General features: G+C 42.8%; 1 protein-coding gene, 1 long non-coding RNA gene and 1 other non-coding gene across 3 annotated transcripts; 1 reads left to right on the top strand and 2 right to left on the bottom strand.

Moving 5' to 3' along the window:
- Positions 1 to 21792: 21792 nt before the first annotated feature.
- On the bottom strand, positions 21793 to 21958 carry LOC148400132 (U1 spliceosomal RNA). Its single transcript, XR_015857798.1, has one exon. It is a non-coding gene; the product is annotated as a U1 spliceosomal RNA (small nuclear RNA).
- Positions 21959 to 34526: 12568 nt separating this feature from the next.
- mrpl27 (mitochondrial ribosomal protein L27) lies at positions 34527 to 50254 on the bottom strand. The gene is made up of 4 exons (XM_088370978.1): positions 50121 to 50254; positions 45320 to 45448; positions 37016 to 37083; positions 34527 to 36919 (listed from the first exon to the last, which is right to left on the bottom strand). The coding sequence occupies exons 1-4, from the start codon at positions 50161 to 50163 to the stop codon at positions 36713 to 36715; spliced, it is 447 nt and encodes a 148-aa protein (XP_088227104.1). The 5' UTR covers positions 50164 to 50254; the 3' UTR covers positions 34527 to 36712.
- Positions 50255 to 53225: 2971 nt separating this feature from the next.
- On the top strand, positions 53226 to 57562 carry LOC148400130 (uncharacterized). Its single transcript, XR_015857485.1, has 4 exons — positions 53226 to 53789; positions 53928 to 54050; positions 57260 to 57365; positions 57501 to 57562. It is a non-coding gene; the product is annotated as an uncharacterized LOC148400130 (long non-coding RNA).
- Positions 57563 to 72089: the final 14527 nt, after the last annotated feature.

Raw genomic sequence — 72089 nt, 5'->3', positions numbered from 1 at the left:
TTTTCCGTGAGTCGTCACCTTATCATGGTGGAGGGGTTTGCATGCCCCTATGATCCTAGGAGCCATGTTGTCGGGGGCTTCATGCCCCTGGTAGGGTCACCCATGGCAAACGGGTCCTAGGTGAGGGGCCAGATAAAGCACGGCTCACAGAAGCCCCTTAAAATGAGGAAAATAAATGGACTTCATTTTCCCCCGCCCGGACGCGGGTCACCGGGGCCCCCATCTGGAGCCAGGCCTGGAGGCGGGGTTCGAAGGCGAGCGTCTGGTGGCCGGGCCTTCACCCATGGGGCCCGACCGGGCACAGCCCGAAAAGGAAACTTGGGTCCCCCTTCCCATGGGCTCACCACCTGTGGGAGGGGCCAAAAGGGGTCGGGTGCAGTGTAAGCTGGGCGATGGCCAAAGGCAGGGACCTTGGCGCTCTGATCCCCGGCTGCAGAAGCTGGCTCTTGGGACATGGAATGTCACCTCTCTGGCTGGAAAGGAGCCCGAGCTGGTGTGCGAGGCAGAAAAGTTCTGACTAGACATAGTCGGACTTGCCTCCACGCACAGTTTGGGTTCCGGTACAAGCCCTCTCGAGAGGGGCTGGACTCTCTTCCACTCTGGAGTTTCCCACGGTGAGAGGCGTCGAGCAGGTGTGGGCATACTTATTGCCCCCCGGCCGGGCGCCTGCACATCGGGGTTTACCCCGGTAAACGAGAGGGTAGCCTCCCTCCGCCTTCGAGCGGGGTGACGGGTCCTGACTGTTGTTTGTGTCTATGCACCAAACGGCAGCTCAGAGTACCCACCCTTCTTGGGGTCCCTGGAGGAAGTGCTGGAGTGCACTCCTTCTGGGGACTCCATCGTTCTACTGCGTGACTTCAATGCTCACGTGGGCAATGACAGTGAGACCTGGAAGGGCGTGATTGGGAGGAACGGCCCCCCGATCTGAACCGAGTGGTGTTCTATTATTGGACTTCTGTGCTCGACACGGATTTTCTATAATGAACACCATGTTCAAACAGAAGTGTGTCCATGTGTGCACTTGGCACCAGGACACCCTAGGCCGCAGTTCGATGATCGACTTTATAGTTGTGTCATCGGATTTGCGGCCGCATGTTTAGGGCACTCGGGCGAAGACAGAGGCGGAGCTGTCAACTGATCACCACCTGGTGGTGGGTTGGCTCCGATGGTGGGGGAAGATGCCGGTCCAACCTGGCAGACCCAAACGCTCTGTGAGGGTCTGCTGGGAAAGTCTGACAGAATCCCCTATCAGGAAGAGCTTCAACTCCCACCTCCGGCAGAGCTTTTCCCACGTCCTGGGGGAGGCAGGGGACATTGAGTCCGAGTTGACCATGTTCCGCGCCTCCATTGTTGAGGCGGCCGACCAGAGCTGTGGCCGTAAGGTCGTTGGTGCCTTTCGTGGCGGCAATTCCCGAACCCGCTGGTGGACACCGGCGGTAAGGTATGTCGTCAAGCTGAAGAAGGAGTCCTATCGGGCCGTTTTGGCCTGCGGGACTCCGGAGGCAGCTGACAGGTACCGGATGGCCAAGCGGAACACGGTTTCGGCGGTTGCTGAGGCAGAAACCCGGGTGTGGGAGGAGTTTGGCGAGGCCGTCAACTCTATTTACAGTGGGGATGGCGTGCTGCTGACCTCGACTCGGGACGTCGTGAGTCGGTGGGGAGAATACTTCGAAGACCTCCTCAATTCCACCTACACGCCTTCCATTGTGGAAGCAGGGCCTGGGGACTTTGGGGCGGACTCTCCAATCTCTGGGGTCGAAGTCACTGAGGTAGTTGAAATATTCCTCGATGGCAAGGCCCCGGGGGTGGATGAGATCCTCCCGGAGTTTTTAAGGGCTCTGGATGTTGTGGAGCTGTCATGGCTGACGCCTCTACAACATTGCGTGGACATCGGGGACAGTACCTCTGGATTGGCAGACTGGGGTGGTGGTTCCCCTCTTTAAGAAGGGGGACCGGAGGGTGTGTTCCAATTACAGGGGAATAACACTCCTCAGCCTCCCTGGTAAGGTCTATTCAAGGGTGCTGGAGAGGAGGGTCCGTCGGGAGGTCGAACCTCGGATTCAGGAAGAGCAGTGTGGCTTTCGTCCTCGCCGTGGAACAGTGGACCAGCTCTACACCCTGGGTGCATGGGAGTTCGCCCAACCACTCAACATGTGTTTTGTGGACTTGGAGAAGGCGTTCGACCGTGTCCCTCGGGAGGTTCTGTGGAGGGTGCTTCGGGAGTACGGGGTGCCGAGCCAACTGATAAGGGCGGTTCGATCCCTGTATCACCGATGTCACAGTTTGGTCCGCATTTCCGGCAGTAAGTCGGATTTGTTCCCAGTGAGGGTTGGACTCCGCCAAGGCTGCCCTTTGTTACCAATTCTGTTCATAATTTCTATGGACAGAATTTCTAGGAACAGCCGAGGCGTTGAGGGGGTCCGGTTTGGGGACCTCAGCATTGCGTCTCTGCTTTTTGCAGACGACGTGGTGCTGTTGGCTTCTTCAGGCCGTGATCTCCAGCTCTCACTGGAGCAGTTCGCAGCCGAGTGTGAAGTGGTCGGGATGAGGGTCAGCACCTCCAAATCCGAGTCCATGGTCTTAGATCGGAAAAGGGTGGAATGCCCTCTCCAGATCGGGGATGAGATCCTGCCCCAAGTGGAGGAGTTTAAGTATCTTGGGGTCTTGTTCACGAGTGAGGGGAGGATGGAGCGCGAGATCAACAGGCGGATCGGTGCACCGTCGGCAGTAATGCGGACTCTGTACCAGTCTGTCGTGGTAAAGAGAGAGCTGAGCCAAAAGGCAAAGCTCTCAATTTACCGGTCGATTTACGCTCTTACCCTCACCTATGGTCACGAGCTATGGGTCGTGACCGACAGAACGAGATCCCGGATACAAGCGGCCGAAATGAGTTTTCTCCGCAGGACGTCCGGGCTCTCCCTTAGAGATAGGGTGAGAAGCTCGGTCATCCGGGAGAGATTTGGAGTAGAGTCGCTACTCCTCCACATTGAGAGGAGCCAGATGAGGTGGCTCGGGCATCTCATCAGGATGCCTCCTGGACGCCTCCCTGGGGAGGTGTTTCGGCCATGTCCCACCGGTAGGAGACCCAGGGGACGACCCAGGACGCGCTGGAGAGACTATGTCTCTCAGCTGGCCTGGGAACGCCTTGGGGTCCCCCGGGATGAGCTGGATGAAGTGGCTGGGGAGAGGGAAGTCTGGGAGTCCCTCCTAGAGCTGCTGCCCCCTAGAGCGGAAGAAGATGGATGGATGGATGGATGGATGGATGGATGGATGGATGGATGGATGGATGGATGGATGGATGGATGGATAACACAATTCTACAATGTCACCCCTTGGTTAAGTGAAATTGGTTTAGTCTTCTTTTCACCTCTGAGTGTTGGGGGATGAGAAAACTATCGACTGTTGTTCTTGTCGAGTGCCAAATAAATGAGATGCACACAAAAATGTTAACGCCATCATTCTTAACTTTTCTAAATTACTTCTGTTCCCTGCCAATTTTATGTATGATAACTGTAATGTTCATAATTTTTCACCGTCTGCATGGCTGTCGTCCCAGGAAAAAGCCTCTTCTAAAAAAAGATGCACAAGGAAGCTTGCAAAAGGTTTGCTGAAGACAAGCAAACTAAGGATATGGGTTACTGGAATCATGTCCTGTGGTCTGATGAGACCAAGATAAACTTATTTGGTTCAGACGGTGTCCAGCATGTGTGGCGGCAACCAGGTGAAGAGTACAAAGACAAGTGTGTCTTGCCTACAGTCAAGCATGGTGGGGGGAGCGTCATGGTCTGGGGCTGTATGAGTGCTGCTGGCACTCGGGAGCTACAGTTCATTGAGGGAACAATGAATGCCATCTTGTACTGTGGAATACTGAAGCAGAGCATGATCTCGATCTCAAAGATACAAAGAAACCTCCCCTCATATGATCCCGGTGGCATATCGCGAGTCGCTCCGGCAGACACCAAAGCAGCAATGTTTGGTTGTAACCATGATATAATGTTATTTCTGATTAAAAATAGCGAGTTGGTCGTTTGCGCTCCAGCTGTTCACTACTAGTGCAGCTCTTGTGTTTTTCTGACCATGCTGCAGCCGCGGTGCATGCGCAGTTCGCTGTTCTACAAATAGTAACTTTGGGGTATTTGTGACAAGCCCCAATCAGTGTAGAACCACCACTACTCGCTTTGTCAAGTGCTGTGCGCCCCCTGGTGTCTGCAGGCCTCAGGCGCCGTTTGCAAAACAACTGCAGCATAACACCCCTTTCAATCAGGATGGCATGAGCACAGCCCTCAAGCTCAACACGGGGGAGCTCCCAGACCTCGACTCCCCAAGGGAAGGAAGGTCTTCTTTCCTGCTTTTATTCTCGTTGCAATCTTTTAGTTTGGCTTCTTTTCTCGTTCGCAAAATGCAATTCTCATGGAGCTGGCGCCGTACTAACTTTGTGAACATTACGTCCCACCTGGAACCCCGGATGACAGGGCTTCGATTCCCCGACGGGGAGTTTGTTTCTTTGTGTGAAATAGCAATTAAGTAGGTTTTCAACCCAAGTACGTCAACCTGTGTTTGGAGCAGAATTATTATATAGTAGCTCCATTGCTTGTGCGTGCATCTAAACTTAAGTTAGTGAGCTGTAGGGTGACCAGACGTCCTCTTTTCACTGGACATGTCCTACTTTTGAGCCCTAATAAAACATCTGGGAGGAATTAAAAAAAATCATCCAGGATTTATTGAACTACCTCAAACATAATACATGTACAGTACATTGTCAATGGATTTGCCACTCCGTTCCATTTCACTCAATTTCAGGTTTTTCTGTATCGTTCGCAAATAAGCCATGCCCTTCTCCTCAAATCTAGTCACTTTGCTATGAAATAGGGTGGGCTGGCCAGTCTACACCGAGGGTTTAGTTTTATTGATATACGTGTGAGATATTAACTGATAGTCAATATGGTTTTAGGCCAAAGCGATCTACATCTTTAGCTCTTATTGACCTTGTGGAAGAACTGTCAACAAGCATTGACAACAAGAAGTTTGCCATAGGAGTATTTATTGACCTTAAAAAGGCCTTTGATACAATTAATCATGACATTTTGCTTCAAAAACTGGAAAAGTATGGGATTAGGGGAATAGGGTTCAGTTGGATAAACAGCTACTTAGAACATAGGCAACAGTTTGTGGTGATGGGAGAGAAAAAGTCAACGCTTTTAAATATAACTTTTATATATTTATAATATATATAAGAAATTTGTCATTTTTGCAGATGACACAAATATCTTTTGTGAAGGAGAGAACCTACAACAACTAATAAAGACTGTCTTTGATGAGCTTGCCAAGCTAAAATGGTAGTTTGACTCAAATTATCTTTCAACATAAAGAAAACCAATTTTACGATTTTTGGGAAACAAAAAATCTCAGAAGACATAACTATTGAAGTATTGTGTGATAACACTAGATTAGAAAGAGTTTATGAAAACTCCTTTCTGGGAGTAATAATTGACCACAGTCTCAGCTGGAAACCGCAAGTCAAACGCATCTGTTCAAAATTGGCAAAGACCGTGGGTATACTTTGTAAAGTCAGACGCTTACCGAACCAGAAAACAATGTACACTTTATACCAGGGCTGTGGACTCGGACTTGGGGACTCGGCCTCGGTCATTTTTGCCGGACTTGGTGCTGATTTTGACCGAGTCCACCGAGTCCGACAATAAAAAAAATACGTTCAATTTTATTTTCATCATGCTGCTGAGAATGCGCATAGGTATACTGTCCACAGCCCTGCTTACGATCAATGCGGCCACGTTGAGTTGCACTTAGGCTAATGTTTACATTATGTACCAATGTCAAGGACGATTATGTCACCCAGCTTATATCATTGATGTGTTTCGATAGTTGTGGGGTCGTCACTAATTATTTGTGTTTAGATAAATGTCTGAGCTATAATGGCGTAATTAATGATTAAAAAATATTATCTTACATGTCCTGTGTTTCAGAATGGTTATTTAATTGGGCGAGAGTGTGTGTTTTCAAGTGTTTTGCCTCATGCCAATGGCACTCAGGGCTAAGGGTGGGCTTCAATGACTATTTTTGTAAAGCCACGCATTTAATACCATGTCAAATAATATATTAGAGTGTAGGTTATGTTCTAATGTATCTACTTCTATCGGTTAAATTGTCAACCGTACATTTATGACTACGCCATGAGTGATCTACGTTATGAACTAGCACAACTCCGGTAGGGTAGGGAAAATGTTATCGATCCGACGTCCGATTGGAACGTCGCCTCACTTTTACGTCCGCGCTCTCAGCAAGGGATCCTATATAAGCCGAACCAGCCAGTGTGAAAGCAGTTGCGTTCGTTCTGCATATATAATTAGCTATTTTGTCCCTCGGATAATCATGGCATCCAGAAAGAGTCATGTGTTACCCTTAAATAAAGAATAAGCAGTCACGTGAATTAACAGAAAAAATCCGGACTCGGATTCGGACTCGGAGGTCAAGAGGTCGGACTCGGACTCGGACTTGGACTCGGTGCAAAAATCCGACCGAGTCCACAGCCCTGCTTTATACTGCTCGCTTTTTCTTCCTTACAATCCTATGGTGTTGAGGTGTGGGGTATTACCTACAAAACCATCCTAAAGACGGTATGCACAATGCAGAAAAAGGCAATTAGAATTATTGAATTAATAGGGTCAAAAAAAAACAAAAACTGCCCAGCTACAATAACAGATACGCTCACACCTCTTTGGATAAAGTATATAAGCAGACAAGTATATGCACATATTCAATCAATAAGAAAGACATAACCAGACATTTTTTGATATAAGGTAATAACAAAGGTTGCTACAACTTCATGATTCAATATGTATTTCTGTGCACTGCGAAATAACAAATGTCTTTTGATATATTGCTTGAATAGCTTCATGACCCTTAAGGAACCATGTAATGCATACCTGATGTTTTTTTTCTAAATCATGGACACGGCCAGAGTCGTCTAGAATGTTCAGTACTTGATTATATCTTGTGTTTTGATTAAACGTCATATGTTGTGCTGGATTCTGTCCACAATTTACGGAGCGCGTTATCTGCGCCTCACGGCAAAAGCCTTTGCCAATCACCTGTTATCCAATTTACTCACTGCGTGCTCGTTTGATTTCTTCAGATTTAGGAAAATGCAAAGACACTGAAGCAGAAATTAGACTTACACAGATTGGTTGAGTTCAATCACAATTCTTGTTCAAAAAGCTCTGTTTTCAGGAAAGTACAATACAGCGCTGGGCCCTTCAAGAGCGGAAAGTTTCCATTCAGAAAAGGCAAAGTCCAAGGTTGTTAGATCAGTTTTATATTCAGTAGCACATTGTGGGCCGAGATTGATGGGTGATGAGTCTTCGGGGTGGGGCAAGTTCGAAGGAGAGTCTGCTTGCATGGGAGTGGTGCTGATTATGGGCGATTTGGTGTGGAGGTGGGGTTCTGTTGGTGTGTGTGTGTGTGGAGGTGGGGCTGTTGTCTTCCATCCCGTCTTTCGGCCTTGGCGATCATCTTTGGCCGAGTCTTTGGGTGGCTCCTTCTGGCACCTGCTGGTTTTATCTCCACGTGACCTTCCTGTGAACATTCTTCTCCAATCTTGGACATACATTGTTGTACCTCATTCTTATTCTTTTAATTTTGTCATTTTGTACGAAATTATGTTAGCTTTTGGCTGTGACATCATTAATCTATTGCTGTTCTTTTGATACATCATGTCTTTGCTTATTCTTACTTTAATCATGCTTCCAACCGTATCTTTTCTTTGTTAGGCAAACTATTTCCCTCTGTGCAGAGCGTTCAGTAGTAATCAAAAACTGGCGTCTAGCATTAGTCAAAACATAAGATACAATCAAGTACTGAACGGTCAAGACGACTCTGGTCGTGTCCATGATTCAGAGAAAAAACATCAGGCATGCATTACACAGTTCCTTAAGGGTCATTAAGCTATTTAGGCAATCTATCAAAAGTCATTTGTTATTTCAAAGTGCTCAGAAATATATCAGATCATAAAGTTATAAAAACCTTTCTCATCACCACTTATCAAAAATGTTTAGTTATGTCTTCTTTATTGATTTGGTGTGTAGGTATAATTATATGCTTAAAATGTTTCTTTTATTTATTTAATATGTGAATATACTTGTCTGCTTATGTACTTTATTCAATGAGGTTTGAGCATATCTGTTTTTGTAGCTAGGCAGGACTTTTTGTATTTTGACCCCATTTCCTGCACTCCCTCTGTTGACCTCAGTTTTACTGAGGTCACCAAAATCGTTGATGCCACCAGGGTCCCTTTGTTGGCACACCACGTCCCTCTGTGGAGCCGCTACAAGTCCCTCTGTGGGGCCGCCAATGAGTGAGAAAAATAAATATAGATAAAATTCATACCCAGACATTTGTAAAAGATGGAGAGTGGAAGGCAATTGGCCTAGACGACATTCCAGTGACAGCATGGAACTATCAAGGAGAGATGGCAGGGGAGATTCTTAAAAAGCGAGAAGTTTCCCGGAAAGGCGTTGACTTCTATTTCTTAATTCAGACCACGGCGATGCGCAGAACTGTAGTAGCTACAGAGGTGTTATTATGTTGATTAAGCAAAGCATGAAGTTATCGGAAAGAATGTTAGAAGCGAGGCTTGGAAATCTACTGGCCAAAATAATGGAGAGTATGGCAGAGACAAAGCTAGGACATGCAGATGGTTGGTGGCACAGAAAGATATGGAAACGATCGCTCTGCAGTCGTGGCCCCTAACAGGAGCAGCCGAAAGAAGTGGAAGATGAGAAAGAAAATGTGAAAGAGAAATACATAAACAAATAACGAAATACATACATACATATATAGTACATACTTATAGACGGACAGACATCGAACGATTGCCCATTCGGTCACTCAGCCCTTCAGTCAGTCACTCACTGAATCACTCAATGAATCACTCAATGAATCTTCTCAATGAATCACTCAATGAATCACTCACTCAATCAATCAATCAATCAATCAATCAATCAATCAATCAATCACACAGGTGTTAACTAATTTGTAATTGTATTGCAAGCAATTTAAACTAATGGAATATGTAGATGTCCATATCTGTTTTATCAAATTCTAATCCTACTTTACCTTTGTATAAGGCACAGGTGTCAAACTCAAGGCCTGGGGGCCAGATGCAGCCCGCCACATGATTTTATGCGGCCCCCGAAGACAAATTGTGCTTTTTATTCATGTGTCATTACTCGAATTGCAAATTGTCTTCACTTTTCATAATATTTTATTTTTAAATATTAGACCAGTTTTTATTTGTCTGATTTGAAAGCGAGTTACTTGTCAGTTTGTTTTGTAGCTTTTACTCTATATAATATGAGGTGCTCACACGTTTATTTGGGTATGACAGTCATACCGGTCCTCCGAAAGAAGCTATGACTACACTGCGGCCCGTGAACAAATGAGTTTGACCCCCCTGGTACAAGGGATAGCCTTCTCATTGATCAATCACGTATCTTAAATCATGCTTTTCCTCCTTTGAAGCGACTATGTACTTCAAACCCAAACGGCACCATTTTATAGGGAAAAAACTTGTTGAATCTATTTTTTTTCGACATAATACTACCGCAATCATCTTAAATTTGTTCAGTTTATCAATCCCTTCCATTGTTTATCCTGCAAATGAATCACGTGAATAATGTGTTATTCAAACTTTAACGTTCATAATCCACCTGTTCCCAATTTGTTTGGAGTCTGTATGTTCTCGTTATATTTTTTTTACATTTAATACTCTCCCACCTATTTGATCCTATCTTGTGAAGGTCTACAGTTTATTATAAGCTATTTTGAAACTCTTCACATTTATTACCAGGCTTTGGCTCCATCTCATGATGTTGTCTCCCATTCACTTCATTTCTGCCGAGCTGCTTCTTCTCCTTCGTCCAGCATGTTGAAGACTTAAAAACCATCAAATCTGAAAACACTTAAAATCTCACAATTCCCCCCTTTGTTTTTTTGGTTTTTTTTTTTTTTGCTTGTTTTTTTTCTACCTCCCCCTTTTGACACATTCTAAAAAATGTGTCACAATGGTTAAAAAGTAAAAATAACAATATCCATGGTGACATACCCATCGCCAGCTGGAGTTCGGTGTACCTCCAGATGCCATCCTAGCCTGGAATCACCAATTCTCAGTCCCTGAAACTCGACTGGCAGCATCTCACATGGCTGTATGAACAAAAGCCACCACCCACCTGTAGCTGTGCATGCAGCTCTCCGTACAATAAACATCCATAATACCAAAAAATAAAATTCATAATGATAAAAATAATCCAGACATGTCAAACGCATGAAATAGAAAATTGGAGCCTGCCGAGCCTGTCATGAAACCGATCACATTTACAAACTCATTATGAAAAGTAAGGGGTTAGTTGTTAATGCATGTTCACAGACATGACACAAAATTCTCCAAGACTGCAGTTGACAACCTGCAAAGTAAACGCAAGTTTAACAAATGAAGCACAATCTGCTCCCTGGGTTGCTGTTAGAGGCTGCAATACAATTAGGTAAAACATCAAAACAAAGCAAGTCATCACAAATTCCGTCACATACATTTCGTCACACTGTCAGGTAAGTCCAGAGTTGTTGTCATACACTGTCTTGGCTCAGAGTCTTGATTGTCAATGCTGGTATAGTCACGTCTGGTCATAATCTTGAAATGGGCCTTCTCCATTGAAGTCTTTTGTTGTCAATGGTGCCCCAGAGTAATCCTAAACCCATATTCAGTCCAAAAATGAGCCCTGATCAATCTTGCTTTTTTCAAATCTGTAGTATCTTAACCATTCACAATACACAAACCCCATCCCAAGTACAGACTTGACATTCATACAGCATTACAGACAAACTGTCATCCCACAACACACACATAAAACATACAATATTAAATTGTAAAAAGAACCCTCCCTATGCAAAATTTTCTCCTCAATTAAAATTTCCCTTTTTTATTTTAAATCCAAAATTAATATCTAATTGTCTGGTCTCCTGTCCTCACATCGTTTGCCAATATGCATAATACTGGAGCATGATTTAACTCCCCATTTAGTTTGCTCACATCTCACACTTAGACTATTTGACACTTTGTGTTGAGCTGTAACTTCAATATTTCCACCTTCCCATATTTCTTCCACTAAACAGTTCCATTTTGCTTTCAGTTTAAATTCATCCCTCAAAATAACTACCTCTGGCAAACCCAAAATTTTTAGAGCACTCCCTTTTACTGTTACCTTGTTCCTTCATTCATCTCCTCACAAGCATTACTGACCCTCCTAAGAAATAATGATACTGAAAATAATGTTTAAAAAATATACACAGCTTCCTCCTGCCACTTACACTATAAGCTTGGATTATCGTTCTCATTTTTTGTTGATGCCAATTCTTAGAATTAAAAAGAAATACTTACTCTTGATAATTGAGTGACGCTATATCACAAATTTTGAAAACCTTCTTCCATGTTCCCCCTTTGTACCTATCAAAACCAATTAGAAATATTTTTGCTGTCATGATCATCATTGTGGCCCTCACACTTATTGTTCTTGTGTTTTAAATTGGCAATTTTTGTGCATTTGGAGCCCTTTGAGACTTGCTTGTGGGCTATATAAATAAATTTGAATTGCCTTGACTTTATTATTATTCAACTTCTTCTGCATTTCTCTTCCTTTTATTTTAATCTTAACTACTTCCACATAATTCATCTGATTTACTCCATTACACTTTTAACCTCCTAGATTCAAATTCAAATTTCACATCCTCACTTCCAACATTGTGGTAAAATTTTGCAAAGTTTCATTTTTTCCCTTCTAATTTCTTCTAGTTTTCCTTTTTTCTTCTTTTTTTTTTTTTTCCACTGACTCAACTCATTTCAATTTTTTTTTTAACTGTTCATCTTATGCCTACCTATTCCAAAACTTCTCACTTGTAGAAAATTTCAAATTTTCAACTTTAAAATTCACGCCCAATTTTACAAAATTCTTTCTATATTTTTATCAATTTTCTAGCCAATTCAACACGTTCCAAATTTAAACATAATCTTGTCGCTTTCCATCCATCCATCCATTTTCTGGACCGCTTAGTCCCCTCGGGGGGTCGCGGGCGTGCTGGAGCCTATCCCAGCCGTCATCGGGGAGTAGGCGGGGGACACCCTGAACTGGTTGCCAGCCAATCACAGGGCACACAGAGACAGACAACCAATCGCACTCACGCTCACACCTAGGGACAATTTGGAGTCTTCAATCGGCCTACCAAGCATGTTTTTGGAATGTGGGAGGAAACCGGAGTGCCCGGAGAAAACCCACGCGGGCCCGGGGAGAACATGCAAACTCCACACAGGGAGGGCCGAAGGTGGAATCGAACCCGCACCCTCCTAACTGTGAGGCGGACGTGCTACCCAGTGCGCCACCGAGCCGCCTCTTGTAGCTTTCCCCGAATTTTTATTCAGCCTCTTCGCTTTCACACGCAATTTCTACAGAAATGAATAATTCTAGTTATTATTGTTAATCATCTGTGGCCCTCGTAAGGACAAGCCGCGCCAGTAATGGATGGATGGATGGATTGTTAATCCTAACCCCAAATGCCTATCATAAATTGCCATTTAAATCAATTGCCGCAAGGGTCATGTCAATGTATTTGTTATTTAAAGCCCTACTGTATTACTATTTTGCTGACTATCCAGAATTCCAACTTTCTTATGGCCCCTCACCCCTTCAAGCTGAAATATGCATCCTATAAGTCAGTCGCAGTTGATGTGTAATTAAATTCTGTTGTTTTGATAAAGGTCAATTAAGTTTAGCAATTCAGCCTTCTGTTGCCCGAATCCAAATTTTCACTGGTCCAATTATAAAATTTCATTATTTCAGTTAGATTAATTATGTCTTCGAAATGCTAAGTTACATATAAAAATTTATGATTCAAATGATTTAATTTCTATTGATCAATGTCCACTTTGCAAAGTTTCTGATCACGCTGTCGTGTAATTTGTCAGTGCATCTTCACTGTCCATATCTATGTATTTTGTTTTTTATCCCCGTTTCAGTGTCAATAATCAGCCTTATTATTCCCTCTTTTATCAAAACTCCTCAGTTATGTCTGCCCCAGCACCCAAACACACTTCCATCCCTTTTGTCCCACACTCCACCAACTTTGTAATGCTTCAGCAGTCTTTAGCAATGTGTCCAGTTTGACTTCATGTGACTCGTGCAAGTCTTTAGCAGCCTCTCCTCTTAGATTCTCATGATGATGATTCAGGGCTGGACCGTCCGCCATTCTCAAATGCGTCCATCTTGTCTTTGTTCTTTCAGTCCATTTTCTTTTTGATCTGCCACTGTGTGTATTCCACCAACTGTATGGTTCTTGTCCTGCGAAGAGCCGTGCTTGCCCCCTTCAAGCATGATAATAGTTCCTGTTGTTCTCCCAAAGGTCAAAGGTGTCTCATGACCAGGGACAGTCCTCTGTTGATTTTGAGGCAGCCAGTAGAGTACAAGGACTCAGTTCAGGACTTGTGCCATGCGCTAGGGCAGAACACACTGGGACACAAATTTCACAAAACTATCTTCGTGTTATCAAACTTCCTGTGTAGTATTTGTTCCTTACACCCCAAATCTTCCCATTAACATATTGTATCCTATCAGTTGCGCACACTCATCATCTTACTATCAAGCCGCCCTTATCAAAAGCTTTTTTTTTTTTTCGAGTAATCCATCCACCCTACCAATTAACACGGCTAAAATCCTCGTTCCAGTGTTTATCATCAAATAAAGTTCCGAAATCCTTTGTAATAAACTGTAATGTAATTTAACAATCTACCAACATGGTTGTATATGCGGTGAGTGTTATTGTTCAATCTATAGGTCATACAGCGCCTGTGTTCCAACTATGACACTCCTCCTTGGTTTACCATCTCATAAGTTATTGTTGTCAGCAGCGCTAAATGATAGTGCTTGAAAGTGAATGTCTTATCGCCCAATTTAAAACACATGCCACATTTGAGCTAGTATTTATTCATTTATTTGCCATCCTCATGTTAGCTGGCATGTGTCAGAATTAAAATGTAATTTTGCTTTTAATTTTAAGTCTTTCAAAATTGCTATATCCTTACTGCACCGAGATAAACTGTTAAATATATCTTTAAAAACAAACAAAAACAATCTATGCTCCTGCACAGACTCTTAAAAGTGGCACCCAAATGCCAGATTACAAATCAAACCTCCTCCTTCACTCTCACATTTTTACAAACAGTCTACTTATCTAGACACTGTCATCACATACGAAATAATGGCCTGCAAATTAAATATAATGTCGTTGCTCTGGTCCCTCAAAACATGTAACTAGGATTTGGACAATTATTAACCCCCATCAATTGATCAATCATCTCCTCACTCTATTCCTAGCCTGTTAACCTATCTGCATAAAGAAGACATTTGCAATGCACAGGATAAGAGAATAACAAGGAACACCTTAACAATAAACAAAATAAACCCAACCCACAATCAAAACCAAATAAACTAGGACCATGACATATGTAGACCAACACAGTACTCCAAATATTTCCCCATTAAAATTTAAGCCTTTTTGTGTAGAGCACCATTGATTTCTAATCATTAACCTAATTTTATCCTTAATTTAATCCCAATCACAAATGCCCCCTACTTAATACTTTACTTGGTGTTCTTTTAATAAAAAGTGCCCCCTTGCAATGTTGTTTTTATTTGTTGTTTTTAACTCTAAGTGATTCAAATCTTTGACTTATCCTTACATGTGTCCTTGTATAGTCTTATGTCATAACCAATCAATAATTCCTCCTAAATTTAAAATCTGCAATCATAATTTAATTTTATCCAATTCTACAATGTATGTTTTCTCTTACTCTCACATTTTTATGAGGGCCAGGCACTCTCCTCGTTGGACGAGTTTCTGCCCACAACCCTCAGATTATTCTATCATTTCTAATTTTTACATTTAACAATGCAAATCTGATAAACAATTATCTAGCACACCGTTTCCGTGCACCAATTTAACGCAATTCCATCCTTTATAACGAACTGATACACAAAGACAAACATACACATAAACAAACACACGGGCCCACAACATAGACATGATCTTCCCAGTTGATAACAAGGGTGGGGTGGGCAACTGAAGTGCGGAGAGCCTCGCCACCACCACGTCGCACAATGTAACCCCCCACCTCTGTCCAAAATGTGCATTTGTGCCCACCTGACCGTTTGGCCCAAACTTTAGAGCCGCACCCTTTTGAAAACAAAAATGGTTACAGTTTAACCCCACCACACAATGGGATATAACCTTCATGTTAATTAAATATACATTCTTTATCAAATTCTTGTTAAGCCATTTTTCTGACTCCAACTCTCATGCGAAATCAAAATAAAATCAACAATTTTATACAAATCAACTTATTGTTCTTCATGAACCACAAATCATCACTTCCATCCCATGAACAGCACCACTACTAATCACTCACTTCTTCAGCTGCGCCGCTGTCCCATCTGACAGCCAAGCCTGCTTTCCACACAATATCATCGTAGACAAACTTCAACAATTATGTAGCGACCTGGTTAACCCAGTTACCCTTCGCCCTAGACAACAATATAAGTCTCTAAGGTCGCACTATTGAGGTCGCCAGGCATCCGTCCTGCTATATCAGCGATGCCTTCACCATTTTTTTCTTTTTCTTTTTTTTTTCTTTTCACGAGTCCCCGACTTGTATTGGTGGCCTGGCCGATCCAATCGACCCCGAACTTAGGCAACAGTATAAGTTCCTAAGTGTCTACTATTGAGGCCACTCAGGTGCCCATATGCTTGTCACTGGCATCCCACAAGTTCCAGCGGCGTGAGCGCCCTTTGCTGATCAGACAAAGTCCTCACCACCTTTCTCTTAATTCACCACGACTCGGACATCCCAGATGTCCCTCGCCTTAGACAGCCCTATAATGTTCTAAGGTCACACTATTGGAGTCGCTCGGCATCCGTCCTGCTATATCAGCGATGCCTTCAACTGATTTTGTATTTTTAATTTTTTTTCCACAAATCACTTTTACCAAGTTCCACACAAACACACACTTCTATACAACCACCATTCCTGAACACAGAGCTGAAATTATTAATTTTTGTATTCCGCTTTCACTCCACAACATTGCTGCACTGGGAGAGAGAAAAAAGGTTCCCCCTTACCTTTTGTGCCGATCGGACTGCAATATTGTTGAGCAAGAGCGGAGAAGGAAGAATCCTTTGTGGAGCATGCACTTTCCCTTCTGAAGAAATCACGTCGGATGGTCACCATTTGCTGGATTCTGTCCACAATTTAGGGAGCGCGTTATCTGCGCCTCACGGCAAAAGCCTTTGCCAATCACCTGTTATCCAATTTACTCACTGCGTGCTCGTTTGATTTCTTCAGATTTAGGAAAATGCAAAGACACTGAAGCAGAAATTAGACTTACACAGATTGGTTGAGTTCAATCACAATTCTTGTTCAAAAAGCTCTGTTTTCAGGAAAGTACATTACAGCGCTGGGCCCTTCAAGAGCGGAAAGTTTCCATTCAGAAAAGGCAAAGTCCAAGGTTGTTAGATCAGTTTTATATTCAGTAGCACATTGTGGGCCGAGATTGATGGGTGATGAGTCTTCGGGGTGGCGCAAGTTCGAAGGAGAGTCTGTTTGCATGGGAGTGGTGCTGATTATGGGTGATTCGGTGTGGAGATGGGGTTCTGTTGGTGTGTGTGTGTGGAGGGGGGGGCTGTTGTCTTCCATCCCGTCTTTCGGCCTTGGCGATCATCTTTGGCCGAGTCTTTGGGTGGCTCCTTCTGGCACCTGCTGGTTTTATCTCCACGTGACCTTCCTGTGAACATTCTTCTCCAATCTTGGACATACGCTGTTGTACCTCATTCTTATTCTTTTAATTTTGTCATTTTGTACGAAATTATGTTAGCTTTTGGCTGTGACATCATTAATCTATTGCTGTTCTTTTGATACATCATGTCTTTGCTTATTCTTACTTTAATCATGCTTCCAACCGTATCTTTTCTTTGTTAGGCAAACTATTTCCCTCTGTGCAGAGCGTTCAGTAGTAATCAAAAACTGGCGTCTAGCATTAGTCAAAACATAAGATACAATCAAGTACTGAACGGTCAAGACGACTCTGGTCGTGTCCATGATTCAGAGAAAAAACATCAGGCATGCATTACACAGTTCCTTAAGAGTCATTAAGCTATTTAGGCAATCTATCAAAAGTCGTTTGTTATTTCAAAGTGCTCAGAAATATATCAGATCATAAAGTTATAAAAACCTTTATCATCACCACTTATCAAAAATGTTTAGTTATGTCTTCTTTATTGATTTGGTGTGTAGGTATAATTATATGCTTAAAATGTTTCTTTTATTTATTTAATATGTGAATATACTTGTCTGCTTATGTACTTTATTCAATGAGGTTTGAGCATACATATCTGTTTTTGTAGCTAGGCAGGACTTTTTGTATTTTGACCCCATTTCCTGCAGTTGCCTAATGCTAGACGCCAGCTTTTCGATTACTACTGAACGTTCTGCACAGAGGGACATATTTTGCTTAACAAAGAAAAGATATGGTTGGAAACATGATTAAACTAAGAATATAATGATGTAAGTAAAGACATGGAGTATCAAAAGAACAAACTTTGCATAGTCAGGGAACATTAATAAATTGATGATGCCACAGCCAAAAGCTCACATAATTCCGTAATAATTCCGTACAAAATGACAAAATTGAAAGAATGGATGAGGTGTGACAGTGTATGTACAAGAATGGAGGAGAATGTTTACAGGAAGGTCACTTGGAGACAAAACCAGCCGGTGCCAGAGGGAGACAGACAAGCCAAATATGATCGTCAAGGCTGAAAGACGGAAAGGAAAACAGCAGCCCCTACACATCGAATCGCCCATAATCAGCACCCAACCCCGCGGAACCAGCTCTCACCGAACCAGCACCCACTCCCATGGAATCAAACTCTACTGCGAACTCTCCACACCCCCTGACTCATCACCCATCAAACTCGGCCCACACTGGCATGTGCAACTGATTATAAACTGACCAAAGGACCTTGAACGTGGCCTTTATTTGAACGGAGACTTTCTGCTCTTATGCATTGTCGCCAAAAAGGCCCAGCACTGTATTGTACTTTCCTGAAAACAGAGCTTTCTGAACAAGAATTGTGATTGAACTCAACCAACCTGTGTAAGTCTAATTTCTGCTTCAGTGTCTTAGCATTCTCCTAAATCTGAAGAAATCAAACGAGCACGCAGTGAGTAAATTGGATAACAGGTGATTGGCAATGGCTTTTGCCGCAGATAGCGCACTCCCTAAATTGTGGACAAAATCCAACATTATCAACAATGTTGGCTATTGTGAACACACAAATAATGTATTTATTAATTTACAAATATTAAAATGTATGGATTTGGTAGATTTCAAGCTCACACAAATTATTTATAAAACTAAAAAAAAAGTACTCCCTAATAATATACAGAAATGATTACAATCTAAGAAGGAGAAGGAATCTTTTACAAGCTAAGGTGCGCACCACCCTCAAAAGCATGTGCATATCTGTCAATGGAGTAAAGCTATGGAATAATTTACCTGTAACAATCAAAGAAAGTAAACACATTGCCCAATTAGAAGAACACTTTAAAAATTTTACACTACAAAACTATAGTAATTTAAATCTTTTCTCTTGTCTGTTTTCAGCTATATAATCTATATCTTTATTTATTTTTCTTTCCAGAATATTATTGTATAAACTGTTCTTCATTTCCAAAATTATATTCCTCCGATAAATCAAGAGTTTCTCTACCTCGAAAAAACTAATCAGCAACCATGTTGAGAATTATGATGTATATAATGGGAAGGGAAAAAACAAGCAATAGCTTCTTCCTTCTCCTTTTTTGAACATGTTGATTTATTTGTCTTCTTGGCATAACCTGAAATAATGTGAAAATGTAAAAAATGGATTTTGTGTTTGGTTGATCTCATGTTCAAAAATAAACTTCAACTTCAACAAGCAATGCCGAAACGAAAATGCTTGTTCACAGGGGAGTTAAAGAAGAACAGTGCGATACGCCGTAAAAGAGAGCAAATCGAAAGTATAGCAGTGCGATAGCATGTGACGACATCCGGTTATCAAAATAAAGGCTTTTAATTCCTACTATACCTCACCACGAGCGAAGAAAAAGAAGAGCAGGGCGGTACGCCGTAAAAGAGAGCAAATGGAAGCATATCAGTGCGATAGCATGTAAAGACATCCAATTATCAAAATAAAAGCTTTAAATTCCTAATATACCTCACCATGTTGTAGTTTTGTTATTTTTCAATTAAAAATGTTTTATTGACATGTACATTTAAAATAGCCTCAGCCCAGAGAGGGAAAACATAGCAATGCAAAAGCATGTAAAGACTTTCGGTTTTCAAAATCAAATCAGTCAGTCAGTGAATCAGTCTGGCGTGAACAATTCACTCAGTGAATGTGAACTTTGTAAGCCAGAATGTAGATTTATGATTTGCCAAGGAACGAAAGAACCACTCACTGAAACACCACTTCTTTCGTGCTCGTTTTCTTCGAGCTAACTGCTGATGGGCCGGCAGACCTCCCCTCCTTCAACTTTATTGCATGAAGGGATGTACCTGTTGTACCAAAGTAGGTTCCCCCGTGAAGATTTGTTTCCCCTCCCGCGGGAGCGCACACGCCTTGTTTGGAAAGCGGTGGAAAGCGAAAAACCGATGCCGTAGGACGACGGCACTAGGTTGTTTTCAAAAAAAACATGAAGAACACACGTTTGCGTCAGTCGATTTTAATATATAGAAAGGGTTTATTTTATTTCTTTAAGTCCATTCGCGTTCTGCCGTTGACACGAGATGCGTTCAAAGACCAATCGTACAGACGGAACACTCATGCACTTCACCAAAAAGCAATGATATAATTACGTGAGCTCTTTGCATAAACTTCGATGCAAAGGAGCTCCACTTTTTGGGGAGCATTACATGCTACAAGGAGTATATATTACAAAGAAGGACAACGAAATTATTCATTTGTTTATTTATTTAATTATTAATTTACTATTCAATATTGTAAAGTTATCACTGCACAAATAATTTATTTTTTCTTCTCCGTTATTATAAAGTTAGCACTGTACAATGCATTCAATAATTTCTCCAATATGAGTACTCCATGACCCTGGTCGAAGGCCACAAAGAGGGAACGAAAAGCCATGGTTGTGGAAGAGGTGTCAAGATCAAAGCAGGGGCAGTCCACCATCAAGGCCATGTCACAGGGTTGACAAGGGAGATGGACCACTTGGGAAGGTACCATTAGGAGACCTCTCAGCTGGGAAGATGCCGCAAGCCAGACTCAGCTTTCTACTGAGGGCAACTTAGCCACAAAAACCTCCGCCAGTGATTTGCCAAGGAAGGGAGCTGTCCCCTGTACAGCGCACCTAACGCCAGCCTACAGCACCTGCTGTCAGGCTGCACTGACACAGGCACACTACAGTTGGCGCCACGACCCAGTCCTGACGAAGCTGGCCGAAGTTCTCAAGACCAGCAGAAAAGAGGCCAACAACCAGTCTGCAACCAAACAGCTCCTTGTCAGGTTTGTGAGGGCAGGGGAGAGCAGCGGAGACACAAGCTGACGAGGCTGGTGTCTCGGCTGCTCTGAAGTTCCCCCGTGAAATCACCACCGCTTCATTCCGGCCAGGTGTCGTGCTTTGGTCTGCTGCTACCAAGTCTGCCATACTCATAGAGCACACCATCTCTTGGGAGGAGGGAATCCAAGCTGCCTATGAGCAGAAAGCAGCCAAATACGCAGAAGAGGCAGGTTGGTCCACGACCACCTACCCTGTTGAAGAGGGCTGTCGGGGCTACGTCAGCACATCGACGACAAGGCTCCTCCGTGATGTGTGAAAAACTGGGGCTAAGCTCAGAAGGAAAGGGCTGGGGAAGCAGAGAAGGGAAGCTTCTGGCTGTGGCTGAAGAGGAGAGATAAATATTGGGGGTCAAGGCGGTAAAATAGGCTAGCTGCTGGAGGTGGGGGTGGGGGGGGCAGGGACGTCTCCACCAGGAAGCTTTCCAGGGTTAAAGTGAGCGAAACTCCGATGAGCGGTGGTCTCCGGCTGACGACCCTGCAGCTCACCCAAGGAGGCGTGACAGGCACATGTGCCCTGGAGAAACAACACCATACCTGGACAATCAATCACAACAGGCGAAACGACTTCAAAGACAACCAGAATGCAGTTGCAAGTGTTGGGACCTAATGCTTGTTTGGCGATGAGTGGACAGAATGAGTTTTGAGTGATCGGCTGCAGGGTAGCGCTGATGGAGCGTGCTGAGCCCATGGCCCGGAGCTTGATTGATTGATTGCTATCTGGAGCTCGTTGTTTCCTATTGTTAAACAGTCTCCAAACTTCTCTCAAGTGTTGCTCTTGAATAGAAGTATTGTGAAGTTCAGACTGTCTACACGTTGATTGTTGCACATGGAAGTTGACCCATCGTCAATTACGTTTCACATGGAATATGTGTGCTTTCTTTCACCGGTCTCCTCATGAGAGACCGGAGCCTTAATTCAGTGCTTTAAAGCGCTCTGCCACACTACCTAGAATCCTCAACTTCAATTTAAGAAGTAGGGACCAAGTGCCTGCTGTTGCCCTGAAACAGGATTTGCAAGCGTTTGTGTCTCATTTGGTTCAGGACTCTCAGTATTTAACAATCGAATCAGGGAGAGCACGGACGCACTTCCGTACTCTCACAAATTACGCAGTCGAGATTCCCATATTTGGAGAATTCCCAGGGGTCAATGTGATCGTCAGTGCAATGGGCACACTTCACCCTGGGTGAACCACCTTCGTGATCACGGTGTCACCCCTGCCAGGTATAAGTATGACTTCTTATGCCTGGACACGCGACCACTTATTTTACATCCTCTGTTAGATGACGGTGCCATTTGTGAACTGGTGAATGGCGTGATGGTACTAGTGGGTTAGAATTGACTCACTGACAATGTTCCCTCTAATTTTTCAAGTGTCTGTGCAAACACACAAGCTCCCTGTGCACACTGTGGACCTCTTTGCGTAACACCAGATTGATTGATAAGTAAATAAATAAATAAATGAAATACTGTCAATGAGAACTTTAACTTGCTCGGGGTCAGATTTTGTTTTGTGTAACAGCTCGTTCCTTTTCTGACGGTCTTTTACGCTCTCTCGCAATAATGTACCGATCCTCTGTCCCATCTCTTCCCATCTTTGTACAATTCCAACAGCTTTCAAATGACATTTCTGCTGAATGTGACGCTTGAAGTAGCCAAACTTCCATTCAGTCCATATTCTTCCCTCCGTAATCTCGCCTGCCACTTTGGCTTCACTGCACGTTTTGCATAGTAGACATTTCTCACTCGAAAAAGAGAAAGTCACACCGAGTTCCACCCTTTGTTCTTTTATTTGCACACACTCCGATAGCCATTCCATCTTAAAAGAACCGCCGCACCTCTTATTTACTTTGGCTTGGCGAGTGGACGTGTCGCTGCTCGTTCGTTTCGCCATGATAAGGGGTTAGCTCACTTAGCATTTACATCTCATGACTCCGCCGCACTGTTGTTAGCTAGCTAACCTGCACGGCACGAATTGGAAGGACACATTTTCAGGCACTGTCGATGCTGTGATTGGTTATGTAGCATAAGTGAACCATATGATATCATTGGCGTGACACCTGTCAATCACTGATTTGCACTTCAAAAAGGCAGAGAAAGAAAATCATCCATCCACTTAATTAGATCAGATTACATCTAACATTAGATATTTATCAATCAGTTTATGCGGAATTTTATTTTGTGTGCAGCATAGAGTTTCTTGTGCTCAGAGACTGCACGAGCAGTGCGCAATTTTTTCTTCATGCCTATCCAGGATGGGTGTAAAACCCTCCCAAACAGCTTGGAAAAACGGACAAAAAAGAATCTACGCCCTTCTTTGATTAAGAAAAAAGGAAGCTCTGTATTTCTTAGCACGTTCCTTCCACTGGGACTCTAACCCAAGCCAGATCCCATAGCTTGGAAAAACAGACAAAGAAAAATCCACGCACTTAATCGAAAGAAGCTCTGCTTTTCTTAGCCTGGGACTTGAACCCAAGCTATATCTTGTGCACTTTTCACTTTTACGCGTTTCACATCAACACAATCACACAATCCGCCGCTGTCAGACAAAGGCAGACCTAAGATTCTGGCCCAGCAAAGAATTTTCTTCTCAGGTCTTTCTTTACCAGGTCCTGCTAATGGACGCTGGCCTGTCGACAGTTTGCAGCATGTCGTCCTCCGTCGGTGAGCAGCGGGTATGTTGAGATCCGGGTCACATCACCAAAATGTTGTTTCCCCTAACTTATTTGCAAGAACCACATGTGAGACAGTTTGGCCATTTTACGCCTGCAAGCAGAGAAAGCCATGTTTGGCTACAAACCATCACCGCCACCGTGAGTGAACGATCCGTTCAAAAGAACGACTCTTTTCAGTGAACGAGAATGAACGAGTCACTTCCTAAGGTGATTCGTTCTTTTTTCAGTTCATATGACTTGAACCAACAAGGAATAACGTAATTTATCCCACACAGTAGGTGTTAGGGTTTTCCAGGTTATCTTTATCGTAGGATTATGTTGGAATGTAGACTATAATGATTAACCAATCTTGTCTTGCTCTCACAACGCAGTAAAATAAAGTGGTTGCTTCCTCTGCTTGAGTGACCAGCTGCAGAGGAAGCAATCAAAGTTGTTCTGTTTCCCACAACATCGTAAAACACCCCCTGCTCTGATCTTACCAGAGGCCGGGGGTTCACCAAACCTGTCCACTCTCACCCCCACTCTGTTCCTCCTAATAAATATGTCCTTGCAGGAAGGAGACTTTCAGACTTCATTCCTTGAACGAGTGAACTCTCCACCTGCAGGTGTCTAAAAGGACTTGCTTGTCTCCCGTGTGGTTCTTGCAAAATATTGTTTGAGTGAGCAAATCTCTAACAGTAGGTGTCGATAATGCGCATCGAAGCTGGTGCCACCTCGCCGTAAAACAAAATGAAGAAGATAATGACGTAAATTCCTGTTCACGAACAAGTCAGTAAATTGAATTTCTGTTCAACTGAACAGATCTATGATGAACGAGTCACTTAGTGAGTGATTTGCATTTCCCGTTCATCGCGAGAACGGAACAGTGAGGGAACGAGTCCTGACTTTCCCGTTCCCGAACGAGTCAATGAGTAAACTGCCTTCCCGTGCATCAACGGATCAGTCAGTGAACCTGTTGGGTCTCCTTGTGTGAACAATTCAGTGAATGAATGTGAACTATGTAAGCCAGAATGTACAGGAATGTCTCAGAAAATTTGAATATTGTGATGAAGTTCTTTATTTTCTGTCATGCAATTAAAAAAATAAAAACGTCATACATTCTGGATTCATTACAAATCAACTGAAATATTGCAAGCCTTTTATTAATTTAATATTGCTGATTATGGCTTACAGCTTAAGAAAACTCAAAAATCCTACCTCACAAAATTAGAATATATCCTCAGACCAAGTAAAAAAAAAATTATAACAGCAAAACAAAATCAAACATTTGAAAATGTCCATTAATGGACTCAGTACTTGGTTCGGAATCCTTTTGCACGGATTACTGCATCAATGCGGCGTGGGCATGGAGGCAATCGCCTGTGGCATTGCTAAGGTGTTATGGATGCCCAGGATGCTTCAATAGCGACCTTTAGCTCATTTGCATTGTTGGGTCTGGTGTCTTTCAGCTTCTTCTTCACAATACCCCATACATTCTCTATGGGGTTCAGGTCAGGGGAATTGGCAGGCTAATTGAGGACAGTAATGCCATGGTCAGTACACCATTTACTGGTGGTTTTGGCACTGTGGGCAGGTGCCAGATCATGCTGGAAAATGAAATCATCATCTTCATAGAGCTTTTCAGCAGACGGAAGCATGTAGTGCTCTAAAATCTGCATTTACTCTGGATTTGATGAAACACAGTGAACCAACACCAGCAGCTGACATGTCTCCCCAAACCATCGCTGACTGTGGGAACTTCACACTAGATTTGGATTTTGCTCCTCTCCAGCCTTTCTCCAGACTCTGGCGCCTTGGCTTCCAAATAAAATACAAAAACTTGCTTTCATCTGAAAAGAGGACTTTGGACCACTCTGCAACTGTCTAGTGCAGGGGTGGGCAAATTTTTTGACTGGCGGCCCGAATTTGGTTCTAAATTTTGATCAGGGGGCCGAACCAGGAGCTGATGGATGTAGTGTTTGTGTGAAGTAATAGAAATGACATGTAAAGATCAGTGCATAAAAGGTTTGTACTTTTAGTAGGTAGTAAAGCATGGATATTAAAAAAAAAGCTTTTTGAAAGCAAATGCATTTATTAACAGCATTAAAAAATTATTTCACCAAAAAACTACCATCAGTGATTCTCATTAAATACGACACTGTTATTATGAATAATAGTTTCCATCACTTCAGTGCCTGCAGGTCAGATTTATGAAATATGTTTATCTAATGAGGCGAAATCACATCAAACGGCAAACATTCTGACCAAATACATCATCTTGAAGAATCAGTGAAAGAAAACTTCTAAATAAAGTAATAAAGAAATCAATAGTATTGTTGGTATCCCTTTATTGCTAGCGCATCATGGTCTGGAGTAAAATTTGTTGTGGTAATTCGTAGGATAGAGCCGAGGTGTCGGTCCGTTAACCTAGAGCTGTGACGGGCTTTGTTGACGTTCATGTGGCGGAACGTCTGCTCACACACGTAGGTCGAGCCAAATTGTCCTCTCTTTTTTTTTTAAACACTCGGCACTCAGTGTCCACCTTTCTTTTCCTCAGCCCACTTATTTTAGTGGAAGGATTCCAGGGGAAGGTTTGTGGGTGGCATTAACGTAAAACTGTATCTGAAAGCTCAGCGCGCGAATTACGAGAATGCTGACGTCACAGCCCACAATCGAAAGCACTGATGGAAATAGAGCGCAGAGTGCGCCGGGTCTGCACTACTTAGTACGTACATGCACTTGTGAGTGTGCACCGAGCTTTCTGACACGGCTTCCGGGAGTAAATGCACGGGCGGGCGCTTCCCCATCTAGTGGGGAAACATACCAATTGCAGGGAAAATGACCCCAAAAAAAGTTCAATAATACAATTCATTCAGGTTTGGCGGGCCGGATTAAACGGCCCCGTGGGCCAGATGTGGCCCGCGGGCCGTAGTTTGCCCATATCTGGTCTAGTGCTTCTTTTCCATGGCCTTTCTGCTAGACACTGCTAAAGTGTGCTGGGACAAAAACATTTCTACTGTAGATGCTGACTGGTCATACTTCAAATCGACCTTTGGCGGGATCCTCAATAAACATGCCCCGCTCATTAAAATACGAATCAAAGACCACTGCACTCTTTGGTTTTCCCGAGATGTTAATCCGTCAAAAGAACACCTTGTGGCGGAAAGCCCGCTCCTCCCAGTCTCCAAGTGATTGGCTTGCTTTTTGGCAATGCAGAAATAAATGTACATAGACAATCAGAAAAACCAAAGTCACCCATTTTCTGGATAAATTCACATCTTGTTCTTCTGACGCCCAAAAATTCTGGAAAACTCATATCCATAGAAAATAAATTGACACCTCCCCTTTTCCCCAGTGCTATGACCTTTGGTGACACTGTTGTTACCGATAAGTCTATCATAGCTTCTCTTTTAAATCAACATTTTGTTAATTCAGCGAGTAACCTCCCAGTCATACCTTCCAACGCTGCCCTTTTACATTCTTCTGTTTTCCAGCCCTGTGACTTTCTCCTTTAGATCCATCCTGACCTCAAAAGTTTTAGCGAAACTCTCCAAGTTGGACATTGATAAGTTGGCAGGTTACGACGGGCTGGACCCAAGGTTTTTAAAAATTGCTCCTCCCATTGTTGCTGCCCCCATCTCGCGGCTCTTTAACATGTCCCTGGAGTTGTCTGTCCTCCCTCCAGACTAGAAATCTGCATTGATTTTCCCACTCTTTAAAGGTGGTTCTGGGTCTGACCCCATCTGTTATAGACCTATTTCTATCCTGCCCTGCTTGGCTAAGGTCTTAGATAAACTGGTTCACAACCAGCTGTCTAACCGTGCACTTATCTAATGTAAGTGACCGGCTCTCCATTTAAAGGGTAAAATTCTGTACTTTAGCCCCGCGGCTGTAACGCAGCCTTTAAGGGGAGACGAGAATTTATTTAAGCCGGCACGGAAAGAAGATTCGTTCCAGTCTAACTGCTGTTCAAGTAACCAATCTATTGTTTGATTAATTCCATCATTTCCGGACGCCAGTCCCTTTAAAAGCAAAAAGACCCCGGTGCTGAGTAATTACTTGGTCGAGACCCGGGATCAAATTGATCGTGGCTGTTTCAGCGGCTCTCTTTCCTATAACATTTGGGGCTCTTGTTAACCGCTCGGAATAGATTTAGCTGTCTTTGTTAAGACCGCGGAGACTCGTTTATTTCCACTAGCGATCACCCACGCTAGCTGAGTTTAAGATAACTATTTGGAACCAGATCTGACACTTCCTGGTGTTGAGGATTAAAGCTGTCTTCACTTTAAAAAGAACTGATGGTTTACAGTATGAGTATGACAGAGAAAGAAGAGATTTAAAGCATAAAAGATCAAAATAATCATTAATCGAAATTAAATGATTATAAAGTAGAAATTTAATGAATAAGGAAGAAAAAGAATTACAAGTCTCAATTGTTCGAACAACCAACAATAATTCCAGTCACCAATCTCAATACAGCAAAATTATTCAGTCTCGAAGTTCTCTCGATTGATAACTCAAAAATATAGTAAAAAAGGGTAAGAGGCTAGCTAAAATGCTGTTTGGTGGAAAAGTCGAGTGATTAGTTCTCCATGTTCCAAAAATCAAAATTTTGTATAAAAGAACAGGCTGGCCTAAAGAAGGGAGAGGACGACGCTCTAAAAATGGCTCCTCTCTGCTGCACCGAGGTCCACATCTCCTAGCCTGTCTTTAAGCTTAAAATTTGACTAAGTCCAATTCGCAGACTCTAGGAATTCATCTTAACACACCTTGGGTTAATCTCAAAAAGAATTAAATCTATCTTAGTCTAATCGGCGTCCTCAACCCACGGGCAGTAGCCTGCAGGGGCTAACCCCTGAATGGGAGAGCCCACCGGGCGAGAGAGAGCTCCGGTCTTTGTCAAAACGAATCTTTTATACCAGTTCAGCCCGTGGGTCCTATGCCAGCTTGGTCACGTACCAGTTTTTTTCCATGACGTCATATATTGTCCTCAGATGACCCAAATGCTTCTAGAATAGACTGGACCTGCATCTCGGCCGACCAGATGAGGTGACCATGTTCTCAGGGATGTAACCATTTCCTCAGGGATGCCTCATCCTGTTTCCGACTTCCAAATTTTCCGATGCTCAATTTAGCATGCAATGTCCGTCAACTTGTGTCAACGTGACATTTGCAATCGGTCCTTTCTCTTACTTGTGTTTCATCAAACAGCCTTTTGTTTGGGCCTTTACTCGATGAACGTGACCTCGGGTCATGCTCATGTGTGGGATCTCGGTCTTCCACCACTTAGTATCAACATTAACCCTTGCCGCCTCCTTGTCTTCGCTCACATTTATGCATTCATGTGTAAATGGAACATCAGTATTACATACATGTTGGATATTGATTAAAAATCGTGACAATAACAACACATACTTTCACAATAGTCAACTTAACACATAATCATAACTATGATCGTCTCCTAGTTAGCAGATTACAATACTCAAGCAGTTTCAAAACATATTTTGACAAGCTGGTGACCTCTAGGTCAAGCTCAAGCGTGGGATCGCGGTCTTCCACCAACAGTATCTGTCAAGCCCTTGTCCTTACGCAACTCTTAATACATTCATGTGTAAATGAAACATCAGTGCTAAGATGCTGCTCAAGTTGCTACTAACTATATAATATGGCAAAGCAGAATAAAATAAAGTATATTGCACCTTACTCATTCTCATCACCTAACGATGAGCATGGGCTTCTCTAGTTAGCAAATTAAAATACTCAAACAGTTTCAAAGTATATTATAGGAAAACAAAATAATATCAAATATAATTCAATATTTAATATAATAGTTTATGATATAACATAATCCAAAATTGTGTGTTGCTGTGTTTCAGAACAAGTCTTCATCTAGCCGATGACTTTTTAAACTATTAATTTACTATGTTAGGTCAATCTGACTTTGGCACCATCTTCTGGTGAAATTTGAAACGGGAATGGAGGTTCACTGGTTCAACCAACAAACTCCCCTTTACCAGTTTAACAATACTTAATTTTGAAGAACTAACTTTTAAGTAACCCTTACTCAGGCCCCCTCCTTCAGGTCTTCCATGTCAAGCTTTGTCACCATCAAAAGGAAGAATTCGATGGATTTGTGGACGGGGATTTGTAAATATCCACATTATTGTTTGAACAATGTTATTGTGCATATATATTTTGAATATGTCATATTAGTTGACTGGTTCTTTAATCTTTGTATCTTTTATTTATTGTCTGTGACAAAAGATATAAGTGAAGACAAAATAAACTTACCGTAATTTCCGTACTATAAGCCGCACCGGACTATAAGACGCACCAGCTAAAATTCGGGGATATTTTAGTTTTTTTCTTACATAAGACGCACCGGACTATAAGCCGTACGTGCTGTCATGTAACATGGGGGGAAAAGAAGGTGCAAATGGTAAAAAATGGATTGTTCACAGGAATAAATTGGCAGAGCTGAAATTCCAAATTTGTCCAAAAGATGGCGCCAGGCCGAAACATGAGACCAAAAAAGGGGCCAAAATAAGCTAAGCAAGTTAAAATAGAAATAAAACAGGAACACGGTGTCAGAGTGTGAGTCACGCATGCACGCACAAATGTGATTTTTACTTTTTGATTTCTTTGCTTGGCTAAAAATGTATTCTGTAACCGCTTAAAGCAATATTGTCAGTCAATTCGATCAAGAGACCTGTCACTACGAGAATAGTGGCGTGACATAAATTGTTTGGAGAAGCACAAATGTGATTTTTACTTTTTGATTTCTTTGCTTGGCTAAAAATGTATTCTGTAACCGCTTAAAGCAATATCGTCAGTCAATTCGATCAAGAGACCCGTCACTATGAGAATAGTGGCGTGACATAAATTGTTTGGAGAAGCACAAATGTGATTTTTACTTTTTGATTTATTTGCTTGGCTAAAAATGTATTCTGTAACCGCTTAAAGCAATATTGTTAGTTAATTCGATCAAGAGACCCGTCACTATGAGAATAGTGGCGTGACATAAATTGGTTAAAGAAATAGATCAAAGGTTTGGATTTTTATTTCGGAGTTAATTGAAGCGTAACTTTAAAAAGTTATTTTCATGAAACAGGAAGTGAAGAAAAGGGGAAGTGAAAGGCTTTACCAGGGGCTAGCTGTACATTGGTGGAAAGTAATGCGTGGTCAAAGCGGAAACATCTGCTGAAGGACAGCAGGTGTACGAGCGGGGGGAAATTGTCCAAACCCTCTACAGCGTGGGAAAATTGTCCAAACCCTATACAGCGTGGGAAAACTGACCAGATTCTATAGGGCGTGGGAAACTAGGCGGTCTTATCCTATAGAGAGAATATAGGTACCAGACAAGTCTATAAAAAGTGCTGCAGGGGCAGCTACGGGGCTTTTTTCCCCAAAGAGCGCTCATATGTGAAGAAGCCCGAAGGAGTTTCAAGATTTTTTCCAGAGTCCCGGGATCTTTGTGCGAGACGCAGGATCGCTGGTCTGAAATTAACTTGGATTTACTCCGAAAAATTGGACTGGACAACTTTACAGGAGAAATTAGGTGAAGGAAAACGACTTTTATGTATTTTAGCAAGAGTGGGAAATAGTCATCGGGCCGTCGGCTCCCTCGAGGCCAGCCTGTTTCTCTAATTTGGATTTTAGAAGTAAGATCGAATTGATCACTCGACTTTGCTTCCACCAAAAATAGCACGCAGCTGGTATCTACCTTTTCCCTCTGTCATGAACTGTGTTTTGCAATCGAATGGTTCTGGGATTGAATGATTTTATTAACACGGGTATCAGTGAGTGGAATTGTTCGGTTTCTGGAGTAATTGAGATTTGTAATTCGATTTCATGTTTCTTCAATAAATGTGTTTTGTATATTATCTACTTCGATGTGCGCTGATCTGTACTGAATGTGCAATCGAATGTTTGGGGTTGATTTGACGATTTGATTCAGGTGCAGGGGGTTATTATGGTATAACTTAGGACCGTAATAAATAAGAGTAACCTCAGACAATTTTAGAGAATTAAATAACTTCCGTAGTTATTTAAGACACGGGTTAATTTCAATCCGTTTGGAAGATTGCTTCGTCTGAATAAATTAACGAAAGTGCTTACAACGGATTATCGGTTTAGTGTAGAACTAAAAATAATTTAATTATTTGAAGGGCGCGGGCCTGTTTCCCCTTTTTGACAGGCCGCGTAAAAAGTAACTCCGGACATATTAGAGAATTAAATAACTTTCGTAGATAGTGAAGGGAAGAGTGAATTCGTTAAAAGTGAATTCGTTTGAAAATTTACTTCCTCTAAATAAAATAACGCCGATGGTTAAAATAGATTATCAGAGTTGGTGAAGGAGAAAAGTATTTCGATTGTCCGTCGGGCGCGGCCCAGTTCCTAAAATTGTCGGGCCCCGTCAAAAGTTAAACAGGACACGATCGAAAAATAGACTTGCCTTCCAAATTAATTACGGGGCAAATCGAAATACAGTAAAACATTTTTATTCGTTTTAAGAAAGTTGTTACTCTTTTTAAAGCAATCAAGTGGGGTGAAGCACTCCGACAGTTAAGTGCAAAATCTACATATAAGGAGAATTAATAATATAAAGTGCATTCATTTTCTTCTTAAATGCTATTATTGTCACACTTTTATTAATTCGATTTTCTTTCGAATAAACAAGTTGGTCGGCTTGCTGCATGAGCGACCAAGTGGAATGGACCCATATCAACATTTACTTCGGCAAAACTAGTGCTTGGGTGCGCTATACAAACGAATCCCTGAGGTCTTAACAAAGACATCTAAAAATATCCGTAACATAATAACTTCAAACATTAGCGGGGAGCCATCAATACGATGCGGTCACTTCGAAGTCTTGCCTCGAATTGAGTTACTCGGCTCGAGCTTCGGGTGAATTGAGAGGGATTGGCGTTGTACAGAAATTAGATTGATTCCGGTGGAGTTAATTTAACTCGGGTGGTTAGATTACGGACGAATCTCCGAACCCGGCTAAGACAAACCCGTTACCAGGTAGCCAGGGGCACCTTATTGGAAGAGGTGCGTTTGACAGTGCACACAAGTTTTTTACGAAGAAAGACAGTACACAGAAAGCTTTTTTAAATTTTGAATAACATACTTTAACATGTCTTTCTAAACATTGCCTGTGACGCAGCAGTAGGACCGCAGCAACACAGAAGTGTGCACGCGAGTCATTAACAAAGAAAGACTGGACACAGTTAATAACATAATAACATACTTTATTATGTATGTTTCTTTCCAAACACTGCCTGTGACGCGGCAGTAATATCGCAGCAACATGGAAGTAACACAGCACTAATAGGGTTTGATGAAATAAAACAAACTGGTAAAAGTCACTGAGACGCGGCGGTAACACAGCAGCAACACGGTAGCACAGCACTAACAGGGCTGATTAAAATAACATACTAGTAAAAATAAAATAAAGAGCTTCATCGTCTTCATATTCCTCCTGTGCACTGAAACCATCGAAGTCTTCCTCAGTGTCCGATTGGAATAGCGTTATATATCCTTCGCCTCACACTTTCTCAGTCTCTCTTTCGTCGTTGCTTTCGAGTGTGATGAGGGTGTGTTCATGCTAATCTTATTCATGCACGAAGCGCTAAATTACATTAAACTAGCGAGCGACACGTATAGCCCCAGAGTAGACGGGACCGCGAAATAAAGAAAAGGGTGCCGCAACACAATGTCATCAACATCGACTGACTTTAGCTTAAAAGCGGCATCATATGCATTTCTTTTGTCCCCCATAATGACGGTATGTGTATAAAAGCTTCCTTTCAGTAATGTCCGTCTTGATTACGTTCTGCGTGATGCGCGAAATGTTCAAAACACAAACTAGCACGTCTTCTTCGGCGCATTATCTCTTCTTCGTCTGTCTCGCTCTTGCATCCTGGGAGAGCGCCCCCTAGAGGCCCTAAAAATCCATAAATACACCGCGCCGCCATTTAAGCCTCAGGGTTCAAAGTAACCTTCTGAATAAAATGCATTAAAAGTTCACATTCATTACAACTTGTTTTTGGTGAGGAAAATGTTAGAAGAATTGAATTTAAATGCTGATTGATTGGGTTTTAATACAATGCAGATGGTCCAAACAGCGCCACTGCTTTGTGTAATCTCTGAGTCACATGGCAGACTAAGAGAAAGGGTTTAGAGCGCAGGTGTCAAACTCAAGGCCCGGGGGCCAGATACGGCCCGCCACATCATTCTATGTGGCCCGCGAAGACAAATTGTGCATCAAATTCGTGTGTCATTACTAGAATTGCAAATTGTCTTCACTTTTTATATTTTTTTAAAAATATTTGACCAGTTTTTACTCGTCTGATTTGAAAACGAGTTATTTGTCAGTTTGATTTGTAGCTTTTACTGTATATGAGGTGCTCATACATTTATTTGGGTTGACAGTCATAATGGCCCTCCGAAAGAAGCTATGACTACAATGCGGCCCGCGAAAGAAATTAGACACCCCTGGTTTGAGCCCTTTGACGCAGGTCACCTAGCGTGCATTCCTACTAAAGCTCATAATAGTCACAAGCAAGACAGCCAGAATAAGCAGCAGTCATAGTAGTGTTTCAAAATAGTATTTTTGTTGTTTTTTTCTTCAGGATACCGCACACCAGTGGTCCACAGCCTTTTTACGAGTGTATAAAAGTGATCAAGTCATCACAAAAATCACGATTTTTTTTATTATAAGCCGCACCTGACTATAAGCCGCAGAGTTCAAAATTTTGGAAAAAGTCACGGCTTATAGTCCGAAAATTACGGTACTACAATTATATGTCATATTGTACATCAAGTTTGCTGTATATGAAGTTTGACTGAATACATCATTGACTGGTTTGACATTCCCTTTAGCACAGCTCTATCTAGTGGATGCATAACGCAATCCAAGTCAACCCCAGTTTGATGCAGTAGCTTCTTTTCTATGCGCCTTTTAATCCGATACGCCCTATTTATGAAAATATTTCTAAAATAAGACATTCAATGAAGTTGTGCCATATAATCTAGTGCACCTCATAGGGCAGAAAATACCGTACATGTTTTATGCTGTTACAATTATTTGTGGCTTTGGGTCATCTCTTGAACAGGTGGGTAATTCCATAGAATAGAATAGAATAGAATAGAATAGAATGCTTTTATTTTCATTTTACAACAGCTATACACAAAACTGGGAGAAATCACACAGAAAGCCTTTGTTACTTTAAACTTAGTTGAGGACCATCATTTTTAAACTTGTATTGATAAACGTGAAGAAATTAGAAATTAAATTAGGTTCCTTCTGTCAGAACACATGTTTTCTTTTGGAGTCAAATAGGGCCTAATCACATTTTTATCAGATTTTTTTCATCTTACTTTTTTTAGATAAATGCTACTTCTTCCTGTCTTTAAATATTGGACTCTACCATGCTTTGTTGAGGTTGATTACAAACTGAAGAACCAGGACGCATCATTGCAACTTGGAGTCTTGGGTGGGACGGCCTTCCCTCGAAACGAGGAGGCAGTGTCATTGGTAGATTTTCATTAACAAACCCCTTCTTGGATTACTGCCCTTTTACATTTGTACATTACTTTCACGGAGAAGCATGGCCTTTTACGACCTGAGATACAGTGATGAGCTGTTGATCACTGTTCCTTTTCCATCCATCCATCCATCCATCCATCCATCCATCCATCCATCCATCCATCCATCCATCCATCCATCCATCCATCCATCCATCCATTATTTTTGCATCCATCCATCCATCCATCCCTTTCCCACTGTTCCTTTTTCATCCATCCATCTATATATCCATCCATCCATCCATCTGTTCCTTTTCCAGCCATCCATCCATCTGTTCCTTTTCCATCCATCCATCCATCCATCCATCCATCCCTTTTCCATCCACCCATCCATTCCTTTTCCATCCATCCACCTATCCATTCCTTTTCCATCCATCCATCCACCCATCCATTCCTTTTCCATCCACCCATCCATTCCTTTTCCATCCATCCATCCATCCATCCATTCACCCATCCATTCCTTTTCCATCCATCCATCCATCCATCCATCCATCCATCCATCCATCCATCCATCCATCCATCCATCATTTTTCCATCCATCCATCCATCCATCCATCCATCCATCCATCCATCCATCCATCCATCCATCCATCCATCCATCCATTATTTTTCCATCCATCCCTTTTCCACTGTTCCTTTTCCATCCATCCATCCATCCATCCATCCATCCATCCATCCATCCATCCATCCATCCATCCATCCATCCATCCATCCATCTTCCTTCTCTCCCTCCACCGGAGTCAGGTTGTAGGTACACCAGCTTCAATAAAAAAGCTGAGAATTCCCTCTCCCCAGCTAGTTCGACCAGCTCATCCCAAATAAACCCAAGGCGTTCCCTGGCCAGCTGGGCGATATAGTCTCTCTCCAACGTGTCAGGGTCATCCCCAGAGTCTTCTTCTGGTGGGACACGTCTGGAACACTTAACAAGGGAAGTGTCCAGGAGGAACCATAATAAAATGCCCGAGCCACCTCATGTGGCTCCTCTCTCCCGGACAACTGAGCTTCTCACCCTATCGCTAAGTGAGAGTCCAGACCCTCTGCGAAGATAATTCATTTCAGCCGCTTGTATCTGGGATTGTGTTCTTTTGGTCACGAGCTATGGGTAGAGACCGAAAGAACAAGGTGAGGGTAAGAACATAGAACGACGGGTAAAATCGACTGGTATACCGAGAGCTTCGCCTTTCGGCTCAGCTCTTTCTTCACCATGACTGATAGGTACAGACCAGTCAGTTGTGCAATGTCTGTTGTGATGCGAACTGCAGACCCTGCACCGATCCGCCAATCTCCCACTCCATCCCACCCTCACTCGTGAACAAGATACTTGAAGTCCACTTGGGGCAGGATCTCATTGAAGGCATTCAAATATTTTCGGATGGAGGACCATGGTCTCAGATTTGGAGGTGCTGATTTTCATTCCAGCCGCTTCACACTCGGCTACGAATGACTCAAGTGAGAGATGGAGATCATGGCTTGAAGAAGCCAACAGCACCACATCATTATTATTATTATCAATCATTATTATCATTGCTATTATTACTATTATTATGGATATTATTATTAACTGGATGCAAAACGTCAATCCAAGTTAAATGCTCAGTGAGCTGGAGTGTGACGTCTTTTCTGAAAATTTGGTTCATCTTTAACAGTACATGTTTTCAGAGGCAGTGTAAAATATGTGAATTCAGTGTTGTGGCATTTAATCAGAAGCTATTGTTTTTTGTCCTCACATGAGGGTTTAGAGTTTAGACCATGCTAACCAGTTTGAAGGTGGGTTCTTGCTTGACTGGAATAATGTTGATGAATGTTTTGTAAAGCAAAGATCCATTGGCAAGCTTGGTGATTATCTGGCTCGTCTCCATACTGCGAGGGTGGGGGATGTAGACCTCCTTGGTGAATTTGATGCAACCGTCTTCAAGCGCATATAGAGTGTTATTGGTTCCCATCCCAACCTTCAAATCAGAATGACATATGCAGTGACTGTGTTCGTGTAATTACCAGTTAAACATCAAACTACAATGACAGGAAAACAATAACGGTGCACTTACATGTGCTCCTGGGTGGTACCTCAGCAGCCTTTGTGTTGCCAGGATGTTGCCAGCATGGACAAAGTTTCCTTGCAATAACAAAAAATATAGGATGAAAATTTCATAAAATTACAGTGACACCTGAGAATTTCTTGAAACACTAGATGCAATATCACCATAATCTGAGATCAAAATAGGTTTCATGGATTAAAAGCAGGCGACACGTTTAGGTATTGGTTTGCACGTTCGCCTGATAGTTCAGATGTGCAGGTTGTGATTTTTGCTCCAGCTTTCCTGTGTGGAGTTTGCATGTTCTCGCTGTGCCTGACTGGGTTTTGTAGGGATACACTCGCCTTTGTGCGGGTAGCGTTGGATCGATTTTTGTTTAGTGACGGTGCATGTGGATGGTTGTTTGTTTCTATATGTGCCCCGTGACTGGCTGGCGACCAGTTCAGGGTGTAGTCAGCTGGGATAGGCTCCAGCGCCCCTGAACAGGATAAGCAGTGATGAGAATGGATGGCTAGTTTTAAAGCATTAAGGACTGAAATGACAGCAGTAATTTGTTTGTGACAATTTATTCCACTTACAATCAAAATTTCACGACAGCCGCCCCCAGCTAATTTTGTGCCTCAGCAGCCAGAGCGATTGATATCACGCAATACATCATAAAGCTCCAGCTGAGTTGATAGGACAATGTATCGCTACATCAGCCATGAACGTATTTTGACTGCAGCTGCAGCATTGTGCCACTATGGAGGAGCTACACCAACAGCAGAGCACCGTAAAGATTCCAAATAACCAACAAAGAAGGCACAAATTGAATAACATTTTTTTCTATTATTTTTCCCAGTAAGATGGTGCTATCGGCATGATAGATGATCGCAGATGATGATCGCTCTATGGTGCGTCTAATTTGGAAGTGCAGGTGGTGAGTGAAAAAAAAAAAACTGAATATACACATACAACCAGCCAAAGTCTCTGTCTCTAAAAAAACCCATTTATTACACGTACTTATATTTTTCGGACTATAAGTCCCGTTTTTTTTTTTTTCATAGTTTGGGTGGGGGGGCGACTAATACTCAGGAGCGACTTACATGTGAAATTACTCACAGATTTTTATTTGATCATTAACACATTACTTACTAGTATAGTTGATCACTTCACATGTTATTTTCACTTTAAACCGCATGAGGGCGCACTATAGCTGTGGAATAATTGGAGCCTCACTGACAATGAGTTCCATTCACTGACTTCTAGAGTCAGGAGATTTAATGATTTGAAATGGTATCTGAAAACAGCCTTCAAAATAAAGCAACCTACCTCAAATCAAAGCACGGCTGGATAACAAATAACATGGAGAATTCTTAACACATACTGTAAGTATCTTTTTAGAACAGCTTTTATTATTACAACAATTTTAATAACAAGGTAAAAGTGTACATACTGTAAATATGTTTTTAGAACTGTTTTATTATTATAATGATTTTTCTATAACAAGTTACAACACTTAAATGTGTTGGTTTTTTTTATAAAAAGGTACAAGTGTATAGACTGCAATTGTCTCCCCGCCTTCTGCTGACGAGTGGGCAACATTTGTGCCATAATTCCTCAATTTAAAAGTTTTATTTTGAATCTTATTTATTTTTTAATTTGGAAAAACAAATCCGCGATGTAGAGAAACCGCGATAAACGAACCGCGATGTAGCAAGGGATTATTGTAATTTGAACTGCAACTGACAACTAGTCCAACGTCAGCGGCGCACACGCGACGTTGTTTACTTAAAGGACGAAGGATTCGATCGATGGATTTAATGACGTGGAGTCACAGAGATAGTTTGATAAAATTGTTGTTTATAATTATATGGGCCTGTGGAATAATTTGAACTGCAACTGACGACGAGTCCAACGTCAGCGGCGCGGCGCATACGCGGTGTTGTTTATGTAAAGGACGATGAATTCGATCGATGGATTTAATGATTTCGAGTGACACAGATGGTTTGATAATATTGTTGTTTATATGATAGTTATTTGATATATATAGTTTATATATCGTTATATGGGCCTGTGGAATAATTTGAACTGCAACTGACGAAGAGTCAGACGTCAGCGGCGCGCTGCACACGCGGCGTTGTTTACAGAAAGGAGGACGAATTTGATCAATAGATTTAATGATTTGGAGTGACACAGATGGTTTGATAAACGTTTTATTTATGTTATAGTTATTTGAATAATTGCTAATGTTACATCAGGCCGGTTCTCAGCTCCTCGTTTGTGTTTATGTCACGTTAGCATACCGTATCGTTTAGCCCAGTGGTTCTTAACATGGGTTCGATTGAACCCCAGGGGTTCGGTGAGTCAGCTTCAGGGGTTCGGCAGAGCTGGTATGTCATTGCCCCGCCCCTCGCCACGCCCCCCGACCGCGGATGGCCGAACACACCGGTAGCACCCCCGCCCCCACGGATGGCCGAACACACCAGTAGCACCCCCACTCGTCCGCGGATGGCCGAACACACCGGTAGCACCCCCCCACCCCCGTCTGCGGATTGCCGAACACACCGGTAGCACCCCCCCTTGTCCGCGGATGGCCGAACACACAAACAGGACAAACGAACGGTACCATTTAGGTTCCATTTGGAGGAAAATGGGGGGCTGGGTGACGTCATCGCTAGAAAATAAATGTGTAATATCTACGAAACCGAAGGAGCAAAAACGAAAATTTTTGCTGCACAAACCAGCACAAACGAAGCACAAACAAAACAGACTATTTTTCTTAAATTTTGCGTGGGGTCGGGGGCCAGGTTCACGATGACGTCATCGCTATAAATGAAATGTGTAATCTCTACGAAACAGAAGCAGCACAAACGAAAAATTTTGCTGCACAAACGAAGCACAAACGAACGGTACCATTTAAGGTTCATTGGGGGGGCTGGGTGAACTCTGGATGACCTATAAAATAATCTTTCATAACTACAAAACCATAGCAGCACAAACAAAAATTTTTGCTGCACAAACCAACACAAACGAAGCACAAACGAAACAGACTATTTTCCTTAAATTTTGCGTGGGGTGGGGGGGCAGCTTCACGCAAGTAAGCCATACAGGCAGCAATGCATAAGAATGGAAATACCTTATGTCTGGTACTATCCCGAGGACTGGCAACCTCAAATATAACAGTACTTCAATACACTACTGTTATGACTGATCACTACTTAATAAAATTTGAAATTTTAGTTCTTTGACAAAGACAAGAGCGCAATCAGAATTACAGCAGCTGTAATATGAATTCCGTAACTACGACAACGCTATCCGAGTTACTGCCGCTGGCAACTGCCATATTTCCCACATATATCGGCTCTATTGATAATCTTAGAAATGAATTCAATGTGACATTGTTAAATGCCATCGACTCTGTAGCGCCACTACGTCTGAAAACTCGCCATAGAAAGCCCACTCCAAGGTTCACAGATGAAACACGTGCTCGTAAGCAATTACCGTATTTGCCGGTGTACAGGTCGACTCGGTGTATAAGTCAACCCCCTAAAATTCGACGGAAATTTACGATTTTATGATATATCCTTTGTATAAGTCGAGCTCAATTGTTGCATTATATTAAACTTCAAAATTCAATATGCGAAATTTATTGACGAAATGTGTTCAAATTCCGGGAGGCCGTGCGCATGCGGCTGTTTATAAGCACCGAGGAGGAGATCGCGGCCGGCGAGCTCGCGCACGACGCTCGGCACCAACGGGAGGCCGGAAATAGCTCCAAGCCGAGCGGATCGGCACTTTATAAGCACCGCGGAGGAGATCGCGGCGCCTCATTGGACTTCCAGCGGCCGGCGAGCTCGCGCACCCGCCCGGCACATCCGGGAGGCCGTGCGCACGAGCCAAGTGGCCGAAAATAGCCCCCGCCGAGCAGATCGGCTGTTTATAAGCACCGCGGAGGTGGTCGCGGCGCCTCATTGGACTTCCAGCGGCCGGCGAGCTCGCGCACCCGCCCGGCACATCCGGGAGGCCGTGCGCACGAGCCAAGTGGCCGAAAATAGCCCCCGCCGAGCGGATCGGCTGTTTGTAAGCACCGCGGAGGTGGTCGCGGCGCCTCATTCGACTTCCAGCGGCCGGCGAGCTCGCGCACCCGCCCGGCACATCCGGGAGGCCGTGCGCACGAGCCAAGTGGCCGAAAATAGCCCCCGCCGAGCGGATCGGCTGTTTATAAGCACCGCGGAGGTGGTCGCGGCGCCTCATTCGACTTCCAGCGGGCCGCGCACTCGCGCACGCCGCCCGGTTCAAATTTTCTAAGTGCAACGCACAATGAGATGCATGAGAAACGGCCTTGGTTACCATCACATTTGAAGCGATGAATACGAAGTTAAATTTTATGACTCGGTGTATAAGTCGAGGTCGATTTTTTTCGGTCGATTTTGGATCGAAAAAGGTCGACCAATACACCGGCAAATACGGTATGTAGAAATCATGAGCGCAAATGGCGTTTAACCAAACTTGAGGTTTTCCATCAGGCATGGCGTGACAGCCTCCTGAAATACAAAGATGCGCTTATCTTAGCAAAAACGAATTATTTCTCGCAAATTATTAATCTCAATAAAAACAATCCTAAATACTTATTTGATACAGTGGCAAAGGTAACACTACGACAGCCGACCTCTGATAGCTCCTTCCACTCAGCTGACGAGTTCATGAAATTTTTCACTCAAGATTGAGTCCATTACGGATGAGATCAAGATGACCGTTCCAATCGCTCAGTCGAGACCGTCGATTACCGGCGCTGACAATCATGCCATAAACCTCTCAAATTTTAAAAGCATGTCCCTTGAAAGGCTTACACAATTGGTTAATGCGGCTAAACAAACAACATGTTTACTCGACCCGCTTCCAGCCAAACTATTTAAAAAATTAATTCAAATTTTAGGACCGTCCGTCTTAAATATAATTAACCTCTCTGTCTTCTCTGGTATAGTCCCAACAGCCTTTAAAAACGCTATCGTTACACCGCTATTTAAGCGACCAAATCTCGACCCGGACTGTCTCAGTAATAGGCCAGTTTCAAATCTCCCATTCATAGCAAAACTTCTTGAAAAAGTAGAAGCGCAGCAGCTTATTGATTACATGGTCACCAATAATTGATATGAATCTTTTCAATCTGGCATTAGAGCTAATCATTCCACCGAGACTGCACTTGCTAAAGTGACTAATGATCTCCTCGTCGCTATGGATTCAAACACTTCATCGGTATTGTTAAGACACTGCCAGGACAATCGAGGGCACCTCTTGCAGCTCTTCGCTTTGAATTGGACATCCACTTTTTCTTTTAAATTATGTATTTTATGTGCCCTTTCTGCATCCATTGCAGCCTGGTGATCCTGAAAGGGGGATCCTCCCATCTGTGGTGCCTTCTCAAGGTTTCTCATTTTTCCCCTAGTAGGTTTTTTTTGAGTTTTTCCTTGCCCTCTTGGGAACTTAAGATCAGGGGACGGTTTAAGAATAATTGTCAATTTGTTTTGTATATGTGAAGCCCTTTGAGAATGCTTGTGTTTTAAGTGCTATATAAATAAACTTGACTTGATGAGAAACCCTTTCAATATGAATTGCATCTATTGACAGTTCCCTTCTTTTTTCTCTTACAAAAAATCATAAACTTTGGGTTTTTTTTACATTTAATAATTTATTGACATCAAAACATCTCTTAAATTTAATTATTTCCTGTTGGAATAATTTAAGTGAAGCCTTGGCCTGCCAGACTTGGAAGCCTCGCCTTTACGAGTTTATCTTTCCTTTGATCTAGGTTCTTCCTTTTTAGTGATAGGGATGTCTTTTGATCCCTGTCAGCCATTTGTATCCTTCCTGTCCTTATGTTGTCTGTGTGTTTTTGTTCCCGTAAGAGGCCTTCACTAACAATGAGCAGGGCTTATTTGCATAGGTGAAATGTTCTTTGTTTGATTCACAGGAACTTTATTCCTTTTAGTTAGCTGTAGGTTTGGTTCATAGATTGTAGTTGATCAGAACTGTTTTTCTTTGTTAAGGGTTATATACGGTTAGAAGTAGTTGCATACAAGTTATCCCATATTTATTCAATGTTTAAGGAACTGCATACCAGTTACCTCACGTTTGCTTAATGTGTGTTGAAGTGTTTAGGACAAGTTCCTTATTATTATTGTGTGTTAATTTACCAAGTACATAAAGTTAGCAAAGGTTTAGTTGCATTTGTTCCACAGCAGAGCGGCAATCAACGTGCTTCAAGGTATTTGATCACAGTCGAGGACGAGTCAGCCAACCTTGAGGGAAGACGGCCGGCTGAGGAAAGAGGACAGACTCTGCTAATCAGCATTGCTACAGACACAATCCCCCCTCCCTTTAGTGTAAGCAACGCTTCTGTAACAAGGGCAACCAAAACATTAAAAAGAGGGGCACGTGGAGTAAGGACTCAGAATTGATGGAGATGGTAACTGCGGTTCTTTTCTCTATCGTTCTCCTCGCGAGTAAACCTGTTCTGGTTGTCTTCTCCTCTTCCTTCCAGCGTGTGATTTAATGTCTGATCGTATTTAGACCTGACATTCCTCTTCAATAATGTTTGATAATGCTTTTAAGTCATGTCCTGAACTATAAAAGTTGGTGTCGTTCGCAAATACAAATTTCATTCAAACAATTTTGGTCCCAAAACCGAACCTTGTGGGATTCCACATTCAATCCTCATGTGTTCACAAAATCCACAAACTGTTGTCTATTGTCTAAATAACTTCTTATCCAGTCTAAAACTACTCCTTTCACACCAAATGAATGCAACTTCGACAATAATATAAAACAAGCTATAGTATCAAATGCTTTTTTAAGATCAATAAACACCCCTATAGTGTATTTCTTATTATCAGTAGCTGTTGCTATATCCTCCATTATATTTATTACAGCTGAAGCAGTGGATCTATTGTACCGGAATCCATACTGGCTCTCACTCAACAGTGTGTGTTTTTTTTTTTACTTTGGCACCAGTTCTCTGCAGGTCATTCATTAGGTTCCTCCGTGTGGTTCTGGGTTTTTTGTTCACCATTCTTGTGATTGTTTTGACCCCACGGGGTGAAATGTTGCGTAGAGCCCCAGATCAAGGCCATTATTGACCAAATACTTATTTTCCACCATAATTTGCAAATAAATCCTTTAATAATCAGAAAATGTGATTTTCTGTATTTTTTTTTAAATTATGTCTCTCATAGGTGAAGTGTACCTATGATGAAAATTACAGGCATCTTTCAAGTGAGAGAACTTGCTGGATTGCTGACTAAATACTTTTTTGCCACTGTATGTTTATCTTTTGAGCACTCATACTCGACTCAAATGATAAATATATTTTTTTCATTTTTATGGCCAACTCGCTATGCCCATCAGTGTCCATCCACTCGTCTTTGACGGATGTATCACGTCTTATTTCCCGCTCCTCGCCGTTTCCTTGTGTGTCAGTGTTCGTTGTCATGGTTTTTGTTCGCGTGTCTCTGTCGCGCGTCTGTGCACTCGCCCCTTCCTGCCATTGTCTACCCGTAATCAGTGTAATTGCCGTCACCTGCCCCTCGTTACCTGTCTTGTATTTAAGTCCTGTCTGCGTGTCACTCCCTTTCAGATCGTTCTGTCAGTCAGTTTCTGTTAAGCCGCTGTTAATTTGTTTCTGTAGCCTGTCCTGTTTGCCCGTCCTGTAAGTTCCTGTTTATTCCTGCCGGTTAGTTCTACCATGCTCTCCTGCTTGTTTGTTCCCCCCATCCTCTCCTCCACCACCCTTTTCCCTTCAATAAACCATGGTCCACGCTGCATTTGGTTGCCCTGCTCCATTCCACGTGACAGGATGTCCATTTTCCGAAATGAAGGACAAAAAAAAGGACGGACTGAGAATGGACACAAGAGGGTTTTCACCCGTCTGTGTAATCGTCACTAACCAGGCCAAGTGCTGACAGACCTGTTGTGTGTTATATGTGTTTGTTATGGTCTGTTCACCTGTGACGTGAAAGGAACTGTGGCGTAGGGTCCTTTGCACGACTTTGATCGCTAATGTTCACTTGCTTGTGCAAGTGTTACATGTAGTATCAGAGAAGAGGTCACTCATTACTCATTTAAAAACGTCAAATGAACCACTTTCATTTCCTAAGCGACAATGGACAAGTACTGCTTTATTCTTGTTGTATCTTATGTCCTGCCATCTTTGGGACTATCAAGGAGGACACAACTGCTCAAGAATTTAGCAGCTCTTGGGGGGGGGGATTATTGAGGCTTGAAATTATTCAATACACCAATTTCATAAAGATATTTAAAAAAACATTAGATTATTACCATCTTGCTTCTTGAGGCCGTATCTTTTGCCAGCACTCTTCCCACCATGGTTCTTGCTGCTACCACCAGCCTTCTTGGATGCAAACCTCAACGAGGACAGGAGAAAGAACTGACCAGGATCTAAAAGACCTGAAATCAATACGATTAAAAACTGAGTGAGTAAGCAAGCACCTATAAACGCTAAATCTGCCTCGCTGCATAGTGCATAAGTGCAGTCATCTTTGTTACTTTTTATTTTGCACAGAATTTGCTACTTTATGTTCAATATTGACGAAATCTGGGTGTTAAAGAGAAAAGTTTGACTAAAGTTTGAAATCATTTAAATCAAGATTAGGGGTAAAAGCATAAGAAATTTAATTTGAATGAAAACTGTGGGTGCTTAAAATGACTACAGTGAATTAACCATAACTTTTCTGTTCATACTCTTGGGGTGCAGACAGGACAACCAAATGTGACACACTGAGTCTTTATTGATGTTTGGTGAAAGGGGAAGTGGCTATTATATTAGGTGCAGAGTGGTCAAAGAACGAGGCGAAAGCTTGCTCAATGATTGGGCAGTTGGTCAGGGCCAGTGATGTTCAGGCTAGGTCGATGATCGGGCAGCTGGTCAGGGCTAGCAGCGTTCAGGTATGGTTGGTCAGTTGTGCAGGCGTGGGTCAGCAACTCGGAAGCAAGGCACAAGACAAGGTACTAGGCACGAGTAGCACGGACGTGGACACAGGCAAACAGAACCAGGACTAGGTAAGACGAACTGACGGGGGCTGGTTGGATTCATGGGTTTTAAATAGCATCCTTAACGAGCAGGGACAGGTCTCTGATAAGTGGGCGTGGCTGTGGCTTATAGTCTGTGGAGGAAAGTTACCAGCTGGGGGCAGGTGACACGGCACGTGACACATAGAGCACACATTGATTCTTTTTAAATAATATTGTACGTGATGTGTGTTTTGTCCAAACGGGGACTGATTTTCAAACACAAACTATAAACAGAAAACAGCATAATGGAGGAAATAAAATAAACAATGAATGTCAATTAGAGGAGGGGCTTTCAACTGGTTTTGTCCAAGGGACCACCATTAAAACCAACAAGCAACTATTATTATATTTTGCACCAAAGAAAGATAGACATATGCATATTATTTATTTGTATCTCTGTTTAATTTGGGAATCTCAGCTACATTTGACATAATTTGGATGGGTAAATGATTATCAAAGTTAGCTGGAAAATAATTCAGTCTAAATAATAAATCAATTTTATTTTTAAAGATGTTACAATTATTTACCATTACCATTTCCAATTTCGTCGACCACCTACAATACCGGCACAAATGACTAGAGGGCTGTGGACCACCGGTTGACAATCTCTGAATTACAGAATATAATTTCTGGAGAGATTTTGTGTGAAGGCTGAAAAGAATTGAAAAAATTGTGGAATTATTTAAAATGATTTTGAATGATGTCGATATATATACCTGAAATGAGGAGAACATGTGGACAGTGTTATTGCTTAAATCAGACAAAAAATGAACATATTAGAGGAAAGAAGAAAATCCTAACTTCTGTCTTTCATTTTGGGAATAATGAAAAATGTAGGTACACGAATAAACTACACAGAAATAATGTGTTCCCTTGATATATCGCAGTTGAACTACCACAGCCTTTGTTTCACAGCTTTTTTTGGGCGTGGTCAGCGAATTATGCTTTTGTTTAAATCAGGGCTGTGGACTCGGACTCGGGGACTCGGACTCGGTCGGACTCGGTCATTTTTGCCGGACTCGGACTCGGTCGGACTCGGTCATTTTTGCCGAACTCGGACTCGGTGCTGATTTTGACCGAGTCAACCGAGTCCGACAATAAAAAAAAAATACGTTAAATTTTATTTTCATCATGCTGCTGAGAATGTGCGTAGGAATACTGTCCACAGCCCTGCTTACGATCAATGCGGCCACGTTGAGTTGCACTTAGGCTAATGTTTACATTATGTACCAATGTCAAGGATGATTGTGTCACCCAGCTTATATCGTTATTTTGATTTTGATCTAAATTAGCCTTGAATAAAGACTAAGCAGTCACATGAATTAACAGAAAAAATGGACAGCCGGACTCGGACTCGGACACGGACTCGGTGGTCAAGAGGCCGGACTCGGACTCGGTGCAAAAATCCGACCAAGTCCACAGCCCTGGTTTAAATGTATGAATGCTAAATGGTGACCACTTGTACATTGGTTGCTGCCGCTCCGGCCCGAAGCATGTTAGCACTGTTGACCACAGTCGACAATGTATAAAAAATCTGTTTTAGATTTCACCAGAGTGTGGCAGCAGACCTGTGGGCATTCTTTCGGAAACACTAAGCTCCGAATGCGCTCTGCCTCTCCAAACACACCGTTCTCAAAATTGTGTGCTCTGAGAAAGATGTTTTAATATGACAGAAAAAAACTACAAAGACGTGCTGCCTGTAGCATTATGGTAGCATGGATTAAAGCCAAAAAAAAAAAAACGTCTTGACAAAGTTTTTCAGGTCAAATTATATTCCCCAGTTCATTTACGTGCGTTGAAACACATTGACAGCAGTTCCATTTTTTGCCGCATAATTGCTTCTCTGAGGTTTTCATGTTAAAAGGAGTATAGTTTGTACATGCTCTTAGCCCAATAGACCTAGTTTTCTAATACAAAAATCCCTCGCTATATCGCAGTTCATTTATCGCGGCTTCAGTAAACTGCGGATCCCCCCCCAAAAAGGGAGCGCCCACACAACACAGTACGTACACTTGTACCTTGTTATAAAAAAGTTGTTATAATAATGAATTCTAAAAACATATTTACATTATTGCAACTTGTTATATTTTTTTTTATAATACAAGAGTTCTAAAAACATGTTTACAGTATGTACACATGTAACTTGTTATAAAAAAGTTGTTATAATGATAAGAGTTCTAAAAACATATTTACAGAATGTAGTATACTATAGCTAAATCTACATGCTACACACACACGCGCGCGCGCGGTTACACTGTTACAGGTTCATAACATCAACGTATTCACATGGCCACTTCGTAGCTTGCTTTAGTAAAATGTACTTTTGACTCGCAGCCCCGTGTGAAGAATCGCTGTTGTGATGCCAGTTCAGCTTGGCGCTGCTTCACTTTATCAGCACGGTCACTCCCTGTTAGCTTGTCATATGTGTTAGCATGTTTAGTCTGACAGTGTCTCTTTAGGTTGAAATCCTTAAACATGACAACCATCTCTTCACAAATTAGACAAACACAGTTTCTTTGATTTTCACTGAAGAAGTATTGTAATTCCCATTTCACTTGAAAGCAACGGCCCTCAATGTCAACTTTCCTCGTTTTCTTTGCGGTCCCCATGGCAGAAATTAGCGGAGAGGGGTGGTGCTGCCACCCTTTCGTAATTGGAGGAATTACAGTTTCAAATTTCATGATTTTTTTTTTTTTTATTCAGTTTGACAGTGCAGGCAGGCCATAAATAATACATTACAAGACTGAAGCTGTGGGCTGTATGAAATCTGACCGGGGGCCGGATTTGGCCCGCGGTCCATACTTTGGAAATGTCCAAAGTATGGACCCGCGTTCAAATACTAAAAAGGTTTCAATCCAAACCATATTAATATCGTCAACCATTTTTAAAAGAAGAGTAATGTTGAACAGATTTCTATTTCAGTTTGCTCTTACTCAATTTCAATGTTTTCAATCGAATCAATACAACGATTCTTTTGGCAAAACTTGATTGTATTATGATCATACAAATAAACATCTACATAACTTTAAATTCAACGTTATTTTTTTTTACATTACATGAGCTTGTTATAACTTGGCCAGCCGAGAGACAGTCTCTCTAGCGTGTCCTGGGTCGTCCACAAGGTCTCCTACCAGTGGGACATGCCCGGAACACCTCCCCAGGGAGGCGTCCAGGAGGCATCCTGATGAGATGCCCAAGCCACCTCATCTGGCTCCTCTCAGCATGGAGGACAATTTTGCATTACTTATAACTCCTGTTTGAAATGTTTAAGAGGCAAAAATAATTGTAAATGTAAATTTAAGGTATTTCATACAGTTTGTTTAACGTTATCTGACTCTTCAGATATGAATGAAAGGCAGAATTTGTGTTTTTAGAGTTGTTCACATCTGCCCGAGTGGCTTATATTTGTTTATTTTGTCATTTAAAAGATAAAGACAAACGGGACAATGAAATTTGTTTTATAACAGTGTGTTAGCATGAAACTTTGGTCCTTAAAAAAATCCGAAAAAACTATTGGCCCCCAGACCCCTTCACTTTATCAAATTTGGCCCACCTTGCAAAATGTTTGGACACCCCTGCCCTAGGTGAACGACATGGCTGACCACAGAGGTTATTTTCTAACATAATTTTCATAAAAAGTCGTCCATTAATTAATTTTGTTGCTTTTATTTAATAGGTGGCGAACGACGCTCGCTGTCGGAGCACAGTATTGAGAATCAAGGTTACGACTGGCTTAAATTCGTCAGTCTGGAAACTTCTAGTATAAACTCTCTCTGGCCTTAGGTAAATATATATATATATATATATATATATATATATATATATATATATATATATATATATATATATATATATATATATATATATATATATATATACACATTACATTTACACAAATCGTTTGATACAGATCATAAATTAATCACAAAGTCAATGATTTCAATACTACATCCAAGTTCATCCAAAGTACTATTAGGGAAAACGATGTATTCATGGTTGTATTTTAACAGGTGACAAAGTAAAGTGAAAACAGTAAAACATCAGTTACCAGCAGCAATGTATGTGGTGAAGCACTGTCGCAGCATTGCCATATGAAAAGCTTCAGTTACGTCCGACGAAGGTATTGTCAAGACGCGATTTGGACTGATCAGCTCGGAGGGCAGCGCCTACTGATGATGTCACGCTACGGCAAGGCCAATGAGACGAACTACACTAAACCGCATTTATCATGGAAAAACCATTTTTTTGCTCTTAAAATTTTTTGATTGTGCACTTGGAGTCACCAATGAAGAAAAGTGCAATGTATCCCTCCAGGTGTTGCAGAGATATTGTATGATCTGTTTGGGGGCTATGTTTTTCTCTTTTTTTAGTGTGTTATTTTTTGTTGTTCTGACACGCACACGCAACACGCCACACGAAGCACACACAAAACGCCACACACTCCCATTGTCATATGCGGGAATCGAACTCACGGTGTCGGCACACAGGACCGATAAGTGAACACTGTACACCTCACCAAGGGTGTCCAAACTTTTTTCAAAGCGGGCCAGATTTGGTTAGATGAAAATGTATAGGGGCTGACCATTCGCGCCGACTCAAATATCCTATCTCAAAATATTAGAATATCATGAAAAAGTATACTAGTAGGGTATTCAACTAATCACTTGAATGGTCTAATTAACTTGAAACACCTGCAAGGGTTTCCTGAGCCTTGAAAAACACTCAGCTTGGTTCAGTAAACTAAATCACAAGTATGGGGAAGACTGCTGATCTGACTGCTGTCCAGAGGACCATCATTGACACTCTCCAGGAGGGTAAGACACAAAAAGAGAAAGCTGTTCACTGAGTGCAGTTTCAAAACACATCAACAAAAAGTCTGTTGGAAGGGGCAAATGTGGCAGGAAACGCTGCACAACCAAGAGAGATGACAACAGCCTTAATAGCATTGTGAAGAAGAGTCACTTCCAGAATTTGGGGGAGCTTCAAAGACAGTGGACTGAAGCTGGAGTCCAGATATCAAAAGCCACTGTTCACATACGTGTCCGGGCAACGGGCAACAATAGTCTTATTCCCATGGTCAAGCCACTTCTGAACTCAACACAACGGAAGAAGCGTCTGCCTTGGCTATGGAAAAGAAGCACTGGACAATTCCAGAGTGTTCCAAAGTCCTCTTTCCAGACGAAAGCAAGTTTTGTATTTCATTTGGAAGTTAAGGCACCAGAGTCTGGAAAAAGGCTGGAGAGAAGCAAAATCCAAGTTGCTTGAAATCCAGTGTGAAGTTCCCACAGTCAGCGATGGTTCGGGGAGCCATGTCAGCTGCTGGTGTTGGTCCACTGTGTTTCATCAAGTCCAGAGTAAATGCAGCTGTGTACCAAGAGATTTTAGAGCACTACATGCTTCCGTCTGCTGAAAAGCTCTATGGAGATGATGATTTCATTTTCCAGCATGATCTGGCACCTGCCCACAGTGCCAAAACCACCAGTAAATGGTGTACTGACCTCGATTGGCCTGCCAATTCCCCTGACCTGAACCCCATAGAGCAGGGGTGGGCAATTAATTTTTACAAGTGGCCACATGGAAAAACCTGAGTTGTGTCAGAGGGCTACACCTACGATAACTTAAACCTGCTCAATTTTCTTCCATTGTAAAATGCACTAAATTATTTATTTTAAATAGTTGGTACTGGTAATTAGAAGAATACAATTATTCTGTTTATATTTATACTAAGCTATGTGAAATTGTGGTGTAAAGGTCAAATAAAAAACAATTATTAATCAGTACAATTTATTCTTAACTTCTTTAACTTTTCCTCAAATGACAAAGCCGCTCCATCTCCAGGTGTGAATTTTGATAAAAAGTCCTTGTTGGGCTTGCAGTTTTGCTAGCAATGCGCCAGCCTCTGATGCGCCCTGTTTATCAGACAGATGTATTTTTTCTCATGCTTGGTCGTGTAGTGGCGACTCAAATTATATTCTTTAAACACAGCAACCTGTGTACCACAAATCAGGCACATGGCTTTAGCTTTTCTTTCTGTAGAGAAATACTTGGCAGTCCATGTCTTGTTGAAAACACGGCGCTCCTTGTCAACTTTTCTTTTCTGAGGGTCAGCACACGTTTCTCGGGCAGCATTACTTCGCACTGTTCACCTTCATGCACAGCTCACATACACGTACGCTACACGGAAGTGCGACGCCTTTCAAAATAAAAGCGAAACAGTTGTATTGTACGCACGACACAATTTTTTTTTTTTTTTTTTTAAATTACGATTGGCCTCATGCGGGCCGGACAGGGACGCACAAAGGGCCGGATGTGGCCCGCGGGCCGTAATTTGCCCAGGTTTGCCCTACGGCGTCGCACGGCGTCAGCACTATGTTGTTTTCAATACAAACATGAAGAACACAGGTTTGCATCAGTCAATTTAGATTTTTAGAAAGGATTATTCTCATTTTATGTCTTTAAGTTCATTCGCGTTCTGCCGTTGAATCGGGGTCCATTCAAAGACCAGTCGTACAGACGGAACACTCAATCACTTCACCAAAAAGCAACGATATAATTACGTGAGCTCTTTGCATTAACCTCGATGCAAAGGAACTCCTCTTTTTGGGTAGCATTACATGCTACAAGGAGTATATATTACAAAGGAGACTTTATACTTAATTGTGATCATCATTCATCCATCCATCCATTTTATCACTCAGGTATTTCAAAGCAAAGTCATATTGATGCATTTATTAATTTGCTTTAAAATGACAGCGCATTATAATTAAATGCTGACACTATAGCAGCGGTCACCAACACAGTGCCCGCGGGCACCAGGTCGCCCGTGAGGACTGCATGAGTCGCCCGCAGGACTGTTCTAAAATTAGCTCAAATAGCGGCACATGTCAGTGAGCTGCATCTAGTTATTTTACAGTCAAACCTCGGTTTTCGAACGTCCCAGTTCTCGAACGCTACAGCTCTTCCAGTCACCACCCCCTCTGCCACTGCTCCATCAGCCACAGCTCCTCCAGCCACAGCTCCCTTTTCCCCTGCTCTTAATACCTCAACACCACCATGATTGTCTTTGACCTTTAGACAAACGAGGTAAAATGTAGACAAATGTAAGATGTATTCACGATAAAACTCTAAATATGTTAAGACATACATTATGATATGTGGCACAGGTCTTGTACTCACAAAGTCTTTTATAAATACCACTTGCTGCTATGGAATGAACCACATTGACACTGACTTATTTTTGGCAGACGTCCAAGATGCCTGGAAGGGAAAGCACGTCCATGTTCTCCTATCAAAAATCAGGGTGTACAAATTGTTCTTTTGGGACATTGTAAAAGTTGGACCCAATTCTGAGCTTGTCACGCCCGTGCCAGAGGACACTCAGCCGGCAACTTCCCTCAGCCACACCCCTTCATTACCGCAATGACTCTCACCTGCTCCCTCATGTATTTAAACCCTGTCCGCGTGTTTCATCTCGGTCGGTGTCTCCTGTTTCTTCCCGTTTGTTTCCGCGCCTGTTGTGTCTTCGCCGGGTCTTGTGTGTAGGCTCACGGTCAGAACCTCTTCCTGGTCTGCGCTTGGTACGAGGGGAATCCCGTTTCCCGCTCGCTGTCCGTGAACCTCTTTCCAGCGGTTCCTTTGTTCACCTTCCCCCTTCCCTTCAATAAATCCTTGTTCAAGCTGCATTTGGTCGCCCTGGCTCAACTCTATCCTGACAGAGGTAAAATGATGGTTTCATATCTAAAATTTAGGTTTCTTGGTTTGACTGTTTTGTTTCAAGTCTTAATTGGCAGCACTGTATTTTTTTGGGGCGGAAAAAATATTTTCTGTTTCAATTTGTTTGCCATTTCAATTACAGGTTATAAACGTGTACCTCCTGTTGTCGGTGAACAAACGCAACCAAATCAGTGTGGAAAAGGTTTCCTATATTGACTCATTTGCAATGACTAATTTATGGAATGGGAAGAGCCAGAGACTCAAGGTATGTCTGTATTAGTATTAATTGAATTAGTGGCCCAACAACTGTCATGCGGTCGCGTTTATTTTTCCGGTTTTCTGTCTCGTCGGTGTCGTAACTTTACTTCCTGTTTTATTTTGTCATCCCTTCCGTTTCAGTTCGTGTTTCCTTCCTCGGTGTTTGGTTGTCTTGTCTTCCCCGATCCCGATTGTGGCACCGGCGTGATTGGCGCTAATTGTCAGCACCTGCCTCCCAGCCCTTTTGTGTGTATTTAGTCCGCCTCTTCCCCTTGTCTTGTGCCAGTGTGTCTTGCCTCGTCCCGACCACCAGCGATTCTTTGACGTCCGAGCTCTCAGTAAGATTCCTCCTTTTTGTCTCGCCACCGAGCGACGCTTTTTGTTAGTGCCTTGATCCCCATAGCCTTTTTGTCTCGCCCCAGTGCGACGCTTTTGTTTGAACTTTTTGCCACGTGTTTCCCTCGCAAGAGGCGTTTTGAGTTGTACTTTTGATCAGTGTGTGTGCTGGAATAAATCCGAGAAAAAACGACTCTGCATCCGAGTCCTCCGCCTTGTTCCCTGCCTGACAACAACATTATTAAGACAATTGTATTAAAAAACTCAATTGGCATTCATTTTCTTCTTTACGCATTTTATTGAAATTATTGGCAGACGTATTTTTTTCTTCTGTTTAATTTAGATCAACCCAGTGGAATACAAGCTTATTGTTGGCATTGTCAATGAGCATAATTGTCATGGATCGGTATGGAGCAGGGCGACCAAATGCAGCTTGGACCAGGGTTTATTGAGGGAAAAGGTAGTTGGAAGGGAGGATGAGGGGAACAAACCAACAGACAGGAACCAAGAAACCAGAAACAAGAACGACATCAAACGTGAAGACATCAATGATCCGACAGGGAGTGAGGGGCAGACAGGACTTAAATACAAAACAGGTAAAAAGAGGCAGGTGACTGTGGTTACATTGATTGAGGTAACACAGGAGGGGAGGGACAGCACAAACAGAAACCATGGTAACAGATGTATTAAAGCACCCGGGGACGAATTGTGACAATAATCATTGGAAGTTGGCGGTAAAGAAATGTTTTAATTGCCACAAGAGGGAGTAACATTACATCAACAAATATATAGTTGTGCGCAAAATATTTAACAATTCATGCATATGAGTAATAAAACCTCATACTTTGTGTATAAAAAATCATGCCAGGAGAAAAAAAGGTCCTTACTACTGTTGGATTTTGTCCACAATTTAGGGAGCGTGCTATCTGCGCCTCACGGCAAAAGCCATTGCCAATCACCTGTTATCCAATTTACTCACTGCGTGCTCGTTTGATTTCTTCAGATTTAGGAAAATGCTAAGACACTGAAGCAGAAATTAGACTTACACAGGTTGGTTGAGTTCAATCACAATTCTTGTTCAGAAAGCTATGTCTTCAGGAAAGTACAATACGTGTGTAGGGGGGGGCTGTTGTCTTCCATCCCGTCTTTCGGCCTTGGCGATCATCTTTGGCCGAGTTCTCGGTGGGGGCTGTTGTCTTCCCTCCCGTCTTTCGGCCTTGGCGATCATCTTTGGCCGAGTCTTTGGGTGGCTCCTTCTGGCACCTGCTGGTTTTATCTCCACGTGACCTTCCTGTGAACATTCTTCTCCAATCTTGGACATACACTGTCGTACCTCATTCTTTCAATTTTGTCATTTTGTACGAAATTATGTTAGCTTTTGGCTGTGACATCATTAATCTATTGCTGTTCCCTGACTATGTAAAATTTGTTCTTTTGATACTTCATGTCTTTGCTTATTCTTAGTTTAATCATGCTTCCAACCGTATCTTTTCTTTGTTAGGCAAAATATTTCCCTCTGTGCAGAGCGTTCAATAGTAATCAAAAACTGGCATCTAGCATTAGTCAAAACCAGGGCTGTGGACTTGGTCGGATTTTTGCACCGTGTCCGAGTCCGAGTCCGGCCTCTTGACCTCCGAGTCTGGCTGTCCATTTTTTCTGTTAATTCATGTGACTGCTTAGTCTTTATTCAAGGCTAATTTAGATCGAAATCTAAATAATGATATAAGCTGGGTGACATAATCGTCCTTGACATTGGTACATAATGTAAACATTAGCCTAAGTGCAACTCAACGTGGCCGCATTGATCGTAAGCAGGGCTGTGGACAGTATACCTATGTGCATTCTCAGCAGCATGATGAAAATAAAATTGAACGTTTTTTTTATTGTCGGACTCGGTGGACTCGGTCAAAATCAGCACCGAGTCCGAGTCCGGCAAAAATGACCGAGTCCGAGTCTCCGAGTCCGAATCCGAGTCCACAGCCCTGGTCAAAACATAAGATACAATCAAGTACTGAACGGTCTCTGGCCGTGTCCATGATTTAGAGAAAAACATCAGGCATGCATTACACAGTTCCTTAAGGGTCATTAAGCTATTTAGGCAATATATCAAAAGACATTTGTTATTTCAAAGTGCTCAGAAATATATATCAGATCATAAAGTTTATAAAAACCTTTCTCACTACCACTTATCAAAAATGTCTAGTTATGTCTTTATTGATTTGGTGTGTAGGTATATTTATATGCTTGAAATGTTTCTTTTATCGATTTAATATGTGAATATACTTTTCTGCTTATGTACTTTATTCAATGAGGTTTGAGCATATCTGTTTTTGTAGCTAGGCAGGACTTTTTGTATTTCGACCCCATTCCTTCACTACTTGATCCTCTTGGTGAGTCTCAAATGGACATTAAAAAATGGCTGGAATCAGGTTTCTAAAAGTCAGAGTACTATTGCGATATCAACATTTAACTGAAGATGTGCGCTTTTTTTTTTTTTGAAAGTGGACTATGTTTTTGTTTTTATCAATACAAATTATGTAATTGACGGATAAAACTTGAAATTTGTGTTGATATGTACTGGCTCTTATATTTCAGGGCGTTCATGCACAAGTCCCCCATCCCAGGCAACAAGATTTAACCTCTTGTGGTGTCTTTGCTTTGAAAGTATGCATTTGATTTACAGACTAGATTTACCAAACTCGTATCACTCAATTATGCAAAAACCTAATCAAACATTACTCAAAACTAAAAAAAAAACAAATTTAGACCTCATACAACAAAGGACTAAAACATTTTTTTTTGTATGATATATACGCTAAAGATGGCAAACATTTAAAGCATTCTTTATGCACTGTAAACATCTGACATTGTCTTTTTCAGTTTGCAGAACATCTTCTTTCAAATGAAGAAATATATTTCTCAGCAAAGGCACATGATGTTAATAGGTACAGGCTGCAAATTGCCACAACGCTTCTATTAGAGACTGGTAAGTAATATGCAACCAAGAGATGTTATTGCCACCCAAAGAATGGTCGTGACTGTGCTATCAGTGCTATATACAACTCAGTTAAGTTTTACACAGGGAAGTACTATAGCACTGCTTCTGTCTTTGTTTTCACAGATGATTTATCTAACTTGTGCTTTTATTGTGGGGAAGCTACACATGACACAGACAACCGATGGGTAATTATATCTTGTTAACTAATGCATGTGATGATTAAGATATATATTGAGTTACACATTCATTATAAATTATTGTCTGTTGTTCTATGTTATCAGCATTGCGCGTTTTGATGTTTAGAACTTCCTAACGTTTAATACCGTTTTGGCCCAAATATAAGACGATGTTTTTTGCATTGAAATAAGACTGAAAAAGTGGGGGTCGTCTTATATCCGGGGTCTACACATTATATCGATTTTCAGTTGTGCGCAGCGGTAAATTAAAGGTTGCTGGTATTGACTATGTTGCTGTGATCATGTGCGTCTTTGACACAAAGTGAGCATATACATTTCATTGTTACTACTGTCTACGGATACAAGCGGCTGAAATGAGTTTCCCTTTAGAGATAGGGTGAGAAGCTCGGTCATCCGGGAGTGACTCGGAGTAGAGTCGCTACCCCTCCACGTTGAGAGGAGCCAGATGAGGTGGCTCGGGTATCTCATCAGGATGCCTCCTGGACGCCTCCCTGGGGAGGTGTTCCGGGCATGTCCCACCGGTAGGAGACCCCGGGGACAACCTAGGACGCGCTGGAGAGACTGTCTCTCAGCTGGCCTGAGAACGCCTTGGGATCCCCCTGGATGAGCTGGATGAAGTGGCTGGGGAGATGGAAGTCTGAGACTCCCTCCTAGAGCTGCTGCCCCCGCGACCCGACCCCGGATAAGCGGAAGAGGATGGATGGATGGATGGATGGATGGATGGATGGATGGATACTGTCCACCGTTGTGCTGTTTGTCCGATCGCGGTTTGCTTCGTGTGCGCGCCGTTTGATTGACAGCTCCGGCGCACTCCTTTAAGCTTACCTCGCATCGTACGAGTAGCCGTTACGCAGCGGCACGGAGACAAATGTTCGCCAGCAAATATATTTTGTTGTCTCGATCGATGACTTACGTTTGTGTGTTGCCGAGAGTATTTCATTTATGGTTATTTATTATAAAAATTTTTTGCCAATAATTCAGTAAAGCAATCAAAACTGAGCCACGTCTTCCCTCCTGTGTTCTGACTGACACCCAGGGGCGAAAAGAGCATAACCATCCGAGCCAACCCCCTATACCAGGGGTTGGCAACCCACGGCTCCAGAGCCCATGCGGCTCTTTAGCATGCCCCTAGCGGCTCCCTGGAGCTCTTGCAAAAATGTGTGAAAATGGAGAAAAAATTGTTTTTTTAAATATGGTTTTTAGATGGTAATCATGAGACAAACATTCATATGCTGTAGAAAATGTATGTAGTTGTAAATATATTAAAAATACCGGATTTCAGAGTGGCGCAAAATTGCATCATAGCAAGCGACACAGCACAGGCGAGTTGTAAACAAGCAGGAGTGTGAATGACGGGCCATGGCTTCAAAATGCAAAAAGAGAAAGATTGCTGATGAGAACAGAGGGTTTAAGAAAGAATGGACTCAATTATTTGCTTTCATTGCCAATGCTGAAGGATTGCCTGAATGTTTGATTTGCAATGAGAAGTTGTCAAATATAACAAGAAGTCTTTTGGTGGTCACAAAAACGCACGAGTTTTAGTGTGAAGGACCCAGGACCCAGGCCTGTATTAGTGCGCTTTGTCAGGAATAAACAATTGGTAAATTTGGTCTGATTGATCTACTGGTCTTCTCTTTGACAGAACGAACTCGCAAAATTGTTAGGTGCGCCAGTGTGTGGATTAGGACATAGCAATTTATGTGTTAAGTGTTGATCGCAATTTGGAGTCAGATCAATAACTAGAATCCATAACCTAACAGCACCGAGTATGAGCAAAAGTTTGTAACTTTACAACAGAGAGCATTGGATCGAAATTTGCTTGCATTCCATTGCATATTGCAGAGGCACTGTGTGCGTAAACATTCCCACCGGAGGTAATGAACCTCGTCATCCGTATTGTGAACAAAATAATCGGAAAAACATTAAACCATCGCCAGTTCCGTGAATTGCCAGATGAAGTTTGTTAGAGTGGTGCTCACTCTAACTTATTTTGCAAGAACCACACGGGAGACAGTACGCCCTTTAAACACTTGCAAGTGGAGAATTTGCTCGTTACTGTAGGTACAGCAGTGTTCGAACAAAGTCTGCCTTTGGTCTCTTGCAAGAGCATATTTATTGAGAACAGGTAGGGTGGGGGTGACATTGGACATGTTTGGTGGTCACCTCAGCAACTGGTTAATCAGTGCGGAGGGGCCCAGCTCATTGTTTTACAAGGTCGTGGAAACAGAAACTAGTTGAGCATTTTAGATGACTAAGCAAGAATGTTTCCACACCATTTGGAAACTTTCAACAACTGAACTTTTCAGTGTCAAGGAAAGGTAAAAGGTTTAAACAAAGTTAATAATTCTAGTCTACATTCCAACATAATCATACGATCAAGATAATCAAGATAATCTATAAACCCTAACAAAGTTGACAGCGAATATGCCAATCTCCTACTGCACAACAAAGTCTGCTGGCTATCCAGTGGCGACGTTTTGCATCGCTTTGTTGCTTTGTATTTGTAGCCTACTTAATTATTTTAATAGTAGGCTTACAGCTCATGTGTTGACAGTCTATGTCGTGGAAACAGAAACTAGTGGAGAATTTTAGATGACTAAGCAAGAATGTTTCCACACCATTTGGAAAGTTTCAACAACTGAATGGTTAAACTTTTCAGAGTCAAGGAAAGGTAAAAGGTTTAAACAAAGTTAATAATTCTAGTCTACATTCCAACATAATCATACGATCAAGATAATCTGTAAACCCTAACATATCCCTCCTGTTTATCATGAGTATGTCAACCCCGATTAATCAAACATAAGTAAGAAAACATATTGAAGAAAATTAATAAAAAGAAAAAGAAAAACACAGAAACAGCACATCATTGTATCCATCACTTGCGAAGCATTTTCGATGGTCAAATCATTAAGTTTCTGCAAAATATGTACGGCTAAACAGCATCATCGCAATCATCTTTCCGCAGCGCGTCATAGTCATCACATCCGACATGTCTGACATGTTGTATTCGCGCCTGTGCTATGGTAGAAGATAAAGATCTTGATACAGCAGACTTCAAGCACGGGACAACACAGGTTGCAAATAAGCACAATAACACCAGCACAACAAGCACAGGAGTCACAAATTCAACAGTACTTGCCACCAGCTGCCAGAGAATAGCCATGAAAAGAAATCCCATTGACATGGGACTTTGTCGTTTGACATGGCCTGCTGCAAGTTCTTCAGTGATTTCATGGCGTCGTTGATGTGTGTGTCATTTTCTCCTGGTATGTATGTGCAACAGTAAGTCCCAATAATGTGGCACACGCCACCTTGTGCTGCAGTCATCAAGTCCAGAACCAACCTGTTTTGCAAGACCATCAGCCTAATAGCCTGAATCTCTCTGTCTTGTCCATCATTGACCTGCAGCGAGAAATTCACAAAAGATTGGAAACGATAGTTCAGTGTCTCGATGAAGAGTGATTGTTTTCCAACTCCGATCCAAGGAAAAATCGCATGAACACCTTTGTCTCTGACGGACCATACTTTATGGTCGTCTGGAACATTCGCACCCCAGACAGGGTCATGAGGGTCAAAGGTTGCAACTGCCCTGCGTCGACGTCCAGAAGGGTTGTGTGCTTCTGTCAGCTGATGATGTCGTATCCTGTAGTTGTGGTCCGTCACCCACACTGGTGCACACACTCCTGTCCAGTTGGCGGGCAGCATCGGATAAACCTTGTGACCACAAAGCCACCAGCCATTCTGAATGAAGTATGTTCCGTTTGATGGTGCAGCCATGTCGGTGGGAGAGCCCTTACGCCTTGAAATGGCTTTCCCATCCTGGCACACAGCGGTGATGTCCAAAGCTCCCATCCAGTTTCCTCCTGGAGAGCAGTCGTTAATGCATTCGTGGGTTTCATTTTCTTGGATGAAACACGTGTAGTCCATTCCAGGTAGCCTTTTTGTTTAGGCCACTTGTGGCATCTATCGTCCTTCAACAGTCACATTGGGACTAATCCAAAAGAGTTCGATCACAGGTTCTTTTCTGTGAGTGCAGGGCGGTAGGGGTAGCATCATTGAATGTGACAGCATGGTATTAAAATCCAACCCCTCCCACAGAGGCCATGCATTTCGCTTCAGCGATAGTTATTGTTGTGGCCTCCAGGTGAACTTGCGTGGAGGAAGGGGGGGAGTTTGGAACACACAGCATCCCTCCTGTGTGTGGGATCTCACAGTGAACGTCACACACCGGTATCAAGTGTTGGTTTCGTGTGGGTTTCTGGGATCCCATGACCAGTCCTCAAAGTTCTCATCATGTGACCATCTTTTTCCTCGGTCGACATTGTCACTTGGTCTATTCAGACGAGCCCATAGACCAGACATGGGCAAACTATGGCCCGCGGGCCGGAGCCACATCCTGCCCACGGGGCCGTTTAATCCAGCCCGCCAAACCTGAATAAATTGTATTATTAATTTTTTGGGGGGTCATTTTCCCTGCAATTACTATGTTTCCCCAGTAGATGGGGAAGTGCCCGCCCGCGCATTTAATCCCGGGAGCCGTGTCAGAAAGCACGGTGCACACAAGTGTGGGTGCGTACTCAGGAGTACGGACGCGGCGCACTCCGCGCTCTATTTCATCTATCAGTGCCGAATTTCGAGCGTAGGCTGTGACGTCAGTATTCTCGTAATTCGCGCGCTAAGCTTTCAGATACAGTTTTACGCTAATGCCACCCACAAACTTTCCCCTGGAATTCTTCCATTAAAATGAGTGGCCCGAAGAAAAGAAAGGTGGACACTGAGTGCCGAATGTTGATGAGTGGACAATTTGGCTCGACCTACGTGTGTGAGAAGACGTTCAGCCACATGAACGTCAACAAAGCCCGTCACAGATCTAGGTTAACTGACCGACACCTCGGCTCTATCCTAAAAATTACTACAACAAATTTTACTCCAGACTATGATGCACTAGCCTAAAAGCGAAACCAACAATACTATTGATTTCTTTATTACTTTATTTAGATGTATTCTTTCACTGATTCTTCAAGATGATGTATTTGGTCAGAATGTTTGCCGTTGGATGTGATTTTGCCTCATTAGATAAACATATTTCATAAATCTGACCTGCAGGCGCTGAAGTGATGGAAAATGTTATTCATCATAACAGTGTCGTATTTAATAAGAATCACTGATAGTAGTTTTTTGGTGAAATATTTTTTTAATGCTGTTAATAAATGCATATGTTTTCAAAAAGTTCTTTTTAATATCCATGCTTAAGTATCTACTAAAAGTGAAAACCTTTTATGCAATGACCTTTACATGTCATTTCTATTACTTCACACAAACACTACATCCATCTGCTCCTGGTTCGGCCCCCCGGTCAAAATTTTGAACCCAATTCGGCCCGCAAGTCAAAAAGTTTGCCCAACCCTGCCATAGACCATAGTACGCTTCAACCACAACGCAGCAAAGGATCCACCTGGCATGTGGAGCCCCGTTGCTACTAGGCTGGCAGAGACACCGATATTTCCCATTGCCTAGTCAGAGTGGGGATCTTATGGATTCCATTCTTCACCAACATTGAGACGCCCCGCCCTAAACGACGAGGCCCCTTTGTAGTCAGACTTCCCCCACTCCAAAAATGGCACTCTCTCTTTAACGTCCAGTGGTTGAGTTGAAACTTCGCTGGGCCTTCCAGCAATGTTCAGTGCAGTGGGGGTAGCCAGCAAAACTTGGAATGGCCCCTCCCACCATGGCTGGCCCAGTTTGTCCTTTTTGATGATGTTTATGTCATTCCAGTCTCCTGGCTTGGAGCAGTTGTTTACCTGTGGGCAAGAAAGATCAGGCGGCAGTAAATTTGCATTTGACACATCTTTCAGTTTGAGTGCTCTGATCATGCTATCTGCCAAGGACTGTTCTTCGTCTGTTCTTTGCAACTCTTGTAGTCAATTGTATTGCCTTGTTGAACTGAGCAAATAGGAGTGTTTGTGGGAAGAGTTTGAGCACTTCCTAATGATTCCTCCTAACCAAAAACCATTTATGACAGGGGCTATCCCATTTATTGCCTCATGTTTTGAAGGAGATTCTCTGATCTTGGTTGGATTTGTACTAGGGAAATGGACATTAAAAGTCCTACATCAGATGGGCACTTTGTCCACAGTTTTTCAGGAAGCCCAGCCAATTCCCCCTCCTCCTTTTCATTCAAACAAGTGTTGATTAGCCAGGGAAGCGCATAAGTGCGTGCCCTTAACACCTACACAACTTCCTCATAGCTTATGTAGTCACTTTTCAATCGTCTTCCGATTGCTTCAAGCAAAAGTTTGAAAAGCTTGAGAAAATATTAACTTAATGGTATGAGGCCAAAGGTATTTGAGAATCCATACGTCGTAGAGTGTTGTATTATTACTATCTTTCACTATCTGTCCTACTCACTCCCTCCTTCTGAGGCTTGGCAACGCCCATGCCTCACACCTTGACAAACCTTTAGTGAGAGCGTGTTCTTTACTACATATGATTCTATCATTGTTTGACTTGACTTTGTCCAAAATGCTTCTCAATTTCCCAGATCACACATCTTCTGCATGTGTTACTGGTTCTCCAGTTTTTTCTCTAGTTAATTATCAATCCAAAAGCAAACTTTTTTTCTTCTTAGCATTCAACTTACTCAAAATCACTCTTTCTTCAAAGTTGCTCTTCTAATTTTCCATAGTAGTCGCCAACAACTTCAACCATTCAACCTGTATTTTCCTTTCATTCAGGAAATCATTCATCAATGCTCATTTGCATCTCACACACAGTCTCCAAAAAGGAGTCTTTCTATCACATTGGTCCCAATTTATCCAAGCACTCCACACAACATTCATATACCATATTCAACTCAAGGTTCCTGATTGAACAATCCACCAATCCAAAAACAACTCAACACAAAAAAACTGCTGGCAAATTAATCAGAACTTTTTCTTCGTTTTTTTAAATTTAAAGAACTCAATCTCTCAGATTTAGCTCACATATAGAAGATTGTATAAACTTCCAACACAACCAATCAGTTATTCCTATTAAATGTAGCATTGCAATGTCTCAAATTCACAATTTCGCCTCATCCAATTCCTGAAAGCATGTTCTGTTGTTTTGTTCTTTCTTTCTGAATTTCCCATGAGGGCTCGACACTAACATGCACTCGTGTGGATCAGTTTCTGCACGCAAACAGATTTCTCTCTTTTCCGCTCATTCTTATTTTTCAAAATTGTTTCTGTTTTGCGCTGCAATTTGGATAGACCACAGTCTAGCAGATGTCTTTACTCTAAAGGTTTAGCCAATTTCATCATTCTAACACATACGCACACACATGCACAGCTCTCGCGCGCGAAAGGTAGGTCCCAGCACCATGATTCGTCACAGGCTGGGCATTTCCTGCAGTCGATCATGAGCTGGTCCCTCCCACACACGCGAGGACAGCACATTCTATTCATCCATCCATCCATCCATCCATCCATCCATCCATCCATCCATCCATCCATCCATCCATCCATCCATCCATCCATCCATCCATCCATCCATCTTCTTCTGCTTATCCGGGGTCGGGTCGCGGGGGCAGCAGCTTTAGGAGGGACTCCCAGACTTCCCTCTCCCCAGCCACTTCATCCAGCTCATCCCGGAGGATCCCAAGGCGTTCCCAGGCCAGCTGAGAGACATAGTCTCTCCAGCGCGTCCTGGGTCGTCCCCAGGGTCTCCTACCGGTGGGACATGCCCGGAACACCTCCCCAGGGAGGCGTCCAGGAGGCATCCTGATGAGATGCCCGAGCCACCTCATCTGGCTCCTCTCAACGTGGAGGAGTAGCGACTCTACTCCGAATCTCTCCCGGATGACCGAGCTTCTCACCCTATCTCTAAGGGAGAGCCCGGACATCCTGCGGAGAAAACTCATTTCGGCCGCTTGTATCCGGGATCTCGTTCTTTCGGTCACGACCCGATCGTGACCATAGGTCAGGGTAGGAGCGTAAATCGACCGGTAAATTGAGAGCTTTGCCTTTTAGCTCAGCTCTCTCTTCACCACAACGGACCGGTACAGGGTCCGCATTACTGCCGACGCTCCACCGATCCGCCTGTCGATCTCGCGCTCCATCCTCCCCTCACTCGTGAACAAGACTCCAAGATACTTGAACTCCTCCACTTGGGGCAGGATCTCATCCCCGATCCGGAGAGGGCATTCCACCCTTTTTCGATCGAGGACCATGGACTCGGATTTGGAGTTGCTGACCCTCATCCCGACCGCTTCACACTCGGCTGCGAACCGTTCCAGTGAGAGCTGGAGATCACGGCCTGAAGAAGCCAAACGCACCACGTCATCTGCAAAAAGCAGAGACGCGATGCTGAGGTCCCCAAACCGGACCCCCTCAACGCCTCGGCTGCGCCTAGAAATTCTGTCCATAAAAATTATGAACAGAATCGGTGACAAAGGGCATCCTTGGCGGAGTCCAACCCTCACTGGGAACGAATCCGACTTACTGCCGGAAATGCGGACCAGACTCTGGCATCGGTGATACAGGGACCGAACCGCCCTTATTAGTTGGCTCGGCACCCCGTACTCCCGAAGCACCCTCCACAGAACCTCCCGAGGGACACGGTCAAACGCCTTCTCCAAGTCCACAAAACACATGTGGACTGGTTGGGCGAACTCCCATGCACCCTCGAGGATCCTGCCGAGGGTGTAGAGCTGGTCCACTGTTCCACGGCCAGGACGAAAGCCACACTGCTACTCCTGAATCCGAGGTTCGACCTCCCGACGGACCCTCCTCTCCAGCACCCCTGAATAGACCTTACCAGGGAGGCTGAGGAATGTGATTCCCCTGTAATTGGAACACACATTGGGGTTTCTTAAAGAGGGGGAACCACCACCCCAGTCTGCCAATCCAGAGGCACTGTGCCCGATGTCCACGCAACGTTGTAGAGGCGTGTCAGCCATGACAGCCCCACAACATCCAGAGCCTTTAAGAACTCCGGGCGGATCTCATCCACCCCCGGGGCCTTGCCACCGAGGAGTTTTTTAACTACCTCAGTGACTTCGACCCCAGAGATTGGAGAATGGAGGCGAAGGGCGGAGGGAGGCTACCCTCTCGTTCACCGGGGTGAACCCCAATGTCCAGGCGCCCAGCCGGGGGGCAATAAGTATACCCACACCTGCTCGACGCCTCTCACCGCGGGCAACTCCAGAGTGGAAGAGAGTCCAGCCCCTCTCGAGAGGGCTTGTACCGGAACCCAAACTGTGCGTAGTTCGTAGTGCGAAGGCTAGTTCGACTATATCTATTCGGAATTTTTCTGCCTCGCACACCAGCTCGGGCTCCTTTCCAGCCAGAGAGGTGACATTCCATGTCCCAAGAGCCAGCTTCTGCAGCCGGGGATCAGACCGCCAAGGTCCCTGCCTTTGGCTGCCGCCCAGCTCACATTGCACCCGACCCCTTCGGCCCCTTCCACAGGTGGTGAGCCCATGGGAAGCCCATGGGTCCCTCCCACGCGCACGAGGACAGCACATTCTAATTTTGTATTTATCTTTTAGAAGCAATTTGCATTTCTTTACCACTTCATTTGCAAATTTTAACTTTAGTGTGCACACAATTTGATCTCTGGTCATTTGGGCATACAAACAGCATTGTCATACTTCTTGTATGGACAGGAGCTCTGTTCTTTCTTTCTCTGTATGAGCATGAGCGGTCAAAGGGGAGGAAGCTTGTCATGCTGATAATGTGACTTTTCCTCTGCCCTTTCCTCCGCCCTTCATTGGTTTTGTTTTTTTCTAAAACACTCTTTTGACCGGTGTCCACATTTCCCACAGTTCCAACAGTTGTCGGAATCTGATGGGGGTTTTGAATTGAATGGCGGCCTGCGGCCTTTTTGGTCTCTAACTCTTCCTCTGCCCCTTTGGGAACTTTGGAAGAAGACCGTTGTATCTTCATCTAGATCATTACCATTATCATCTAGATGAAATACATCAGAACTTTCGCCTTTTTTGATACTCGCAGCCACTTTTCACCTTTCTATGTTTTGTCTTTTGGATTTGTTTTCTCCTCTCTTCTGAAGCTTTCAACCACACTCTAGCACAACTCAATTCTCTCTCTTTTCTTTCCTTTCTCAATCCCTTTGGCTTCCTAGCCACACTCTCCTCCAAAAGTTCCACCACAACGTTCCACGTTTCAACTTTCAACTTTCCTTGTACTCCATACTTTTTCTTCCACTTCGGCACTTATTGCATACAATTAAGAAATCGACTCGCCATGTACTTCTCATATACTTCAAGAGCTAGAGATTCACCGTTTTTATTTCCCATCTTAATTTGGTATTTTAGGTTTATGCAATTTTTTTTCAATTTTTTTTTATTTCTTTGAGGATCCTCAATGCCGGTATAAATTGACCTTTCAACAAAGTACTAGCCATTGTTATTGCCGTGGATCAATGCTAGAACTGTTTTTAGTCAATTTATCCTACCAGTCACACTCTCGACCACACAAGTGTCTTATCCCTGCCTACGCGAAGTCCTCTTTTAAAAAAAAAGAGCTGCTTCATCGGGAGAGGGGACTCTACAACACCCCTTCCTTCCCTGGGAACTAGAGACAACAGTCCTGTTACCCAGGCCTGGCAACGCGAAGTAGTACTCTTTAGAACAGTGGTTGTCAAATAAGGGTACACGGAGGTACTCTAGGGGGTACGTGAGATTTTACTAAAATATATAAAACAGTTTGAGAACCACTGCTCCAGAAGAGCCACTTCATCCGGAGGGGGACTCTACAACACCCCCTCCTTCCACAAGACTTAAGATCTTCTGTCCTGCCTATTTACTTGTACTTTTCCCCATGCACTTTTACCTTTTACGCGTTTCACAACAACACAATCACACAACTTTAGGGCTTTAACTTACTTGTCCCCTGGTTCGTTGCACTGCCGGATCCCGTCAATCCACCTCTGTCAGACGAAGGCAGACCTAAGATCCTGGCCCAGCGAAGAATTTTCTTCCCAGGTCTTTCTTTTCCAGGTCCTCCTAATGGACGCTGGCTTGTTGACAATGCAGCACGTCATCCTCCGTCAGGCAGATGGCGGGCATGAGAGAATCCGGGTCACGGCACCAAAATGTTAGAGTGGTGCTCACTCCAACTTATTTTACAAAACCACACGGGAGACAGTATGCCCTTTAAACACTTGCAAGTGGAGAATTTGCTCGTTACTGTAGGTACAGCAGTGTTCGAACAAACTCTGCCTTTGGTCTCTTGCAAGAGCATATTTATTGAGAACAGGTAGGTTGGGGGTGACATTGGACATGTTTGGTGGTCACCTCAGCAACTGGTTAATCAGTGCGAAGGGTCCCAGCTCATTGTTTTACAAGGTCGTGGAAACAGAAACTAGTGGAGCATTTTAGATGACTAACTAAGCAAGAATGTTTCCACACCATTTGGAAACTTTCAACAACTGAACTTTTCAGTGTCAAGGAAAAGTAAAAGGTTTAAACAAAGTTAATAATTCTAGTCTACATTCCAACATAATCATACGATCAAGATAATCAAGATAATCTGTAAACCCTAACAAAGTTGACAGCGAATATGCCAATCTCCTACTGCACCACAAAGTCTGCTGGCTATCCAGGGGCGACGTTTTGCATCGCTTTGTTGCTTTGTATTTGTAGCCTACTTAATTATTTTAATAGTAGGCATACAGCTCATGTGTTGACAGTCTATGTTGCCTTATAAAAAGCTTTTAGATTTTTGCGGCTCCCGACAGGTATGTTTTTGGGGGGGGAGGGGATCAATATGTCTCTAAACATTTTGGGTTGCCGACCCCTGCCCCATACAGTCCTCAGGCTCCCCGACAATAGCGGTAGCAGTTTGCATTATTTTATTACAATGTTTTTCCTTATTCAGATGTGTTACAAGACTACAGTTAGTCTTCACTTTGATGGTTAATGCAGTTATTGGAATATTTTTCGTTATTCAGATTTGTTTCAAGAATACAGTTACAATTAGACTTCATTTTGATGGTTAATGCAGTTATTGCAATTTTGTTTTATCACAGTAGGTTGGTTTATTTAAATTTCAAAAACCAGAAGCCATTCATTTACAAATGTGATTGCACTGTCACGGAACAGAGACAGGGCGACCAAGTGCAGCACAATCCTTTATTGAAAAGGGGGAAAAGGGAAGTGGGACGCTGGACTTGCGATCTGGCTGGCGTGGCTGAGCAGCAGAGCACAGCGCGTAGTCGGAGGCAGGCAGGTGGTCGAGGCAGGCGGCGATCAGAAGCATGGTCAAAGGACGAGCAAGTAGTCGGGGCAGGCGGCGATCAAAGCGTGGTCGGTCAGTTTACGGCAGCAGTTGGCAACAGAGATCGTTCAGGGGACAAAAAGGTAGTGGTGTCACGGGCAGGGTGAGCAGACTAACTGACAACCACTGGCAGAATACACAGAGGTTAAGTAGGGGACCTAACGAGCTGTAGCAGGTGCTGGCAATTCCTTGATTGGGGCTTGGGTCGAAGTCAGGTGACGCAGGAATGTGACATGCACTTTAGTTTACATATTTAAATGTTCAGATATTAAGATGTGACCCTAACATGCTTTTTCTCTCGAATACATTGTTATAATCATTTGTTTCAGGTGTAATTATTTTCTGTATAAGAATTAAATTTGGTGTTCAAAAAGTCTTATCAAACTTGAGTCTTGAAAAAGAGGGGGTCGTCTTATAATCGGGGTCGTCTTATATTCGGGCCAATACGGTCTTATCATTAGATTCTGTGGTTCTAATGGAAGATCTTTGCTGTATGGCAGATTGACCTTGTGCCTGGGAATTTCCAACCGATATGGAATGTTAAGAGAACAATGGTGTTTTTCATTGTTCAGGATGCATATAGCTGGAGCCATGAGTCGCTTTAGAAAATGACATCCTGGTTCAAACAATAACATCCTTGTTTTTCTGAAATCATGAGCTGAACTTATGGCTGTTAACAGGAGAAGCTATACATTTGTGTAAACTCCACCCACTGTATTTACTTAATAAAAAGCGGCCAGCCTGTAGAAGGGTGCAGTTTTCGAGCCTCACATTCTGTGTCAGATTCCCGCCCTTTTGCAAAAGCTGGTGGCCATTGAAGACAACTCTCTGCCTCTGTGAGATTCTTGATAAATGTTGATGAACCCAACACCGCTTGTTTCTGAGAAACAAGCTCAGTGCTCCCACTAATTCAACGTAATGGTGAGTTTTATTTTCATGTGGTTTATACTGGTTTTTATGCCAGTCGTATCATTTTAGTTCATCATATTTATATATTTATTATAAATGTATTAATTAATTAATTAATTAATTTATTTATTTATTTATTTATTTATTTATTTTTATAAATGTATTATTTATTTATATTAAGGCCGGTCCGTGAAAATATTTCTGACACGTAACCAGTCCGTGGCGCAAAAAAGGTTGGGTACCACTCGCCGAGGCCATCTTTATGTAGAGCAATAATTCTTTTTTTTATATCCTCAGAGAGTTCTTTGCCATGAGGTGCCATGTTGAACTTCCTGTGACCAGTATGAGAAAATACCTAATTTAATACACCTAATCCCCAATCACACCTAACACCTCGTGACACTAACTAGTCGCATTACACAGGCAGGAAAAAAGTGTAATTGGTCCCAATTTTGGCTTAATTTTGAGATTTTCTGTTGGTGTTAAGGGGAAATGTGCTTTCGGCAGTTTGCAAACACTGTGTTAGACTTATAATCATATCAATATAATTTCCAGTAGTCGGAGTGCTTGTGTGGTTGGTGGGTGGCGAAGAATGTGCAGGCAAACTGCATGAACTTGTTTTCTTTGAAGTGTTGTGCAACAGGATGTATCATCAGCCCAGACAGGGAGTACCTGACGAGAACACCTCAAGGTCGGTGAGAAACGAGAATAACACCACGTCCTGGTGGTCGGGCTTCGCGGGGAAGACCCAACCGCCTGACAGCTGAGGCCGGACAGCTGCACTCAGCAATAACACCCAGCCAGGGAGGAGATGGCCATCGACCAATCATCACACAATGTTTTGCATGTTTGAATATTCATATTGTGTTTCTTTAAAACTGGGCAACCCGGAAGAATGTGTTGTCTCTTGGTGGTCACAAGAACACACGAGTTTTAGTGTGAGGGACCCGAGACCCAGGCGCCTGTATTAGCTTGCTTTGTCAGGAATAAACAATTGGTAAATTCGGTCTGATTGATCTACTGGTCTTCTCTTTGACAGAACGAACTCGCAAAATTGTTAGGTGTACCAGTGTGTGGTTTAGGATATAGCAACTCATGTGTTAAGTGTTGACCGGAATTTGGAGTCAGATCAATAACTAAAATCTGCAGCCTAACATCCCTCAATAGTTTTACCTGTATGCTGGCAATCGTTAATCCCGCACACAATCCCTGAATGATGGAGTCACTCAATGTGGCCAAATTACATTTTTCAGCAAAGAGCTGTCAACTGATTCACTAATGCCTTGTGAAAAATTCATATCCACAGTTTCATTCACTGTTGGACTGCA

The sequence above is a fragment of the Syngnathus floridae genome, chromosome 3 (genome assembly GCF_059516105.1).
Source record: "Syngnathus floridae isolate MCC-2025c chromosome 3, RoL_Sflo_1.0, whole genome shotgun sequence".
NCBI classification, from domain to species: domain Eukaryota; kingdom Metazoa; phylum Chordata; class Actinopteri; order Syngnathiformes; family Syngnathidae; genus Syngnathus; species Syngnathus floridae.
The sequence above is the reverse complement of the archived record's forward strand: the minus strand, read 5'-3'. Positions and strand labels throughout refer to the sequence as shown.

Coding starts and splice junctions, on each gene's coding strand:
- mrpl27 (XM_088370978.1), bottom strand. CDS start 50,163: ATGGCAATGCTGCGACAGTGCTTCACCACATACATTGCTGCTG. Junction 45,449..50,120: donor CACCACATACATTGCTGCTG/GTAACTGATGTT, acceptor TATTGATTTCAG/GTCTTTTAGATCCTGGTCAG. Junction 37,084..45,319: donor CGGCCTCAAGAAGCAAGATG/GTAATAATCTAA, acceptor TGTTATTGCAAG/GAAACTTTGTCCATGCTGGC.